The sequence below is a fragment of the Psilocybe cubensis genome, chromosome 7 (assembly GCF_017499595.1).
Source record: "Psilocybe cubensis strain MGC-MH-2018 chromosome 7, whole genome shotgun sequence".
NCBI lineage: Eukaryota > Fungi > Basidiomycota > Agaricomycetes > Agaricales > Agrocybaceae > Psilocybe > Psilocybe cubensis.
In genome coordinates this window covers 3397109-3468723 of record NC_063005.1, presented here as the reverse complement: position 1 = coordinate 3468723, position 71615 = coordinate 3397109, and the positions used below count along the sequence as shown (strand labels likewise).

At 47.5% G+C, this 71615-nt stretch overlaps 9 protein-coding genes across 9 annotated transcripts; 3 read left to right on the top strand and 6 right to left on the bottom strand.

Annotated features, from left to right (window-relative positions):
* Positions 1–17190: 17190 nt before the first annotated feature.
* On the bottom strand, positions 17191–17534 carry JR316_0008568 (uncharacterized protein; the record flags this gene model as incomplete). Its single annotated transcript, XM_047894281.1, has 2 exons — positions 17191–17429; positions 17507–17534. The coding sequence occupies 2 exons, from the start codon at positions 17532–17534 to the stop codon at positions 17191–17193; spliced, it is 267 nt and encodes an 88-aa protein (XP_047747596.1).
* Positions 17535–26201: 8667 nt separating this feature from the next.
* Positions 26202–26551, bottom strand: JR316_0008567 (uncharacterized protein; the record flags this gene model as incomplete). The annotated part of the gene is made up of 3 exons (XM_047894280.1): positions 26202–26265; positions 26298–26439; positions 26509–26551. The coding sequence occupies 3 exons, from the start codon at positions 26549–26551 to the stop codon at positions 26202–26204; spliced, it is 249 nt and encodes an 82-aa protein (XP_047747595.1).
* Positions 26552–35453: 8902 nt separating this feature from the next.
* Positions 35454–36346, bottom strand: JR316_0008566 (uncharacterized protein; the record flags this gene model as incomplete). The annotated part of the gene is made up of 5 exons (XM_047894279.1): positions 35454–35495; positions 35553–35622; positions 35837–35905; positions 36230–36290; positions 36343–36346. 5 exons carry the CDS (start codon positions 36344–36346, stop codon positions 35454–35456), a joined length of 246 nt encoding a protein of 81 aa, XP_047747594.1.
* A 4101-nt stretch (positions 36347–40447) lies between these two features.
* JR316_0008565 (uncharacterized protein) lies at positions 40448–44148 on the top strand (the record flags this gene model as incomplete). Its single annotated transcript, XM_047894278.1, has 9 exons — positions 40448–40852; positions 40918–41556; positions 41611–41804; positions 41875–42192; positions 42247–42641; positions 42693–42869; positions 42920–43061; positions 43109–43761; positions 43814–44148. 9 exons carry the CDS (start codon positions 40448–40450, stop codon positions 44146–44148), a joined length of 3258 nt encoding a protein of 1085 aa, XP_047747593.1.
* A 75-nt stretch (positions 44149–44223) lies between these two features.
* On the bottom strand, positions 44224–44752 carry JR316_0008564 (uncharacterized protein; the record flags this gene model as incomplete). The annotated part of the gene is made up of 3 exons (XM_047894277.1): positions 44224–44346; positions 44402–44629; positions 44699–44752. 3 exons carry the CDS (start codon positions 44750–44752, stop codon positions 44224–44226), a joined length of 405 nt encoding a protein of 134 aa, XP_047747592.1.
* Positions 44753–45332: 580 nt separating this feature from the next.
* Positions 45333–46026, top strand: JR316_0008563 (uncharacterized protein; the record flags this gene model as incomplete). Its single annotated transcript, XM_047894276.1, has 3 exons — positions 45333–45412; positions 45476–45535; positions 45597–46026. 3 exons carry the CDS (start codon positions 45333–45335, stop codon positions 46024–46026), a joined length of 570 nt encoding a protein of 189 aa, XP_047747591.1.
* A 350-nt stretch (positions 46027–46376) lies between these two features.
* Positions 46377–47446, bottom strand: JR316_0008562 (uncharacterized protein; the record flags this gene model as incomplete). The annotated part of the gene is made up of 5 exons (XM_047894275.1): positions 46377–46602; positions 46660–46903; positions 46957–47055; positions 47109–47258; positions 47314–47446. The coding sequence occupies 5 exons, from the start codon at positions 47444–47446 to the stop codon at positions 46377–46379; spliced, it is 852 nt and encodes a 283-aa protein (XP_047747590.1).
* A 302-nt stretch (positions 47447–47748) lies between these two features.
* JR316_0008561 (uncharacterized protein) lies at positions 47749–50600 on the top strand (the record flags this gene model as incomplete). Its single annotated transcript, XM_047894274.1, has 5 exons — positions 47749–48018; positions 48077–48417; positions 48465–48604; positions 48758–50121; positions 50175–50600. 5 exons carry the CDS (start codon positions 47749–47751, stop codon positions 50598–50600), a joined length of 2541 nt encoding a protein of 846 aa, XP_047747589.1.
* Positions 50601–68958: 18358 nt separating this feature from the next.
* Positions 68959–71097, bottom strand: JR316_0008560 (GATA type zinc finger protein asd-4; the record flags this gene model as incomplete). Its single annotated transcript, XM_047894273.1, has 2 exons — positions 68959–69984; positions 70048–71097. The coding sequence occupies 2 exons, from the start codon at positions 71095–71097 to the stop codon at positions 68959–68961; spliced, it is 2076 nt and encodes a 691-aa protein (XP_047747588.1).
* Positions 71098–71615: the final 518 nt, after the last annotated feature.

Here is a 71615-nt window from a genome sequence, read left to right as displayed (position 1 = left end):
CAAACACAAACAAACACAAACGCTTTCTCTGCTGCGTGTTGTTGTGGGCGGCGAGCTAAGGCGGCGGCGGCGGGGTGGGGGAGTCGGCGGCGGCGGCAGCGGCAGCAGAGGCGCAGGGGTGGCGGTGCAACGACACGCAGCAATGTCTGTGTCGTTGTGGGCAGCGAGCGAAGGTGGGGGCAGCGACAGGCGGCGACGAGCAGTGAACAAACAACGACGCGCGTATACTCACGTGACCTATCTGGTTGGGACCCACGCTGGAGTCCGCCTCCACTCGCGCGTACGACGCACATACGAATCGAGGCCGGCCTCAGGTGGCCTCGACGCGTTTATTTTTAGACGGAGGCCGGCCTCCAGTGCCTGTCAAAATTTATTTTTAGACGGAGGCCGGCCTCCAGTGCCTGTCAAAAATTATTTTTAGACGGAGGCCGGCCTCCAGTGACCTCCATCAATTTGGAGGCCGGCCTCGGTAAAATACACATTTAATTACATAGCACCTCTGTATGTACAAAATAAAATATTTTAAAAGTGGATTTGGGGGTTTTTAAGGTCGAGGAATCCGAATCTGGCATCAGATTTCAGGAATTCTGCACAGGAGACCCAATGCAACGAAGGCCCCCCCTTCGGGGGGGAATAAGCTTAGGCCAATAAAAAGGGAGAATAGGTGGGGCATACTGTTTCTTGAACATTCTATGTGCACGACGATAAGCTTGTGTGGGCGATATTGCCAGAGCGGGTGCTTTGCAAAATGTCGGAGATTGAACATGTGACACGGCATATCGTGGGAGAATGGACTTGTGTTCGAAACGTTTCCGCGCGCGCAACCGACCACGGCTCATCATCTCCTCCCTACTTAACTTCTGACTGTCCCCAGTCAGTTGTATCGTAAAGGATATTCATAGAATGTGTACTGAGAGTCGAATGCATGGGACTGGCATGTATTAGGGCAAAATAGGAAGGGGTGTTGACAAATACATAGATTAGGAAAGAAAGGAAAGACATGATTTATGTTTTGAAGTGAGTTGGGGTTATGGTGATTTTGGGAATAAATAGATGGGAAGCACTGGATGTGGAAGTGATGAGGGAACGGTGAAAAGGTCATGGCCAATAGTGAAATGTAGTTTGGAGGCAGGGAACTCCTCCCTACTTAAATCAAGGCTGCCATTACTCTTCCTCTTCCTCTGGGTCTTCTTCGTCGGCATCAGCATCCTCAACGTCCTCAACGTCCTCAGGGTCGGGCGCTGAAGTATCCTCAAGCTCATGTAGGCGGTGCTGCGAAACATCGAGTAATTCATCAAGAGGCGGCAAGTCCAAAGTTCGACGAGCAAAATATGGAATAACTCGGAATGCAGCAATAGGCCGATCAAGAAGTGTGCCGTCGAGCTCGGACAGAATATAAGCTCCACCTCAATTGCGAGAGATGACGATAAGAGGACCTAAATATCGCGTGCGCATCTTGCGATTAAGTGACTTTGCAATGCGTGTGTTGCGGATGAGGACAAGATCACCGAGCTTGAATTCATAGCTACGGATCTGGTGGGCATGCTCTCTTTCAAAGCGCACAGCAGCCTTGCGACGTGCTTCATACACCTTAGAGTAGAGGCGTTGGAGGTCTTCTTGCCGTTTCGAAAGAGCGAGTGCACGACGAGCAATGAGTTCAGTGGTGGAGAGAACCGATTCGGGAGGCGGAAGAAGGTAGGTTGCTTCGCTGATATCAAGAGGAATGAGTGGTTGAGTGCCCATGAGAGCGAAATATGGCGAACATCCCATGCGACGTCTTGCGGTTACACGTTCTGCCCAAAAGACGAAGTGTATAAACTGTTTCCATAAAGATATATCGCCGTCCGTCACCTTGAAGATAGCCTGCCGCACGTCAAAGTGTGCACGCTCCACGATTCCATTGGCACGCGAATTGTAGCCTGAGACGCGAATGTGATAGATGTGATATCGTTTAGCAATGTACTCTATCGCTTTGACGATTGGGGGGCCGTTATCCGTCACAATCTCCACTAGAGGTCCGTATCTGAATACTAAATCACGCATAATCCATTCGCCAATCGTTTGTGCAATCTCGCGTCGAAGTGGGCAGTATTCAGGGAAGTGGCAAACTGAACAACGAGCTTGGATAAGATATTTGAAGCCACCCGACGGAGGGAGGTGCAGCGTGTCCATATACGCTTTGGAGAAGAGTGGTGCGGGTATAGCGACAGTGGGAAGGATGAGAATGTCATGAGTGCGTCGAAGTTGGCAAATATGGCATGTGCGAACGAACCAGCCAATGTCAAAGCCCATGAATGGCCACCAGAAGCGTTCAGCAATCAGAGAATGTGTTGCATAATACCCATGGTGTCCCACATCATCATGCGCAGCTGTAATAATAAATAAGCGCTTCTCAGCGAATACAACGACCTTGTGTCTTCCATTGGCATCCTTCCGCCACAGGCGGTCAGCAGAGATGAAGAACTCGGTGCAGTATCGCATAAAAGACGCATATTCACTATCAGACATGTCGGCAGGACGTTGTAGGGTTTGGTGCCATATACGGACTTGAAAGAGGCGGTTGTCAGCTTTGTGGGCGAGTTCAGAGCGTGGAATAATGGAGTACGAGGGCTTGGGAGTAATGGGAGGCGATGGAGCCGAGTCACTAGACTCCTGAATGGGTGGGGCTGGTTCAACTGTAGTGGAAGTAGCAAAGATTACAATGTGAGGCTGTATCAAGGCGGCGGGAAGGATGGGGTTTAAGATGTGCATAAAACCGTGCATTTCGTCGATCCAGTCTTCAAAGTCGTCCTCAGGCTCGGGTGCATCTCCAGGCTGTGGCTTGCGTCGTGAAAGACCATCTGGACCGTGTAGAACGCCTGGTACGTGCACTAGTTCAAAGTGGAACATGAGTATAGCACATATCCATCGATTTATAGTTGCTGAGGGTGCAATATCGGGGTTTGACAACATTCCTTTGATGTACTTCGCATCTACCTCGACTACGAGGTTGCGAACACCCAAAATATACAGTTTGAGTGCGCGAAGTGCACGAAATAATCCGTACAGCTCGAGTTTGGGTTGAGAATAACGCGCCTCGCGTTCGTTAAGCGTTATGGATCCGAAACGGGCGAAATATCGAATGCGCGGGTTGCTGGGGTCGCACTGAGCAAGGATGTGACCTACTGCGATGGTGGAAGTGTCAACCGAGACGATGACAGGTGCAGGGGAGGTGTAATTGATGGGACGAAGTGCAGGTGACTTTAACAATGCCTCCTTAAGATCCTGCTGCGCGCGTTCTTGATTTTGAGTCCACTCGAAGTCCTGGCCTTTGCGTGTGAGCTTGACGAGATGATGGGCTCGATGTGCGAAGTTACGGATGAATAATCGACAGACTCCAATGGTACCAAGGAAGGAACGGACATCAGAAAGGTCCTTGCATGGCCCCCAGTTCGAAATAGCGGCGACGCGTGATAAATCCGGGAGACGGCCTTCGTATGTGCATCGATGGCCTAGAATGGTGACTTCAGATGCACAGAGAATCGATTTGGGGCCAGAGAAAGTGCCTCCGCTGTATTTCATGCGTTGCACTACGCGATTAAGACCTTGGAAGTGCTCCCAAACGAAGCGTCGTATTCCAGAATTTTCCGGGATAGTTTCAAAGTTGCCAGAGGGAAGTATATAGCGGGAACGTGGGCCTTTGATGGGGACGTCGTCGATATATGGGACAGTGGTGTGAGGAATTTCTGGCTGCAAAATGTATGTGACGTCGTCGTGGAATATAGGGACAGAGTTAGTCCACCCCATAGGGAGTGTAGTGAGGCGAAGGGGTCCGAAAGGCGTTTGGAATGTGGTGTAGTCTCGTGAAGACTCTGCTAGGGCGCGCTCGTCATATCCAACAAACAAATCCAATAGTCCAACGCATGCTAGTGCTGCAAATTGCTCTGCAATCTGTTCAGTGAATGGAGTAACACCCGAATGCGCAATGGTGACTGCGTTGAGCGGCTCCAGTGATTGCACAATACGTAAAGACTTCCCATCCTTCTTGACAACTGCAAACCAGCCGCCTCGGTACGACGCACAAGATCTTTGAAGCACTCCCGCATCGAGCTTCTTCTGCAGAAGGCGACAGAGCTCGTCATAGATGCCAGGGGGAATGGGTCGATTGCGGACTATCCAGGGTTTGTGCGGAATGACTGGAATTTCCACGGGCGGAAAGAAGTCTTCTCGGAAATGACCACGCTCGGTATCATTCCATGCGAAGCCATCTTGATGTAGCATCATGAAGTGGTGCAAGAGGTCGCGCTCGGCCGGCCACAGGAAGCTTGAAGAGTGTGCTGCATCAACTAGCTTCATGCGCTCGTCGGTATAGCGCCCAATAGGTTGAAATGGAGGAGGTGTGGTGCTCAGGGATGGTAAGGAGGCGAGAGGATCTCCAATAATATTGCGGATAATTTGATACTTCTCCGGAAGCTCTCCATAAATAGGTCGCGTCTTCTTTGATACTGGCTTATACTTCTTCTTGGTGGCGGCAAATATTGCTGGAGTGGGGTCTAGATTTGAGGAAGCGGATTCTAATGGGAAAGGTAATGAATGTTGAAGATTAAAGCACAATGGGAAGGATTGAGTGGGCATGTTAGGAATGTTAGCTGGACAGAGGTTGGATAGAGCTGATGTAAACAAAATAGAAGAGGATTGAGTGGTTGTGGAATTGAGGACAGAAGAGATTGGGGGAATATCAAGATCACAGGCTGAAAAATACGAAACTGAGATAATATCCGAGGACTCTAGAGGTTCTACCGCTTCAAGAAATATATGCCCTTCCTTGATGCGTATCCTGAGTGCTATGAGGTTGGCAGACACTCCTAGATCCTCGTTCCGTGAAAATCCGAGTGGCGACAGGCAAAGCGTGGTGATCCTCTTGGTACAGTGGGTATAGTGACTACCTGACCCGAGTTGGGGTCTGCTACAGTAATTGTCTGGTCTTCATTGCGGAAATTGCGCACAACACTCTCAGTCAAGATGTCAAACGGTCTGCCAAGCAAGATATCGTACGCAGGCGCACGAATAACGTGAACTTGCATATACAAGGTGAGATCCCCAATGCGGAAAGGGACATTGCGTGCGAGACCTAATGACTTATCAACTGTTCCATTTGCAGACTGCATATTGAGCGTGATTGTGGGGTCATAAATAAGAGACAGCGCGTGGCAGACTTCCTCGGACATTGCAATGATTTGGCTCCCGGGATCCAAGATGCATTCAACCTTAAGGTTGTTGTCTACGATGGGAAAAATAGAACGAAGCGCCGCAGATTCCTTAGCAACAGCAAGTCGAGTCGGATCGGGCTCTTCTCCTGGACGCAGCGAGCGATAGTACTGCTCAAAAGGATCGTCTACAATGGTTGCACCTTCAGGAGGACTGCGATGTTGGCTTGCTGCGAGAGCAACGGCGACTGGCATGGACTGGTAAGCCTTTTGAGTACGCTGTTGCATGTGTTGACCCTCTAATATGTTTGTTTGGAGTGTAGAGTCGGTGGTAGGTGTGCGCTTGGCAGTAGTCGCATCTTTGTAATGTGCACGAATGTCTGGGGCAATTGAGAGCAATTCCCGCTGCGTGAGCGTAACTGGAGCATCAAGGGAGCGGTTATAGACGGTAGAAACGACTTCTGCATCTTGTATTGGTGCAGCGGTGCGGTACGCGGGCTCTGCCTTCTTTGGAACGGTTTTTGGTTGCGCAGCAAGGTTGCGATGAAGCGGTGGCAAATAATTTGCATCTCGGGCGTTGCAAAACGGGTGATCTGGCTCTTTTTCAGGCTGAGATGGAGGAGGAGGTGGAACAGCTTGATTTGTGGACTTGGAAACGTTCTGAGACTCTTGGGGATCCGGTGTTGATGCTGGCGGGTTAGGACGAGTACCAGCTGCATCCGCACGCAGCGCTTCATCGTTTGCGGCCTGCTCCATGTCGCGTATCTTCTGGGCACGGGTGCGAACAGTAGGAGAGAAGTCAGGGCGCCGTGCACGAAGACTAAAGAGTTCTGCTTCAAGCAGCGCGATGCGGTCATCAGCTGTGAACTGATAAGCCGCTTGATGTGGAGACAACGCACTGGAAGCATTGGGACTGCACTGAACTGCGCCAAGCATGTTGGACGAGACTGTGGCTGCCGCTAGCTGTCCAGGATTGCGTCTGTGCCATTCATCAATGCGCTCTTTCAACAGAGACCCAGTAATCTCGCGTGGAACGAAAGCACCTGTAGGTAAGACTACCTTTCCCTCAATATTGCGCTTAGCCTTGCCAGCACGAATATATTCGTCCACTAACTCGCAATTGCGAATATAGTGATCCCGACCACAGAAATTACACTTCACATCGCGAGGAGTCGCATCAGAAGACGCAGGGAAGCGTGAGCGTTGTGAAGTTGCATTGATAGCCTCAAGAATCGACTTGGTGAACTCTGTAAAGATAGACCCAAGCTGCTCCGTCTTGACGATGCCTTCCAATGGGACTATTGCTGGAGACGAGCCTGCAGAGGTTGCTGGAAGCGAAGAAGCGATAGAATGTGTGCCATGAAGCACAAAACGAGCTGCAGCTTGCACGTCTGAGATATCATAGGGTTCGTCGGGGAGATGGTCAAGGAATTTGAGCTGTAGACGTTGAGATACCTTCGCCCAAAGCTCTGGAGGAAAACCACGAATGTAAGCACGCTTTTGCTCAATCTCTGAGAGGCGTTGACGCGAAATAAGGAATTTGGTGATTGCCAGAAATTGCGAATGGTAGTCGGCTAGGTCTCCGAGTGAGTGAATGCCTAAGCGCTGACGATTTCCAATTAACAAATCCATGTCCGCCATAGTGTACCTATATTCTTCATCCGCAGCTGGGTAGAGCTCTTGAATGGCTTTCTTGAAGTCCACATAAGTCTTGGTGGGGTCTGAGAACTCTGGCAAGGTTTCCCATATGTCTGCGACCTCAATACTGACATAACGAGTGGTGTGTTGCTTTTTCTCCGCATCCAAGGTGACTGCTGCAGCTGAGAATAGGAACTCCAGCTCGGAGAAGTATCGCTTGAGCTCTCTAGGCTTAGTGTGGTCGAAGGTGGGCGCACTGCGATCGCCACGAGCAGGCATTCGAGTGGTCATGGTGGTTGGAGGTGATGGTGATGTTACGGAGATGTTGGGGTTGATATTGAGTGCAGAAAAATAAGCAGTAATGGACAATACCGAAGACGATGGAGAATGAAGTGGCGAGGGCAATTGAGAAGAAGTGAAGAGAGGGGAAGTGAGGATAGGGAGATTGTTGTGTGTAGCGTCGACGTCGGGTACCTCAACAAAGAAAGAGTCGTCGGTAAGATCGTCGGGGTTTTGGAACGCCGAGATGAGCTCGTCTCGTAGCGTTTGTGAGCGAGTAATACGGGCTGTGGTTGAAGCTGCAATGGTTATTGAAGCACCCTCGCGGTGGGCTCCAAAATGATACGCCTACGAGCGTGTGAGGTGCGGAGCAGAACCAAAAGAAGTTGAGACCACTGGGAAACACCCAACACTTCGTAGAAGGTGCGTAATGGCGAGATGCGCTTCCACAAAGACCTCTAACCACAATTTGACTAGTAACAGAGTGTAAGCCACTCAAGGACTTCGAACCACTCTGGGGCGAGATAACGACACGAAATTCGAGCGCGAAACGATATATACGAGAGGTTATGAATATCAGATGGTAAACGAGAAGAGGGGAGCGAACCAATGGGTTGTTTTTTTTTCTAGCTAGCTACTACACCTGAATTTATAGTAATCTAGCCATAGCAACTCTGAAACAGCCAAGAAAAATGTATAAAAATTCTAGAAGGCGTAGCATATGGAACGAAATGGTATATCAAAGTTTCAAGTGGAACGAAAAGGAAATGAGTGTTTGGCGCTTGGTTTTCTCAGGAGGATGAGGAGGTCAAGAGGTGTCAGTGTCCGATCAAAGTCGTGGGAAACGGTGCCAAGATGCCGATAGCTGACTCAACAGTGCAGTACGCGAGTCTAGGCCAATAAAAAGGGAGAATAGGTGGGGCATACTGTTTCTTGAACATTCTATGTGCACGACGATAAGCTTGTGTGGGCGATATTGCCAGAGCGGGTGCTTTGCGAAATGTCGGAGATTGAACATGTGACACGGCATATCGTGGGAGAATGGACTTGTGTTCGAAACGTTTCCGCGCGCGCAACCGACCACGGCTCATCAGTGCCCAGTAATCGAGTAATGTTTGAGGAAACGATCTTGAATGGTCAAAATTGACAAGGCGCTTTCGACATGAGACGCACAGAATAGGGCAGGAAAGACCTTCCAAGCAAACCCACTCACGATGGCGACCGACCAATCATGCGCAAACCAGTCGTCCGAAACGGAGATGGGAAAACTCCGTAGTTACCTATGTCATTCCTCAGTCAATGATGATTATATCTGGGACTATGAAAGCCTACGAATTTCAAGGCAAACCCTCAGTACGTTATGCAAAAGTCTTTGCTCATCAGGTTAGTGCATACCGTTTCCGCCCAATCTTCAAGCTTAAACAATGCAGTAGCTACTTATTCATTCCGCAGACGCTTTCACGGCAAAACGTGTGTGTCGCAAACATTCTGCGTTTCCGTATGTTTCTCATTGTTTTCAGGCGATAAAGACTTATTTATCACTGCAGAGTGCACTAATAGGTCTGGAACAATGCTGGCATTCTCAATTGAGAGGAAAAACACGCTCGGTACGGCACGTTACCACATGAATACAACACTCCTCCTCCCCCGATTCATTGTTATACCGCGTTTGAAACGTTCTATTCATCCCGTTTCCATATTGGGACTAGTCATCATTAGCTAGAATGACAGGTAACGTTTCCATCCTGACCCCAGAAGCTTGATGAATTCCCTGACATGCACAGTTTTGTTTGAAGAATACGTGCCGGATGTTCCGAGAAATTTGAAGTTTATGGCGTCCTGTTGCAATTGAGGGGAATATAGGGGTTGTATGTAAGTCTTCATGTAACATTGACTGTCTAGATGTTGGTTCTGATTTTCACGGGACGGAAATTTGAATGCACGCCGTCTAATTTGAACTCCAAGCATATTTGAAGGTTGCAGTGATAATGTATGGTACGGTAGTAAGTAGAAAGATGTACTACAGTCCTTTTAAAAATGAATTTTCTTGAAATAAATTGGATTTGAGCAAATGAAATGTTAAGCGCCCTAACGTATCAGAGGCTGCTCATTCGCATCTATGCAATAAACAGGCAAAACACATACAACACCACTCTATACTAGCTCTATCACTCCGCCATAAGTGCCTCTGTGCATCGTTTTGGCGGAGAACAAATGAACAAGTTCACCATCACGTATGTCCACATCCTCCTCCTCCTCGAATTCCGCATTCCAGCTCATTTCAATCGCTTCCTTTCACTTCTGGCCTTCTTTTATGGTAACCTAAGTCTTCTCAGCTTGGTCTATTCCTAGTTGGAGACATGGAAGCAAAGTTGAAATGAGTTGCAACGAGATCCTCCTCGACGGCGCAGCGTGCATTTCCGCGCTATTTCAGCATTTTCCGGCATGCTCAGCGGGTTCTGGAGGGATATATGGGTAGCTATGACTGTACACAGCATCTGTGAATCTAAATTTGTGGTGCAGGGTTGGAAAATTTGCTTGAAATGAATCACGGAACCACGCAACTACGATACATACACACCGAAACACGCAAAATCCGAACATGCGAGCTTGAATAGGGGTATACGATTGTTCTCCAGAGAGTCTCTGGGTGCTGAAGTACAATGATCAAGATGTATCATTGTCGAGGAAAGCAGATTTGATTTGCACGAGCAATAAGTGCCGAACATGTATTTCATTTCCATTCGACCCACAGATTACCTTGACACTTCAATAGCATCCCAATAGCATACTATACACTAACCCTCACGCATTCTATCTATCCCACTTCAATCGCAATACATGCTATTGCCTCGGATCCAACACTCCGGAGGTACCCCTCCTCCTCTCCCTAGTCTCCAATTACTCATTTCGAATCGCGTTCTTTTCCAGAGTGACCCCTGGATACACTAGCACCGGGCACTTCCTCGGATAGCATACTGTCAGATACACTAGGTCCAGCGGCGGTTTCGTCAGTCAATGTGAAATCTGGATGGGCGTGAATATCAAAGTCGTGCGTTTTTCACTGATTTCGAGCAGTATACGTACCGGGTGTCAAGGTGGAATACGTACAAGCTCGACCACTTAAGAAGACGAAAAGGGTTTGGATGAGAGAAGTTGTGCGGTGTGATGAATTTCTAGTACATGGCGTGGAATCTGAAAACAAAAGCTTTGTATTTTAAAGAATGGAGCACCAAATTAGTGACTTTGATTTACATCCCCAGCCGGGATTTTGGAACATGGATCTAACGGGTTCTTGTAACGGCGAGCTTGACCAAAGTCTGCCATAACAAAATGCGAAGAAGACGGCGTATTGGGACAAATATGAGATGTTGAAAAAAAAGGTGTATTCGGGACGAGCAACGTAACATGGTACATACATGGGAGGAGTATATAAGCACGACGTACCGTTGATGTATTCCTCATCCTCTCATCCCGTGTTTTCTCCTTTGTGCTTTCCGCCCCACACCCTTCCAACGTGCCAGCGATGACCAGCCGGCTCGTTGCAGAGCCTTACACGACAGTAGACGCGTCGTTTGCGGTGAATCTACGGTCTACATGACGTCGAGCATGGCTGCTGACGACGACAACGACAATGCTCTCATTGACCAAGGGTAAATAGGGACGGCGTACCATGGTTGGATTCCTCATCTTTCCATCCCATCTTTTCTCTCTTCCCGCTTGCCAGCGATAACCAATCGGCTCGTTGCAGAGCCTGATGAGTCTCCTTGCACGGCAGTCGACGCGTCGTTTGCAGTGAGTCTGCACTCTATGTATGAATACAGCCTCCTAACATGGTGGTCCACGCCTCTTCTGTGGTCAGGAGCAACGCGGCACAGCGTGAGTGCCAGCTTTTCAATTCACCGCGACAGGACACAGACACCACTGCGCATGTACAGGGTGCTCTACCGCACTCGTTTCCATTACCCAGCGGCACGACACTGAGGCACCCGTGTACAACCCTGCGCTGTGTCTCAACGACGACGACGACGGACCTTACAGCTCCTGACACGTCTCCTAAGATGGTGGTCCATGCCTCCTCTGCGGGCAACAACGACTGCCTCCTCTGCACAGTGTGAGTGCCAGCTGTTCAATTCACCGCGACCTGATGCTGACACCAGTGCACAGGGATTACCCAGCAGCACGATGACGCACGCGTGTACAACACTGTGTTTTGTCCCAACGACGGCGACGGCGGCCCATGCATCCTCCTGACACGTCTCCTAAGATGGTGATCCACGCCTCCTGCGAGCAACAACGACTGCCTGTACGGCACAGCGTGAGTCCTAGCCTTTTGATTCACCACGGCGAGATGCTGACAGCAACGGACATGTAAGGGGCACTACGAATGACTGGCGGACAACATGCGAGACCACTAGTCATCATAGCGGGTAGGCTTGACGCACGGCATGGTGAGTGTGATATCTTGGGCGGGATGTCGGACTGATCCCTCGAGCACCGCAGTGAAGCCATCACTATTGAACAAGGCATCAGATTCCGATTTATAACGGTGTTGCACGCACCAGTGTCCAGCCGATTCATCGTTATGGTTGGTATAACTTTGAACGGCCATGGATCTGACTCTAAGCTGACCGTTGTCGTCGAGACAGAGTGAGTTTTGCTGTATGAGATGGTTGCAACCAGGAACTCCTGTTACGTCGACGGTAAGCGCACCATTTAGTATCAATAGTCTTGATGTTGAAGCAGAGATGATCCTAGCGGCGTGCAACACGGAGAACCGGAAAAAAGGTGAGTGAGTGAGATTTACAGTGTTGAGATGAAAAATGATGCTCTGTGTCAGTTTTCCTACAGTGCGGATAGTATCCATCTTGCTCGCTGTGCAATTGGGGTCGCTTTTGGATAGTGGTGGGTGGAGCTATGGCAAAGAGAGATAAACAATGAGTGTGAGTGTTACAAAGCGTTGACTGGCATGCCTTATTGCAGAGAGGGCAAGATGGCAGCAAAGGGCAATGTGCGATGTGTGAAAGGTGGACGAGGCAGGACAGTGGAAAGGAAACGAAGGTAAGTGAGCAAAAAAGAGAAAGGGTCTTACTCACATGACACTGTTGTCCTAGATCTTTCCCGTGGTTTGAACTCTCATCGCAGCGCCGCCGTCTCGAGCCCAAGGTGCGATTGGCTGGTAACAACAGAAGGGCAAAACAAGGTTGGAGGATGTTGGAAGGATGGGAAAAGAATGGTGAGTAACAGGGTGCAGTGCATGCTGTTTGAATGACTGACCCCCCTCCAGTGGTTGTACACCACCCTCCCCATCCAAGTCGTTTGGAGTTGAGAGAGGACGTGGATGCTGGTGCATTGTTTGATGCTGAGGTGAGTCCGTAACGGTGAGTTGCACCCACCCAACAACGTGCTGCTACTTACTCCGCTTCTCGCTGCACAGACAAGGTGTGATTTCCGTGAGTCAGGGCTCCTATGATACACAGACCGCTGACGACGCACCTTGACAGGATGTCCTTTCAACCCATCCACCATGACAACTGACAGCGTGTGGGGTTGATACGAAGGTTGCTGGAAATGTTCAAGACGGTGTTGACACGTCAAATGATGGTAAGTTTAACGCGCAAAATGACATGGGATTCTGCGAGTCGGCCTGCCTATGCACGATCTCTGTGGGGTGCATGTTAGCGATGTTGTGCGTCGCATGTCTGAGGCCTCGACCGTCTTCCAAAAATGTTGTGAATATCACTGAGAGGAACCACGGGTGTCTGTCCACAATTAGCTGTGGTTACAGTGTACAGAAAATGTTGCACCTGAATACTGTTGCAAGCTCACGACGCTTGACGAGAAACGTGTGCGTGAGGTAAAAGTCAAGCAAAAAAACGCGGCGCACAAGGCCATAAGCAAGCACAAACAAACACGAACGCTTTCTCGGCTGCATGTTGTTGTGGGCGGCGAGCGAAGGCGGCGGCGGTGGAGGAGTCGCGGGGGTGGTGGCGCAACAACACGCAACAATGTGTGTGTCGTTGTGGGCAACGAGCGAAGGCGGGTTATAATATTGTCGCTGCGGTGCGCGTCAGGAGTCAATTGTAAAGGCGGAGTTTGAATGAAATGACAACAGCATGGACAAACAACTCGCCGTACGTTGCCGGTGGGAAGGCGGCGCGGCGGCAGAGAGAGGCTGCAAATGGAGGCGGAGGCGGCAGCAACAGGCGGCGAGTGGAGGTGGTGGCAGCAGCAGCGGCCCGGAGGTGGCAGTGCAAAGACACGCAGCGGCGAGTGCGAGTGTCGGGATAGCGAGCGCGAGTGTTGGGACAGCGAGCGCAGGCATTGGGACAGCGAGCGCATGCGTCGGGGGTGGTGAGACAGGCGGGAGGCCGGCCTCCAGTGCCTGTCACTGTTTATTTTTAGACGGAGGCCGGCCTCCAGTGCCTGTCAAAAGTTATTTTTAGACGGAGGCCGGCCTCCAGTGGCCTCCATCAATTTGGAGGCCGGCCTCCATAAATTACATGTTTAATTATGTAGCACCTCCGTATGTACAAAATAAAATATTTTAAAAGTTGATTTGGGGGTTTTCGGGGTCAAGGAATCCGAATCTGGCATCAGATTTCAGGATTTCTGAACAGGAGGCCCAATGCAACGAAGGCCCCCCCTTCGGGGGGGAATAAGCTTAGATCTGCTCCTCCTCTCCCAAATCAGCATTCCACCCCATTTCAATCGCATTCTTCTACTTCGGCTCCGACATGACACTAGCTCGAGAACCCTTGGCTATCCATAACCGCAGATCGACTAGCTGAAGCAGCGGCGTTCATTTGTTGCTGCTCAGAAGATGGATTTGCTGGGTCAACTCCAGGACAATTGTCCGCACACCGGGAGTGCTAGAACGCCATTTCTGCATCGATTTCGTGAACTGGGTGTTTTAGGTGTATGTTGCTCAGTACGTACGAGTTCCCAAGTGAGAAATATTCGTAAAATTTTGAGAGATTGATTAAGATATGTTGAGATTTTGATATCCGCGCTTTGGGTAATTTTGATTATCAAGGCGTATACAACAAATTACAAGCTTTAAACATAGCTTGTACAATACTTATCTGTATCTGTACACTTGTGTGTATGCATTAAATGCTTCTGTTGAGTGTTGTTAGCCCACGAAGACTGAAGGATGCAACATGCACGTCACTCAATGCTGGGTTTAATCCAGTCAATCTTCAAACACAACATCACGCAAACGGAAAGCACAGTGCCTTCAGAAATGCAGATTCAACACAAACGGAAAATCGGCCCAACAGGCGCATAACAAAATTGAAACTAACAAGCGAGGCAGAAAAAAAAACTGTATATTTGGCTGACTTACGACATGTAATGGGCGTACTAGAACCACGCGCACCTCCACAGAGTCTCGGCAATGTATGAAGCCTGTTCTCGGTGAGTACGCTGCATGATGTCTAGAACGGTACCGGCGGGTGTTAACATTAGGATCTCCCCTCTACCAACATCTGTCTCGCTTGCCCGCTCCTGATGACGCCGCCTCAATCGCCCTCATTTCCGCTCACATGGAAGTCCAGAGGTGATACCTGTAAGCACAACCTATCCAACGCGCTCGAATGCTGACTCGGTTTGAAGGCAACCACCACCTTGTCAATACCAGCCGTGTGTGCTGACACAATGGATGTTGAACAGCAAGATGACAGTATGAGTGGCAATGGTGAGCACTCCCGTCCAACATGCTGGAGAGTGCTGACTCACCTTGAAAGCTCCACATCGTTTGTAGTGACGCCCGCAGTGAATAGACGCACGCTAGCCTCGCATGCAGCACGATGAAGGGTGATGGTTACTTGGCAATACGACAATGGCCACAGGATGGAGCGGAATGCGGCGGAGATAACACAGAACAAGGTGAGTACCAAGGACTCTGAAAATGTCTCAGGGTGAGTGCTTTTTTGAAAAATTACATCGCTGAGCCAACCAATCAAGATGCTGCAGCCTCTGAATCATATTCCTGGCTGTTCTCGGCTGCCAACAACAAGACCAAACAAAAGCAACTTGTCTCTCAGCCACCTCATCCAGTCGCACAGTCGACGACGACATGAAGCCGAGCTAGAAGCTCTTGAGTAACGACGGAATGATCGCAGCTACTGTTGAAGGAAGGCACTGAGGTATGTAATGATTATTTTGTGCGTGCGCAGTACAGTGTGCGTAGAGGTCGGGTGGAACTGTAGGAAAGGGGTCATTGAAAGTATGTCGTTTACAGTCTTTTTGAACCCTTTCCTACCATTTTACTTCCCTTATACCATCTTTAACACTCTCAGGGATGACTCCCACACAGTTTCTCGCCACTCACCGCCAACGACACCTTTCTGCTCTTTTTCTGAATCCAACGACAACGGTGTCTCGAGACCCTGCAGGCCTAGGTTGACCACCTCCCCGTTGCATGATGATGTACGTGAAATCCAATTGGTATCCTACATCATGCTATTCCACGCCACGAACATGGAAGAAGTGAACGCCAGGAAGACGCAGAGTTAGAGTCAGGAGTGTATCCCACTCACTTTCTCTTTGTGTCGCCTTATCAAGGCTGTCTATGATGCTTTGGAACAACGTAGGAATCTAGCCAATGTAGGACAGACATTGGCGTTTTGCGGCATTCAGATTGCAATTGATGCAGTAATAGCTTGATGTTACGGTGCACGCTGTTCTCGACGTCTGAGCCATTGTACGGCCCCTCTCATCTTGTGTTACCTTTTGTTTCTTGAGTCCGCCGCATATGAGAACCCCGTAATCGGGTGCTTTCTGGCATCGAGGTGATGTATGTTAAATAAATGTAGGTATTGTAGTGTGTTCGAGCTTGCAACATACGACCCAGGCTCCGAGTCACATTCTCCGTTGACCTGGTGCTCGTTTCTGTTCATCTTCTTGAATTGCCGCTATGCTTCGGCATCTTTCTTTGTAACGCGGTTGGCCGCAATGCAGCGAGTGGAAATGAGTAACATTGTAAGTACTGGTGGTGTAAAAGAGTGTTAGGGTTGACAATCTCCCTCGCAGGAACGTGTATGACGACAAATGGAGGATCTGGGAGGTAGAGGTCGACGACGGACGACGCAGTGAGTTCCCTCTGTCTTATCCATCCTCCCAGCATACCGGTCGTCGAGGGCGGTGCACGATGAGACTCCCCAATTCACATTCACATCCCATTCTTCAACTCCAGCATTCTGTGCAGGTTACCCTACCCATTGAGATGCCGCGGGATGCGAGTGTGTGTTTCGTGGGACACTTGCAGGTAATTAATACGCTGTTCGACGTGGATACGCGTTGACACTTAGCTGTTTGCGACAGCGACAAACCTCTGCGAGCGGCGGACCGGTGTTGAAAATGTAAGTTTTCCGTGTTTTGTTCGTCGGGGACCGCTCTGGATTGACCGCCCCATAACAGTGTTGAATCCTCTGATTTGACGTGTGGACTGCGGATGGTAAGGGAGGGAGGGATGGTGCTGATGCCCTGGATGTGTGAGCACGCCGTGGGGAACAATTGGGCACCGGCTGGACACGTCGCAGAAAATACGTGCTAGCGACGGCGTCGTTTCGGGTGATTTTGAAGTCGGGTGGAGGGAATATGGATCTAGTTGATGGGCTTGAGGGTGTCATTGCAGAGCAGGTAAGTTGACCCATTCACTAATGCAACTCATACCGGACTGACCTGACATACAGAGTGGTTGCCATCCAACCACGCCCTCCTATCCATTATCCCAAGCACCACACACGCATTCGGCACTTGCAAGACTAGATAATCGTTAGTGGGATTTTTCAAGTGGTGCACTTCATCGTCCTAAGTTCCAGGTCAGTGATTACTTGTATTCGCCTTCCACTCTCACTATATAAACATGTGTGATTAATAGGCGCCGCATTATTAACGGATGTCAGTATCGTCTACAATCTCGCTGGCTTACAAGCGAGACCGATCTGCCCAGTATCTTCCTGCCACCAATTCCCCGAAACTTGAAGAAACACCATCTTCACGGTTTCACCCGGCTCCTAACCGCCTCTGAAGGTCCTGCCGCCCCTGTAAGTCTTGGATATTGCTAACAGTTGCTTACAGCTTACGACGCCAGCGCGATATCAACGACGAGTGCTGGGTTACGTGTACCCCTGTAAGTGTCTGGCTGTTTGTTCTTGCCAATATGGTGCTGACTATGCTTTGAAGCTGCAGAAATGAGCGGGATGGCGGTTGTGCACGAGGATTTGGCGTCTGCGTCGGTGAGTTTATGCCTTTCCTTGTTGACGGCAACGTTGAAACCGATGGGCAGTACAATAAGCAAGGTTGAGGCGTGAGGAGGGTCTGGGGCAGCAGATGCAGAATGTCTGTTGACAGGGAATGAGTTGGACGTCTGAAAAGTTTTTAATGACAGTACGTACCTTTATCACAATGCATGTTGTTGTACATGGTGACAACTACGTTAAAGTTGCACAGAAATGTGAAAATAAGACCGAACGGCAGGGTAGAGGTGCAATGAAAGGAGTAGATCGCGTTGTGAGGCGCCATGGATAGACCGGATCGTGCGCGACGGCAAGCGTTGGAAGGGCGGACGTCAAAGGTGTAGCAGCGCAGAAGAGAGAAGCAAGGGACGCGAAAAAAGAAGAGTCAAAGTGAGACAGTCGGGTTGGAAAAGAGGGAATTGCAGCAAAAAAGATGAGACTTGATAAATTTGAGACTGCGGGACGCGTTGAATTGGAAAACGCCGGCGACGGACAACAACACCTAGGTAAGTAAATCAACGCACCTTTCACTGCGGCCCACGCCCCGCTCGCCGTGAACCGTCCTACAGCAACGAAGTTTTGAAGCCGTTTCTAGCGAGCGACTCGCGCTCTGATTTGACGTGTGGATTGTGGATAGTAGGGGAGGGAGAGATGGTGTTGACGCCCTGGATGTGTGAGCACGCCCTGAGGAATGACTGGGCACCGGCTGGACACGTCGCAGAGAATACGGGGGATGAGTCGGGTTTATTAGCGTTAAACAAGGTACATGGTGCGTCCGACACTTGTAAAAGATCTCAACCGACTTACTTGCATCCTTGAGGAAACGAAAAGTTGTATTAGGAATTAGGAGCGGACGGGTGTTTGGGGCTCGTGTGCTGCGTGGAGGAGTGTTGGATGTGATCTCACAGCGGATCGATGATGGATAGTGTTGGTATGTGGAAATTAAATCGCGACGCACATGGACAACGTTGTTGTATATGTCGCACAGGGTAAGTAACATCCTTCATGTGAGCCAATGACATTCAATATTCGCAAAAACGATGGATGACCGGGCGGCGGGTAGCAATGTCCAGGCTTTCTGCCCTTCAGTTAGCACCATTTAACGTCGCAGGAACTGTTATTGATGAAGTCTGTGTAGATAGTTTTCTACAACAGCACCGTCACTGAAGGGAGCAGAATCACAATCTGGGAACATTGATAGCAGGAATTCCTCAGCTCAAATTCGACGTCGAGAATTGCCAATCATCCACAAAGTCTCATATCAACAGGCTCAGAAACAAGTGTGCAAATTTTGCCCTGACGCTAGCATGCATTTCCGCTAGAATGGCCGCCTTAGAACGTACTTCTGCAGCAACACCTGTGCTTGCCCCTCGCCAAGAAAATATTGACGTTTTGGTTGGCCCACTGGCAAATGAGTTTTTGAGGCAGTGATCAGAAGATCGTATCATGGTGGCTAGAAAGGTGCTGGAAGGCGAAGGTGTTCAAATTCTGGATTTACAATATCTCCCGGCTTCCTTCGCGTCATGTTCGCGAATGAGGTATTTCGCTCAAGACTTCATAAATCGAACCGCTTGGGATAACGAGTTGAATACTCGTTCAATTTTTGTAGTGAGACCCTGATAGAATGTGTCTGCCGAAGCTAGCAAATTCTATGGTACGCACGCTCTGTTCTAACTGGAAATGACACTATGGTGACAAGGTGCTTACTAGTCCTTTCAATCCCTCGCTGGTGATTCATCAAGGCATGTAGTATGGCAGACAATAGTGGACAATTCTTGATTGTGTAACTCGGACTTATGATTAAATATTGATTTATGGGTACCCAGAGTGTATAATCAGCGTACTTCTCTTATATTCACAAATGGTGCATCTGATGCTAAAATTGTAAGTCTCTGAAAATGGATATTTATTCTGGGGAACTCGGCATGGAGCAGACCCTCCATTGGGAACGTATGCCTCCGTAATTTCCCCGCCGCCAACCCTTTTTTCGCTGGTCTTTGGCGGGAATTTTAGCATTACTTCACTATACACGGGCCTGGGTGGTTATCCCTCCCTTCACGCCTTCTTTGATCAACTTTGAAGTGGTGACTCACTCTGTCTACCCTGGATGGCTACGGTTCTAATGTGGCTTATAATATAGAAATCCTCGCTCTTTGCCAACGTGTACCCTAAACCCCACGATCCAAGCAAGGCTGACAGAAACCAAAGGTGGGAAGAATGATAACGTTAAGAAGGGAGTCTGATTTTATGCCTTAGATTGGGCAACATGTCCTCGTCAATGGACACTGAGGGGGTCAGATTTGCACCCCCATTTGCTCACCTTGACCCATTACCCACATTCCCATTACCCAGCTTTGCATCAGATCCTCTCACTTTCTCTTCACATTCAAGCACTCAGTACTCAATGTCGCCCTCTGACATCTCTAATAATTCAACTATGGCCCTCAGTCAGAGTATGAATCGAGCTAATGAAATTGATATCACTGGTGAGATTGTAATCGTGGCTACAGGTGCATTGATCTAACGCTGATAATATTTTTTACAGAGCGCCGTATTCATGTCATCCCAGTCAACCCAACGGGATAAGCTCGTCCGACACATTATGTGGCCCGGGTTCCGTATCCATCCCAACATTCAGCGCGAGTATGCACCAAGCGATCCATGCCACGTTCGAATATTGGGGGACTAGAGATCGTGATTCGAGTGTCCGAGTCTCAGAATACGCATTGTTTTCTTCAAAACTTTCATATTGCCTGGCACATTGCTGATTTGCGCATTAATCTAAGGATGATATACTCACTTTCTCTTCACATTCAAGCACGCAATACTCAATGTCCGTCAACATCCCTATTTCTTCAAAAATCACGCTTGGTAAGGATAGGATTGATCGATAGTTGCTCGTACATATCTCTACACCTTTCCACATCTTCTGTGTTCACGATAGTTTTAATTGTGAAGCGAGCGCAGTCCTGCCTCCATATGGAGTGGAGAGATATGAGTATCAAATATACTTGTTCAAGCATGACACTACGAGCGACAACTTGAGTGCTCCGGGATCACGCCCGTTGAGCATGGATAAGTGGCTTGTTAGGGAATGTTTGAAGGTGTATATTTGATTTTGGATCTCTCGACGTTTGAGGGTTTGATGGCAGTGATTGCAGGTTACGCGTTGAAAGGCAAAGTGTCACCGGTCAAGGATAGGGGAACGGATAGACAATGTATTTATCTTATCGATCCGTCGTTATTTGTATCAATCTGCGCGCGGTATTATTTGAGAAAAAATACTTATTTATCAGAGATACCTACGCTGCTCCTATCAGCCGTCCCCGGTTCCTAGTAGGACGAGTGATATTATTATTGTCCCACCTGATCCATCGTCCAGACGCAAAATGCAACACCACATTCCAGACCGCCGCGGGTTACGATGCCGAATAAGGAAAGACGCTGCCCCCCCTCTTCAAGTTGAGCTTGCGGTCGCGGTTTTTCTGGATGCGCAGCCGTCGTTGAACACAAGAACACGAACGAGGATGAGATTGATGGCAGAGCGGTCGTAGTGATAGCAAGGGCGACACGTCGGCATATCGACGCTGTTGGACTCGCGCTCCGCCCTCCACGTCGATGGGTCATTCTCAGCCCAGGCACTGGGTTACGATTGCAACTTTCTTTGAGTGCTCAATCCCGCCGTTGATGCGCCGTTGTTGACGTCGAAGAAGGAAGGGTACGGCGGGACAAGTAAGTACCCATACTCTGATAAAGAGTACAGGCACCTGCAAAGCAGTCCCCTCCATATCAGTTGGGTTGGGGTGTTCACGGCGTCACGACCCACTGTGAGTCAATTGTGATGAGTGAATCCCAGCACAAGCATTCAAAATTGACTTGGCTATGTAGAAAGCGAGGCGCGGATGTGAGGAGAAGAGAACTTAAACGAGGTAAGTACAAGCTGTAGAGACCAATACAGACAACTCACCCTAATTGGCATTCTTCATTCCCTCATCCCCTTCTCTGGTGTGCTCTACACTCCTCTACTTCATCCCATCCGGTGAGCCGCGCATCCCTCGTAGACAACGACGCTGACAGACACCACAACCTACAGTGCCCATTTCCTTCCACTGTAGAATCCCCGCTTGCACAAGACACCGCGGTCCTCGTTGATGCCGCCTATATACCGACGATAAGATCCAGCACTCTCGATAAGCGGAACGATGATGACGCACCTTGGTTGTCGACTGCAGGCCACCCGTTGCGGCCTCTCGAGGTAAGAGCAATACTCAAAGAACAGCGAGGCACGGACGGAGCATGCTTCGTCTCCCGCAGGCCATCGATTGCTCTCTGCACACACGCTGGAGAGGGACATGAAGGTAAGAGACACACTCTGAATGAGTAGTACAGTGTTGAAGCACCTTGGTTATCAACTGCAGACCACCTGTCGCCGCTGCGCACACACACTCACACAGACGTGATGGCACAGTCTCAAATGGGTAGCACTAGCAGAGCGCTGATGCCCATGCTTGTGTCAAATGCAACCCGCACATCGCCCGCTGCACGCACACAGGAAGTAAACGACTATGCACCTGAAAGTAATATTAGCTTGGTAACTATTGATGCATGCATGACCACGTACCTCGATTGTAGAAGGTATAGAAGCAGGAGTGAGACAGAACGTAGCTCCCACCGTTGTCGTTGAACGTAATGCTGAATATTGTTAAAGAGAGTTTATAATTTATAATCCTATCCACAGGAAGCGAAGGAAACGAAGAATGACAAAAGCGATCATACCAATGAACAATACACATGGACTACACACAACCCTTTTACGATGTCCGGCATGTTAGTATCCCCAAAGAGGGATGAGGTTTAGCCAACGTATAGAGGGTCGTTTTGTCCGTCTGCAGGGTTTCCCGCGCAGTGGTCACATTCCTGAGGCAAGAGTCGAGACGTCGAAGAGTTGATGTCAATCAAGAATGTTCCTCCGCAGGCAGGCCTAGGGCTTGCGCTTCTTGGGATGCATTGGAGCAAGGTGGGTGGAGCGGAGTGGGCAAGCCGTTACATGCGACGAGTATCTCGCGTATTTGTCCTTATTATGCTGGCAGCAATCGACGGACTTGTAAAAATTCACTCTCGTCTCTTGTTCGTCTGCATGTCGCCTTTTATGACAGTGCAAGAATGGGTCCCAAGAGGCTTTTAGAAGAAGCAGCAGAAAACGCGGCTTATCTCCGATCCTCGTCAAGCCTCCGCACTTCAAATATCACCCTTTGATACATTCTCCCTACTGCCACTGCATGTCAAAAGCACGGCCATGGTCAGTTCCTCCGTCTTCTTCCTTACCGCAACCATATCACACCACCCCTCATCTGAATATCCGCGGAGCAGCTCGATAACGGCCTCTATACTCAAGCTGAAGTGGTGACGGACACTTCCTCGATTTACATATCACGCTTTAATGGTACGTACACTTCCACATTTACCATCACATCCGTCTCCGTCTACTCCACAACGTCACCATCACTGACTCCCGCCATATACAACCTCACCAACTCCCCCTTTTACAACCACCGCCCGCAGGTCCTCTCCTACGGATACCGGATACATCCGCCACCAATTTGACAACCAATAAGTCAACACTCACAAGATGCAAGCGAAATTGACTGAAGACAGAGGAGGATGATACGAGTGTAATGGGTACCATTCAATCATGCGAATTCCCATCCTCCTATCTTAATCCCACTCCGTAACCACAACCAACTGTGTCCAGCTCAACACTGTTGCCCAACTCTTGCACCATTTTCAAGCAAACCCGCCTCCAAACACACACACAATTTATACATCCCCCCCAACCTCCCTTCATGACCACAATGGCAACTTCGACATTAACATCAACACACTAGCTGCAAAAAGTCATACGTGCACAATCCGCTGCAGACCCCCTCCACCCCCTCATGACTTACAGCTCCCCCGCTCATCTCTGTGCCTGTCCCAGTGCCGCGTCAACTCTGCGCAGGGCGTCTCGATATGCCATATGCGCAAACCGCTAATGTCCATATATTAAAGTTGGCAATCACCCATGCGGACTCTGGGTTACTCGCTAATAACAATCGTGATGATGTGTGGACGCTTCTATTTCCACCTCCTTCCTTGGTGTTTGGATGGGTGTTGCGATGGAAGGAAAGTATACAGAAGGATGCAGGCCTGCTTCCATGTGTGGATTCCAGGGTTTAGCTACATCCCCGTCCGATAACCTATGTTACCTACTAATTCAACATCAAATATACATACTCGCCTACAATATGCAAAGACCTCATGATCTAAACTACATCCCCAACCTTCTTGTCTGCTAGAACCTCGCTGCGTAGTATGGGTGCTATAGTACATTAGACACCATGTATTGCCGCCCGAACGTGGAATCCAATCCTAACCAGCTAAATATGTAATTGTAATTACCAACCCTAACCAATGCTAACCAACCCTAACCGGACTAATCTGTGCTTTTGTGGTATATCGAATCCCAACCAACCCTAAAAACTAAACCCTAAACCATCCTAATCTGTATTTTTGTGGTCACCACCAACCCTAATCCCTAACCCCAACCAAGGCTAATATGTGTTTTGTGGTGTATTCACGACAACACCAGCGGGGTTTCAACTTTGCGAGTAGTGTTGGATATATTTATACCAGTAGGTTCTTTGAATTCTTGTTGCCATTAATCTCACAGACTCACTCAAAAGTGTTTGAAACTTTTTACTTTATTCAAATGCAGGCCTGCAGTGTCCCACTGGACCAAAACATCTCGTCTTGCCTGTCCATACTCTTTGGCTTTGAATGAAATGGACTAGTGCATTGGGGATTCAGGAGTCGCTAGATTTGAGTATTCCCGAAACCATATCTTTACAGCAATGTCAAGGTGAGTACTCTGACGTACCACATTTATTATCTAACGTTTTGGTTATGTAGACGTGCCATGACCTCCATGTGAATATTGAAGAGGTGATTTACGGTAACATTTCACCTCTATTACAACGTATCCCCAGTGTAGCATGGTATGTCAACCATGGCGCAAACGCTCTCCTCGTGCCCTAATTCATCATTACTCCGCGTTCTACTTTGATTAGGGGTATAATGACCTCATGAATAATTCCTGAAAAGTCGAGTCCTTCAAATCTTTCAGGAATCGAAGTACATTGAAATCTGTAATCAACACATATTAAGCGCCGGTGGCCTTGAACGTGTCGGAAACAACATTGTTTGTAAATAAAGCCTCGATACTCACCGCATTCTATCTACCACACGCTCTGCACCTTCCAAAATTTACCATCCAAGGTTTCAAATCCCAGGTATTTGCAAAGAGCAAATGGATTTACAAAACTCACCGTTTGAAACAACCCATTCCGGGTCCTCGTTGTTCACCGAAACATAACGATTCCAGAACATATTCAAGTGCGAGTAATGTCACCCGCTAGCTCAGAACGTCAGAATCATGTCAAGATGGATCCTTGGCTTGAATATAACCTGGAGGATACGTACAGAAATGCGATATCTGCGGATTGCATAGTACGAGTATTATAGGTTTTGTAGAAAAGAATTGATACCTTGCATACCATCGAGCAAGATACTCGGAAACAATGTATTACAAAATGCATTAAAACTCACAGAATATGTGTCTTACAATGAACGTAAACATTGAGTAAACTTGCAAAATGATAAATTCAAAAGCACAACATACCAACCACTCCACAATCTCGATTCCAGTTCTGAGAACAGCGGCGACCTCAACTCGACATGTCGTTTACACAACGGAAGTTGTAAAACCCATCAATACTAGCACATGTCGGCATCATTTCGTTCAGTATATTTGCGTTGTCCTTCGGTCGAATAGAAGATAGTTCTATTTTTTTGGCATTGCGGAAAAAAACACGTAACGGGTTACATGAGACGGGTGGTATAAAAGCGAGGTGGGTAATACCTGTTTGACATCAACCCACTCCTGGGTTTTCTCCTCCTCTACTCTCCTCCTGCCCTCGTGGTCTTGACACTACAACCACCACCCATCGACCAACCTCCGCAGCTCGACACGGCGCGTCCAACGCACTCTTGCTGCCAGCAAATCATCCCGCCGTGATAGTAACCGCATCCTTCCAACCCACCTGATACGTTCCACAGCACACAGCGACCATGCAAACGCACGCAAAGAACGTGAGTGTGCTGTAGTGACGTCCAGCCCAACACTGACCCTCCATCCAGCCCGACAGCGAGTTGTTGTAAACCGACCCGTCGCATTTCGGCTGCCAGCGAATCATCTCGTCATCGTGGTATGCCCGCTCCATATTCCATCAGCCCATCCGACGCGCTCTTCATGCAAACGCACGCAAAGAACGTGAGTTTGCCATTGTAATTGTCCTGCCCAAGGCTGACCCTCCATCCAGCCCGACGGCGAGTTGCTGTAGACCAGCTGTCAGAGAGAGCGTCCATTGCATTTCGGCTGCCAGCGAGCCATCATGGTATGCCCTCTTCACATCTCTTCAGCCCATCCTATGCGCTCTTCATGTAAAGAACGTGAGTTTGCCGTTGTGCCGTACTGCCCAACGCTGACCCTCCCTCCTGCACGATGTCTCCAACACCTTCCATGCAGACATGTGTGCCCGCTTCTGAGCTGTACACCAACCACCCGAGTTTTTGAACCAGCCGGCGACGAGCGACGCTGCGGACAGCTAGGTGAGCAACCGCGTTGGATACAAAAAGGAATAGTACTCACCTCTTGACAGAGCATGTGCCGCGCTTGAGAGTTGTTTTGTGCCTACCTGAAGCGGCAAGGTGAGTATGCGGGTTGGACAGTTCCAAGCAGCACACTCACCTCTTTTCTTCATTCCAGTGTCGTGTCTGTGCCGCCCTGAGAGGGCTGGAATACAGTGGTGAGTCCATCATGTCTGAATTGGATGACAATAGGAGAAGGACTCACTGAACAATACAGCTCCGGCCAGTGTTGGACAAGAGGAGCCCAGCAAAGTATGCGCCGCGTTTGAGAGCGGAATTGTGACGACTTCGTGGAGAAGCAAGGTGAGCAGAACCATGGGTGTCATCAGCAGCGCAGCCGTTGCGGGCTGCACAGATAGAGGAGGGCGTGAAGGTAAGAGGCGGCGCCCCTGATGAATGAAACAGCGCTGACGCACCATGTTTATCAACCGCAGGCCGCCTGTTGCCTACTGTAAACATAAAGGAGGAGAGGGAGTGAAGGTAAGCAGAAACGGTGTCAATGAGCAGAACGGTGCTAACGTACCACGTTTTCTCAACCGCAGGCCACCTGTCATACCCGATGCAGCACTGTATCACTCTCTTCAACCTCGCCGCCGCTGCTGCTTTGTGAGTTGTGTACATTTGTTGCCCAGTGACAACTCGGATTGAGCTGATTCCTAGTATATGTAAAGGTGAGTGACTGTCGAGAATATGTGACTGCACCTTGACGCGGATGGCTGATGCACATCTCAAGTCGAAACAGGGGATTGAGTTGCAATAAAAATCACGCACCGCGAGTTGTGCAAACGTGAGAGATTGATTAAGGAAAGGGAGACTGCAAATAAGGACAGAGCTGCTGTGACATCTGTCAGTCAGACTTAAGACATTCGTCAAGAAAGAAGGAAAAAGGACTGAGAATGAATCGACGAGAGAATTCAAACGTCGGCGGCGGTGGCGCAACGATACGCAGCAGGTAGGGATAGTGTGAGCAAACACAAACAAACACAAACGCTTTCTCTGCTGCGTGTTGTTGTGGGCGGCGAGCTAAGGCGGCGGCGGCGGGGTGGGGGAGTCGGCGGCAGCGGCAGCGGCAGCAGAGGCGCAGGGGTGGCGGTGCAACGACACGCAGCAATGTCTGTGTCGTTGTGGGCAGCGAGCGAAGGTGGGGGCAGCGACAGGCGGCGACGAGCAGTGAACAAACAACGACGCGCGTATACTCACGTGACCTATCTGGTTGGGACCCACGCTGGAGTCCGCCTCCACTCGCGCGTACGACGCACATACGAATCGAGGCCGGCCTCAGGTGGCCTCGACGCGTTTATTTTTAGACGGAGGCCGGCCTCCAGTGCCTGTCAAAATTTATTTTTAGACGGAGGCCGGCCTCCAGTGCCTGTCAAAAATTATTTTTAGACGGAGGCCGGCCTCCAGTGACCTCCATCAATTTGGAGGCCGGCCTCGGTAAAATACACATTTAATTACATAGCACCTCTGTATGTACAAAATAAAATATTTTAAAAGTGGATTTGGGGGTTTTTAAGGTCGAGGAATCCGAATCTGGCATCAGATTTCAGGAATTCTGCACAGGAGACCCAATGCAACGAAGGCCCCCCCTTCGGGGGGGAATAAGCTTAGGTACATCGACGATTGTTTCGCAATTGTTTACGCCGAGTCCGAAGCACTTGCACTTAATCTTATTAAAGAAACAATAAAGTTCGATGGTTGTGTTATCGAATGGGCTGTTTCCTCGTCGGGATGTCAATTTCTCGATGCTTTCATTTTCAAGGAGTCTGGAAAACTTCATTGGAAGCCATTTGTCAAGACAGGAAACAACCGAGAACGAGTTCCATGGGTATCACATCATCCTTTGGACGTCAAACGTGGCGTTTACATTGGAGAGTTATCCAGGCTAGCCGTGTTGTGTAGTACTAAGGAAATCTACATAGGAGCAATTAGAGACCTTAACGCTCTCTATTTGGTGCGCGGCTATCCCAAAAACCTAGTAATGTCTTGGTGTAAGAAGAATATACAAGAACGTTGGGAAAAGCGATTCGCTTTACGAATTGCAGAGCACGACGAATCCATTCTTGTACTTAAAACCAGATTTGACCAGGTATGGAATTGGTTTTCAGCTGCTGAACTTGGAAAAACTGTTACCGAGTACTGGTCGGCATGGTATGAACATGCCGAGAAAGGTCTGTATAGTGCAGACTCGTCCAGACCCCTTATCAAACCAGATCCAAATTACGTTCACGACCTCGATGATGTTCGCCCGGAGCTGTTCACACAGATCCTCGTGGACGGAGAAACTGAGTTCGTACCGGATTTGAGGAAGATAGGACTACTCGGAAGTCGTTGGATAGTATCGCGAAAGCGCAATACTAATCTTTTCGACCTTGCAAATGTGTGGAAGAAAACAGTCTTTCGTAAACTGGATGAAGACATCGCTGAAAAAGGTGGTGTTGTTCCCGAAACTCAAAACGTTAATGAAACTTATCATTCTGCTTTAGTTGAAGCTGCTGAGCAGATAAGTATCGAAAGTGATAACGAGATAATACTTCATAGACGTTCAATCTCACAAGAGAGGGAACATCCAGAATTCGGCAGAATATCCAAATCTTACAACCGATGAAAAGAATACTAGCGCGTAAGGCGTAAAGCATTAGAAAAAAACCCTAACCGTAAGTATTCATTGCTATAAAGTAACAAACATCTACTTACAAGCAACACATTGGATTAAATAGCTAAACCTAAACCCTAAACCCTAAACCCTAAACCCTAACCTAACCCCAACCCTAAGCTAACTAAGTCTAACCTTAGTAGGAAGTAAGGTAGGCGTGTGAACTTCCGAACGGCATGTGATTGTGAAGGGCCGGATCTAATTTAGTACATGGGAAAAGTTACTTAGTACTTCGGGAAAAGTTCCTTAGTACCGTGGAAACATTTTTGATGGACCGGATCATGAACTGTCCAATTAAGATTCACAACAATCAATCATTCTATTGTTTGATTGTTAGGTAAGGACCCAGGTAAGCTATTTATACTCTTGACATGAGAATACTCCCATGTCGCGGTTACTCGGAGCCACGTAACCAGAGTACTCTATATCCATGTGATTCACATCACAGTTAATAACCCACGATGTCAAAGAACAAAAGTGTTGGATCCACTTTTGACAGGTTACCATGTGCCACATCGACCCGTGACACTCTGTTCATCAGAGACCTGTCTAACTTGACAATAAACATTGACAGATTTGTGATAGTCGGTAAGATACATGACAGCTGCGCAGCATCACTTCACGCGCTGTCATCGGATGTTCCAGAACATTCCTTCTAAGAATAGCCACTGAAGAGTCTATAAAGACGAAAGGGCTGGCTGCTGATATCAATCAACAGCCCTCTGGCTACTTTCCATTTAACTCACAGTTTAAACTAGTCGCTCGCACCTCGCTTCGCTCGGTGCTCGCTCCCCCCCTAAACCCTAAACCCTAAACCCTATAAAACCCTTACGAATCGCAGAGCACGACGAATCCATTCTTGTACTTAAAACCAGATTTGACCAGGTATGGAATTGGTTTTCAGCTGCTGAACTTGGAAAAACTGTTACCGAGTATTGGTCGGCATGGTATGAACATGCCGAGAAAGGTCTGTATAATGCAGACCCGTCCAAACCCCTTATCAAACCAGACCCAAATTACGTTCACGACCTCGATGATGTTCGCCCGGAGCTGTTCACACAGATCCTCGTGGACGGAGAAACTGAGTTCGTACCGGATTTGAGGAAGATAGGACTACTCGGAAGTCGTTGGATAGTATCGCGAAAGCGCAATACTAATCTTTTCGACCTTGCAAATGTGTGGAAGAAAACAGTCTTTCGTAAACTGGATGAAGACATCGCTGAAAAAGGTGGTGTTGTTCCCGAAACTCAAAACGTTAATGAAACTTATCATTCTGCTTTAGTTGAAGCTGCTGAGCAGATAAGTATCGAAAGTGATAACGAGATAATACTTCATAGACGTTCAATCTCACAAGAGAGGGAACATCCAGAATTCGGCAGAATATCCAAATCTTACAACCGATGAAAAGAATACTAGCGCGTAAGGCGTAAAGCATTAGAAAAAAACCCTAACCGTAAGTATTCATTGCTATAAAGTAACAAACATCTACTTACAAGCAACACATTGGATTAAATAGCTAAACCTAAACCCTAAACCCTAAACCCTAAACCCTAAACCCTAACCTAACCCCAACCCTAAGCTAACTAAGTCTAACCTTAGTAGGAAGTAAGGTAGGCGTGTGAACTTCCGAACGGCATGTGATTGTGAAGGGCCGGATCTAATTTAGTACATGGGAAAAGTTACTTAGTACTTCGGGAAAAGTTCCTTAGTACCGTGGAAACATTTTTGATGGACCGGATCATGAACTGTCCAATTAAGATTCACAACAATCAATCATTCTATTGTTTGATTGTTAGGTAAGGACCCAGGTAAGCTATTTATACTCTAGACATGTGAATATTCCCATGTCGCGGTTACTCGGAGCCACGTAACCAGAGTACTCTATATCCATGTGATTCACATCACAGTCAATAACCCACGATGTCAAAGAACAAAAGTGTTGGATCCACTTTTGACAGGTTACCATGTGCCACATTGACCCGTGACACTCTGTTCATCAGAGACCTGTCTAACTTGACAATAAACATTGACAGATTTGTGATAGTCGGTAAGATACATGACAGCTGCGCAGCATCACTTCACGCGCTGTCATCGGATGTTCCAGAACATTCCTTCTAAGAATAGCCACTGAAGAGTCTATAAAGACGAAAGGGCTGGCCGTTTGTACCCCCAAACAGCCCTCTGGCTTCTTTCCATTTAACTCACAGTTTAAACAAGTCGCTCGCACCTCGCTTCGCTCGGTGCTCGCTCCCACCCTAAACCACTTGACTTTGCTATTACCCAACAGCTACTATGTCTTCCACTTACTCTGCTGCCTTCTCTCGTGCCATGTCCCCCACCCTGGACGCACTCACCCAGGCTGTCGTCAACAATACAGTCTTTGGCGTCAACGACGAAGCTGGCCGCCACAACGCCCTCATCGACGAGTTGGCCACTGTCGTCATCAAAAAAATAGCTGAGTGCCGCTCCATTGACCAGATCGTAGACTGCGTCTTTTTTGACTATCGTGCTGCCCTTAGGGAGTTTCTCCTCAACCTCGCATCGTGGTGCGACAAGAGGGAAACAGTCAAGGCTAGCCTTGAGCGCCTTGAACTTGCCGTTAGCGCAGGCAACACCCCCAATCGCCTTCGGGTGAAGGCTCCCGAGTTCCAACTCACGAAGGAATTCGCGGATGCCGGGTCAGCGGAGGCTCTTCGAGTCTCCTCTACGTTCTCCACCGCTCGTGACGTCTTCCAAAAGGCGATTAATGACGGCGCCATCCAGGCGAAAAAGGACGAACTGGCCTTTTGGGATGATAAATGCGCACTCAATAACTGTTATGAAGCTGCTGCCCTCATCGTTAAGACAACTTACGATGATCGCAAATCCAGCTATAAGCTCCCCGTTTTCTCTACAGACAACAAGGGAGTTCGTCGAATAACAGATTGGGTAGTGTCACCGCAGAAGAAGGCTGAATGCAGCGCATTGCAAACCATTTTGCCAGCCATCTTCTCTCATATCAAACAGATTGTCAACTTGCGCCACCGCGCTTTGGCAATCAAGATTGAGAAAAAGCGGTCGACTGCGGCAACAGCCGATGTCGAGATGGCCGATGCGACCAAACCAGGTCCATCGATTCAATCCCTTATTGATAAGGGCTTGAATGCACGTCTCAAGAAGCTCAACCTTGGATCTGTGGGCAAGAAGGCAAGTTCTCGTAACCCTTCACCCATAATTTTGGATACTAATTACTATTCTAATTACCCAGACTTTGTCTGGCCAGAATTCGTCCAAGGCTCCTCAACCTCAGGCCAAGAAAGCTGGCCCTTCGAAACCCAAGTCGTCGTCGACGCCTTCGCAGAGGAAGCCCCAAACCAAGGCTTCCAACAAGGTCGACAACAAGAAGAAAGGGAAGGGGAGAGCTCCCGTCAAGAACAATCCAAAGGGAAAGGGAAAGGCAAGAGCCTAGACGCGCGGTCTAATGTAGTACCTTTTACGTCGGTAAGACCCGCCTTCCCCAACTCTATTCCTGACGATATACTCACCATGACTAAAACAGACGCAGTTTCTTTTGTACACTTACATACGCCGATCTCATTCTTGTTGGCTGGCCAGTATCGTAGTAGTGTACCTTGTAGTCCTGGTGTGGTGGTCCCTGTAGATATAGCAAATGATTTGTCGCTCGGACTCAATTATATGTTTTTTACTCTGCCTTCTCAAAGTCTGATCATGCAAGCATGGAACGATTTTCAACGAAGAATAAGATGGCGTATCTATTTTTTGTTTAAGGAAGGCATGAACAAACCTTTTGATCCAGATTATGGAGTAAGCTCTAAGAAAAAGGAGAAACCTCCAGTATTACCGCAATATATGGAACTTGGCCTTTCGATGGGACGTCGGTACGTGCAACGCACGATCGCAAGTATCCAGGAAGAAGCCCTTACGGAGATGCGAAAGCACGCGTTCTCTCCTAAAAGGGACAAGATCCGTAAGTTTCTTATCGATAACAACTATGTTATTACGATGACAGATAAGAATCTTGGCCTCGCGGTGTCTGAACGCGACTGGATATTAAGGAATGAGCTCAATCTTCTTGAAGATGAACGTAACTACGAAGAGTTAGAATTTGAAGTTGCGCAAGAAGTTATGAAGAGCAAAATGATCCAGATGCAAACTCTCGCACGTACTGTCGAAGATGAACATCTGTTTCTTTATGAACTTGGGCTGTCTCGATTCTTTCTATCGAATGTACCGGAAGACGGATCATCGTTCAAGTATCCTCAATTTCATGGTATACCTAAAATCCACAAGAAACCTACTGGATTTAGGCCCATAATTCCGTGTCACTCTGTAGTATTTAATCCTGCAGCCAAGTTTGTATCAAAAGAGCTTAAGCCGATTATTAAATCGACTCCTTCAATCATTCACGGAACGAAGGATCTCTTTACGAGATTAAGCCAATTGCGTATAGACTCCAAAAGACAATGGTATTTTGTCACTGGAGATGTAGTTGCTTTCTATCCCAATATCCCGTTGGACTCGTGCATTGACATCGTTTGTAGTATGTACGAGGAATGGTTACTCAACGCTTCGGAAGAAAATACTGCATTAGCCCATATTAATCCAAATTCGTTAGAGAATAACTTGGTTAAATTGGGCATCTTTAAACGTGCTATCGAGATTGGCAATACGCAATTGATAACACAACATGGGTCTAGATATTTTAGACAAAAAAATGGCCTTGCAATGGGCGTCGCGGATTCCCCGGACCTTGCTAACCTCTTTGGAGCCCATTTTGAAATAATGTCAAAAATCTTAGACCACCCAAACGTGGCCTTCTATGGAAGGTACATCGACGATTGTTTCGCAATTGTTTACGCCGAGTCCGAAGCACTTGCACTTAATCTTATTAAAGAAACAATAAAGTTCGATGGTTGTGTTATCGAATGGGCTGTTTCCTCGTCGGGATGTCAATTTCTCGATGCTTTCATTTTCAAGGAGTCTGGAAAACTTCATTGGAAGCCATTTGTCAAGACAGGAAACAACCGAGAACGAGTTCCATGGGTATCACATCATCCTTTGGACGTCAAACGTGGCGTTTACATTGGAGAGTTATCCAGGCTAGCCGTGTTGTGTAGTACTAAGGAAATCTACATCGGAGCAATTAGAGACCTTAACGCTCTCTATTTGGTGCGCGGTTATCCCGAAAACCTAGTAATGTCTTGGTGTAAGAAGAATATACAAGAACGTTGGGAAAAGCGATTCGCTTTACGAATCGCAGAGCACGACAAATCCATTCTTGTACTTAAAACCAGATTTGACCAGGTATGGAATTGGTTTTCAGCTGCTGAACTTGGAAAAACTGTTACCGAGTATTGGTCGGCATGGTATGAACATGCCGAGAAAGGTCTGTATAATGCAGACCCGTCCAAACCCCTTATCAAACCAGACCCAAATTACGTTCACGACCTCGATGATGTTCGCCCGGAGCTGTTCACACAGATCCTCGTGGACGGAGAAACTGAGTTCGTACCGGATTTGAGGAAGATAGGACTACTCGGAAGTCGTTGGATAGTATCGCGAAAACGCAATACTAATCTTTTCGACCTTGCAAATGTGTGGAAGAAAACAGTTTTTCGTAAACTGGATGAAGACATTGCCGAAAAAGGTGGTGTTGTTCCCGAAACTCAAAACGTCAATGAAACTTATCATTCTGCTCTAGTTGAAGCTGCTGAACAGATAAGTATCGAAAGCGATAACGAGATAATACTTCATAGACATTCAATCTCACAAGAGAGGGAACATCCAGAATTCGGCAGAATATCCAAATCTTACAACCGATGAAAAGAATACTAGCGCGTAAGGCGTAAAGCATTAGAAAAAAACCCTAACCGTAAGTATTCCTTGCTATAAAGTAACAAACATCTACTTACAAGCAACACATTGGATTAAATAGCTAAACCTAAACCTAAACCCTAAACCCTAAACCCTAAGCCCTAACCTAACCCCAACCCTAAGCTAACTAAGTCTAACCTTAGTAGGAAGTAAGGTAGGCGTGTGAACTTCCGAACGGCATGTGATTGTGAAGGGCCGGATCTAATTTAGTACATGGGAAAAGTTACTTAGTACTTCGGGAAAAGTTCCTTAGTACCGTGGAAACATTTTTGATGGACCGGATCATGAACTGTCCAATTAAGATTCACAACAATCAATCAATTGATTGTTAGGTAAGGACTTAGGTAAGCTATTTATACTCTAGACATGTGAATATTCCCATGTCGCGGTTACTCGGAGCCACGTAACCAGAGTACTCTATATCCATGTGATTCACATCACAGTCAATAACCCACGATGTCAAAGAACAAAAGTGTTGGATCCACTTTTGACAGGTTACCATGTGCCACATTGACCCGTGACACTCTGTTCATCAGAGACCTGTCTAACTTGACAATAAACATTGACAGATTTGTGATAGTCGGTAAGATACATGACAGCTGCGCAGCATCACTTCACGCGCTGTCATCGGATGTTCCAGAACATTCCTTCTAAGAATAGCCACTGAAGAGTCTATAAAGACGAAAGGGCTGGCCGTTTGTACCCCCAAACAGCCCTCTGGCTTCTTTCCATTTAACTCACAGTTTAAACAAGTCGCTCGCACCTCGCTTCGCTCGGTGCTCGCTCCCACCCTAAACCCTAAACCCTAAACCCTAAACCCTTTATTCTGGCTCATCGGACGGCCTTGAAGTCGATATGTCGCGTCAAAGCACTCTGGCTACACAAACGAGGTCAGAACGCATGAAAAATACCTCGAATTGACGTACTTACCAACTCTCCTTGAATGTCTTCTAACAGGTCACCTCGCGGGAAGTCGATACATTGCGTCCGAGCATTCAGACTATGGAATAAAGGTCAGAATGTGCCCAAAGCACTTACCATATTTTGATATACAAGTTGGGTAGATGGCGGTTTGCGGGAAATTGATACATTGCGTCGGAGCTATAAAATAGCAGATGGACCGCTCGCGGGAAGTCGATACGTTGCGCCGGAGTATTCAGACTATAAAGTAAACGTCAGAAAGTGACCAGAGCACTCAAAGTCAACTTACTTACCACTCGATGTACAAGTTGGGTAAGTCGGCAGCTCGCGGGAAGTCGATATGTTGCGTCGGAGTACTCAGACTATAAAGTAAACATCAGAAAGTGACCAGAGCACTCAAAGTCAATGTACTTGCCATATCTCAATGTACAAGTCGAGTAGATGGGCAACTCCCGGGAAATCAATATGTCGTGTCGGAGTATTCAGTCTTTAAAAGACCCGATGGACCGCTCGCGGGAAGTCGATACATTGCCTCTGAGCATTCTGGGCTGAAAAAAAAGGTCAGAACAACTCCCAAACCCTGCAAAGTGATGTGCTTACCAACAAGTCACCCTCAATACGACACCAGCTGTCCACACAAATGCAAAAGTCAGTACAGTGATCAACACCAGATGTAAACTACATACCTTTCAGTCACCAAGCCTTTTTGCTCAATGTTCACCGGCCGTCCAAATCTCAAATCGAACCCTGAAATGCATGGTCAGTACCGTGGAACTCTGATGACGACTGAAAAACTTACCCATGGTGGTGGTTCATAGTCAAAGTGTGATGCGATGGCAGTGTCCATGTTTGGCATGGCCAAACAACGGATAGCGGTGGTGGAACATTCCCCCAGCATCAGGGCATAATGCACGGCTGGAATTCAGCAAATGTACTCCCTCTTTATCCTTTTTTCTGCCAAGGGGTGTCGAAAGAACTGCGTTGAAATGGATACATTGCACAAAAACTACGCAAAATACAATGACGTGGCACTTGAGTTCAGACAATTTGAACATCTACGAGGCGCCGACTGTACTGAAATCCTAAACTCTCTCACATTTCGAGCGGTGCTTGCTAGTTAATCTGACGCTTGCTAGGTTGATATCTACCGCAAGTGCGAGGGAGTATGATAAGAGATTGGGAAAAAGGCAAATGAGCTGATGCAAAAGGTGGTGGGGGTAGAGGTGTAAGAGAGCGACGAACCGGTAGGAGCTGGTTCGACGTATTTGAAGGGTAATATCTCACACTCGTGTGCTTGATGCTCGCATTTCCGGTAGAATGCTAAAGTCTTGCAACAGGAGGAAAGTAACCTCTTCCTTTGTCGTGTGGCTGCTTTATCCTGTGTCCAGACTCGTTGTGGGTGGCCGTGGTGGTCTGGTGGAAAGGTAAGAGCTGACGTTGCGTTGTTGCCGAGTATAGACATGTGATTTCTGATTAAAGTGTTATTTGCGTTGTATGCAAAGATGTGCATTCTCGGTGCTTAACTGATGTTCATAGTCAATGTAAAGTTGAATATCGCACACCGGGCACAGTGAATCCCAAAGTCATACAGACAGTCCAGCTTTACATTGAAATAGACGTACACTAGGTAAAAGTGTTATTTGAATGAAGTGGGCATTCCAATCATGACTCCGCACAACGGTACGCGATGAGAACAAAATTTCCGACATACCAACCATTAATCCGGGCACAATCGGCAGTCCTGCACCACAACCAACGTACTCAGAAGCTCCAAAATCCAGGAAAGACACGGAAACGACGCAGAATGGCTCGCCACGTACGTCGAATCCTCCAAATGCAATGGGGCCGATGTCGTTTTCCCTCACTTCTTCTGACCTTGTAGGTCGTGTAACGGTACTGTAGCCGATCCGAGCAGGTCTCTGCTAGTGCCCGAGAAGACCCGTAACGAAAGGAAAAGTTGGAAACAGGCTGGAATTGCAAATTAGGGGAGGGAGAGGATGTGGACATGTACGTGAGTTGGAAATTTTGAAAAATTTGTTGTGATTGTTCACGGTACGAGTACCGAATGGTGTACTGCGTAGCCAACTGTACAGGGGAGAATGTGAAATGAGTTTAACGTTCAGGTATTTCTTCATTTTTGTTTGATTTCGTTGAGAGTGTATTCGGGCGCTTATCAGTTTTTGACACCTTCAACTTTGCTCAGCCGCACTCAACTTTAATGACACACCGATTCAGGTACATTACATACTTTTTTGCGCCTTTAAAACTCTAATAGTGCTATAGAACTTCGGAGACAAAGAAAATATATGATGTACCCGAGTTCACATCTCAGCGTGAACATGTCCAATTTTCAACCATTATCTCTGCACCACGCACCACCAAGTCTTCAACCAACGGACATCACAGCACCCAATTGTGTACACCGATGCCCTTCAAATGGCCGAAATGCAGAAAACAGCCGCGGTATCTACACCACGTTGTTCATACGAGCCTGCGCTGTATGATATTAAAAACTTCTGGCAGCCGGCTTCTGGGTTCTGTAGCACCAAATCCAAGTTATCTTTGGTAGGCGAGTAGTCTATAATAAGATATTTAGTGAATGGAAATGTTTGAAACATCGTAAAGCGATGAATCGGGGGAGGAGGAAGTCACCATTGGTTGCGTCAACCTCACACTGTCAGCTCGCTGTCGAGTGCAAGCCGGACGGTGATACGCCGTGTCGGGACAACGACGAGGCGTGGTGTACAGTGGACAAGGTCGCGGATGTCGTGTCAAAAGGTAAGGGTTAGATGAGGATGTACATGAGGTGATAGGCTGCTCGCGGGAAACCGATACATAGCGTCACAGCTATAATATCAACGTCAGAACGTACCCACAACAATACAAGGTCATGTACGCACCAGACTCAAACCTCAAACACCCTTAGCACACAAGACTGGTCGCGGGAACGTGACACATAGGGTCAGAGCTACAGGGTCAAGGTCAGGGAATGCCAGAACAATGCAACGCCACGTACTTACCACACCCCAACCTCAATGCCCCTAGCAGACAAGACGGGTCGCGGGAACGCATTACATAGCGTCATAGCTATAAAATCAAGGTCAGACCATATTCAAAACCCTACAACAAAATGTGCTTACCAGCGTAGCTTCAAGGTCTAATGAATCCACAGGGTGGGTTGCGGGAAAGCGATATATGGCGTCGGAGCATCCTGCGCTACAGAAACAAGGTCAGACAACACAAAGAACATGTTGACAATGTGCACTTACCATAGCTTCCACATGTGCGGGGTCGGTTGCGGGAATTCGATACATGGCGTCGGAACATCTGGGGTTGCAGAAAAGGTCAGTGCGTACTCAAAACCCTCCAACATGTACATACCCTTCCCTAGCACTCGATACATAGCTTCCAACGGGGGGGCGGTCGCGGGAAATCGACATATGGTGTCGAAGCATCTAAATCAAATTAGAACACCTCCAAAGCTGTGATGGAAAATATACTTACCAAGAAGTTGCTCAATGCAACCCCTAGCTGTCGATTCGTAGCTTCCAATCTCAAAGTGAACCCTGCGATGGATTATAAGACCGTGAAAACGAGGCGTAGCAGTCGTTCTTATATATCAACCTCCAGAAGACCTTGCGCATACCTCATATATGAGCCACGGCAATGCATTCCCCATCAATAATTATCCAACGCCTTTATGATAGATACATTAGAACTTTATCCATAGTATTCCCCAAACTGCTGAGCCATTATTCAATACCCACGCTGTCATTCATACCCCTTCGTAATCCATAACTAGTATGTCATCCATGGGCCTCAACATCCATTGCCCTTCTGATTATCCATCACGCTGGACATCCGCGCAGTGCACCCGCCTATCGATATGTACGTTCATTATCCATTGCCCTTGTCATCCGTTGCCCATATGATTATCCATCAGCCTGATCTCCCTTGACATCCATTTCCCTTCCGATTATCCATCACACTTGACACCCGCGCAGTGCAGGCGCCTATCGATATGTACGTTCATTATTCATTGCCCTTGTCATCCGTTGCCCATATAATTATCCATCAGCCTGATCTCCCTCAACATCCATTGCCCTTCTGATTATCCATCACGCTTGACACCCGCGCAGTGCAGGTGCCTATCAATATGTACGTTCATTATTGATATCCCTCGACATCCATTGCCTTTCTGATTATCCATCAGGCTTGACACCCGCACAGTGCAGGCGCCTATCGATATCTATGTTCATTATTCATCATCCTCGACATCAACTGCCTTTCTTATTATCCATCGCCCTCCACCATTGCACAGGCTGCCCCTCATCCATTCCCACATTCATTATTGATCGCCCTCGACATCCATTTCTCTGATTATCCATCAGGCTTGACACCCGCGTAGTGCAGGCGCCTATCGATATGTGCGTTCATTATTCATCACCCTCAACATCCATTTCTCTTCTCATTATCCATCGCGCTCATTTATTGCCCTAATCATTCATTGCCCCTCTACTTATCCATCACTCTTGACACCCGTGCAGTGCGCAGTCTCCATCCATACCAACGTTGATTATTGAATGCCCTTGTCATCCATGGCCTCCCGTTAATCCATCCCGCTTGTCACCCGTGAAGATCAGGCACTTATTAATTTGGTTCCCCGTAACATTTCCCATCATTCACTGTCATTGATACCTTTCCTTACTGTCCATCAATGTTTGAAGTCTATCCATTTCCTTGTAAAATATCCATCAACCACTCTGAGCTAATAATCCATATCAGTATGAGTTATACATCCTCTTGTTTCCGCTTCTAGTCTCCTTGGAAATGACGTTTCTGTTCAAAGCTTCCTTGTCTCTTTTGTGTATACACTTAGCTCGCAGGTTCTTTCAACTTACAACATGAAACGCCGAGTGAATCGCAAGAAAAAGGTTTATTATGACGAATATATCTCTCCTGATGAACGAGACGCGAAAACAGCATCGTTTGGCGACATTCACACTGAATACCATGGACGCACGCACCATACCATACGGATGCCGCTGCCGCAAGGAATTCAGCCTATGCTTCCCACACCCCCTCCTCTAGGCTCTGTGGAATCGCCTACTCCTCGACTTGATTGGGTGCTGAGCGAAGAATCTCCGTATAGGATTTTTGATGGTGATCTTGAGTTGGAAGAAATGGCAGAATGCGAATTGGAGGCATTGGGGCTAAAGAATTATCTCAAGCCAAACTTGAAGACTGGAGATAAGGTTCAAGCTGATCCTGAAGAAGAGGTTCCACAGAAAAAACGAAAAACACAATCGGTACGTACAGTTTCCTGCTCTAATAGATGTGTGTTTCAGCACCTACCACTCACATATTCGATTAGACACATCCCATCCACTTCTGGACTCCGCATATTGACACCTACGTTGAAGAGTTTCTCCGGCTGGAGGGTATTGGTGGGCAGGCAAATCTCCAGAAATGCTCTGAAATTGGGTGTATTTCGGACCTCGAAGCAGGCGCGTTTCGCTGCAAAGACTGTTGGAGCGGATCTCTGTTGTGTCTCGCTTGTGTTCTCCGGTCTCATTCGGTCAACCCATTTCATAGAATCGAGGCGAGTGGGGTTGGCTATGATGATACTGAATTATTGACAAATTTGCAGGTCTGGACTGGACATTACTTTCGCAGGACCAGCCTCAAGAAACTTGGAATGCGAGTGCAGCTGGGACATGATGACTGTCCTATACCAATGGTAGCTTTCAACGACGAATTTGTGGTCATTGCGCGTACAGGAATCCATGAAATTGCCTTAGACTACTGCGGGTGCCCTTCTGCACCATCCAAGCCCATCCAACTTCTTCGCGCCCGCTTATTTCCTTCTACAGTAGGCGATCCCAAAACAGCGGCTACATTTGATGTGCTGGAACACTTTCAGCTCCTTTCATTTAACTCGAAGGTCTCGGGATACGAGTATTACTCTACATTATCACGGTTGACAGACAACACCGGCACAAAGGCACCACCAGTGAGCTCTTCCATTTCTTCTATTATCCTGCTATCTTTAATATTCAATATGTAGGACAGATATCCTGTCTTCTTGAGGATCATACGTGAGTGGCGTCATGTACGTCTCCTCAAACGGATGGGTCGAGGTCACTCTGAGACCGGTGTTAATGGGACTAAAGAGGGTGAATGTGCTGTTCTATGTCCTGCATGTCCCCACCCGGGCATCAATCTACCCGACAATTGGAAGGAGAGGCCAGAATCAGAACAGTACGTACCAATTTTTACTCGTTGGTGTTGTCCACTGGCAATTGGGTCTGATTGTCACGTCCAAAAATAGATGGCTTTATTCTCTTTTTATAGCTATTGATGCCAACTTTCGTTTGAAGCGAATGAACGTATCTACAGATGAGCGAGACCCTGGGCTTAATCATGGATATGCCTATATGGTTGAGAGTTGCAAATTCAAAAACTACTTGGCAAACTACGATGGTCAAGTTGCAGATGAAAAGAGCTCATGCAATAACCACGATGCTATCAAATCGGCTAACTCACGAGGTGGACATGGGACAGCAGCAAGTGGACTTGGTACAGCCGAATGTAGTCGACACGACATGAAGCGACCCGTGGCAGTAGGAGACTTACAAAAGGGTGAAAGGTAAGGTCTTCAGTCACATGCTTGCATGTCAACATGACTCACATGATGCCGTAGATACGTTAATATGGATTATTTCTTCTTATCAACAATCGCAGCCACACTTTTACTCCGTCTTGTTGTCTCCTACGACATTGCCTGCCAATGGTGGATCAATCTCATGAAAAGGTGCCAATTATATCCTAAGAATGTGCTCTCCGATCCATCAAATCTCTCCATTGTCTACCTCGTACCAAAATTCCACCTTGCTGCTCATATTCAGAAATGCCAAACGTCTTTCTCTTTCAACTATACTCCGGGAGTTGGGCGCACAGATGGGGAGGCACCAGAGAGAGGATGGGCAACGGCAAACGGTATAGCCAGCAGCACAAAGGAAATGGGGCCAGGGTCTCGGAACGACACATTGGATGACCATTTTGGAGATTATAACTGGCGAAAAATTATCACGATTGGTACGTCGTAATATTCTGCAATCTATGCACATATATTGACAAGCACTTTAGTTGAAACATTTTTACGGAAAGCGAAGGAAGCTATTCAAGAGCGACAAGAACAGGTCGAGGCGTTCATTGAGTTTGACGCTGCATTGCCAGAAGAATCGACGTCGGAATGGACCCAGATGTGTTTGACATGGGAAAAGGACTCCAGTCAACCGAATCCCTATGTGATTCCGAAGAATAGTACGTGTATTTTTCTGATTCTTGTTCTATTGTTTATGGTGCATTGCTAGGTTCTGTCAAGGAATCCGATGTTCGTCTTCAATTAGCTCGTGAGGACTCAGATGCATTAAAACGCGGAGAGATGACTACTTTACATGAGGAAGTAACTCCGAGTGTCTTGATATCACAGGGCTTACAGCTTGAGGAATCACAGTACGTCGTTTATAGGCTATTTTTTACATGGTTACAAACAAGACTAGAGCACGACTTGCGCTTGACATCTCCAAACTTGGAGCCCATTCTACGAACATCCAACAGACTAAAATTCTCGAACGATCAAACTCATTAAAACGACGCATTGATGCTTGGATAAATATACAGCACCTTTATATGCCTGCAGTTGCAGCTCTGCGTGCGCGCGAAAACTTGCAGGCTGAGACACCAGTAGCGGTACAGGATATCAAGCTATATTTGCCTTCCTACAACACAGAAACCATCCGATTTTCATCCCACATATTGCTAAAATGCGAATCGCAGTACCGATATGCCCAGGCTGAAGATTGCCTCAACAACCTCCGTGCTTTCTTACTCCTTCGCTCACATATGCTAAACTCAAAAAAGCGACACTCACGAGGACAGCGTATGCAGACAAGAAGCTTGACGTTGCTCGCAGCTGTTGAAGAAAAGATTAAATTTGCAACAGCGCGATACAATGTTGCGTATCAAGCTCTTGATTTGCTTTCAACGCCAACGGTATACTACACGTGGCGTGATATCCTTCGTCCACTGCTGGACACTGATGTTAGAGGACTGAGCTCTATGGACGACTCTGGAAGTGAAGGCCGCAAGAAACTGTCCTGGATATGGAAGGTACACGGTATGGGCGAAGACGCCGAAAAGTGTACACAGGCAGGTGTGTTGTCTTTACCTTACCTAATTGAATGCAAACAAATGCTAGTGTCCAGCTCTTCGTATCGAATGGTGCAAAGCCCGTGCACGCGCACATCGCTGGCAAGAGGAGTGTGTATTATTAGCAGAGGAGATGCGCCGTGTTATTGCTTTTTTTGCTTGGCAAGCCGCTCAGTGGGATTCTCGTGCACAGGATATCATCGACTCGACGGATGTACCTAACCGAGATGCACAAGCTATCAATTCTGGTAAGATTGCTTATGCAAAGAAACAGGCAGATATACGACGTGATATAGGTGACCGTTGTGCGAAACAATGGGATGGTGTAACAGAGAAGTTGACGACCATGTCAGAAGGCCGTAATGCATACAAAATGGTTGAGTGTCACTAGAGTATAATTTGTGCAAATTTAAAATCTGGACCACTATGTAGTAGGTACATTAAGCCGAACAAAACAGTGGCTAGATCAGACAGAGGGTAGCTTGTCAGGATGGAGCTCGTGCATTTTGGCAGCAATAAAGTCCCTCCACAACGTATCTCCTTCCACAATCCCAAAGGCACCGAGGAGTAACAGCCTTGTTCTGATTTTCTGTAACATATAGACGTTAGTTAGCGGCATACAAAAATATAAACACAACTTTCACCTTCATAATATTCTTTTGTCTGTGACGTGCAAAATCAATGTCTGCCGTATTCAACGGATCCTCCGGCCAAATTCTAAACCAAAGTTGGCTGATTTCGTGAAGAAACTCTTCCTTTTCTCCCTTAGACTTGGCCTGGCGATAATATGGGCCAGCATCGGCGAGAAATTTGTCTTGTTTGGACTTCGTATCCAATGTAACTGGTCTAATGCCGGGCTCTATTGTGACTGCCTACAAATTTGAACGACAATTTAGTAAAAATGATCACATTTTATAACAATCAGGCTCAAGTCTACTCACCGATGGACCTTTGAAATTATCTGTACGACGGCGTCTTTGCTTAACCTTGGCCATTGGTTGTGAGTTGCTGATAAACGCGATAGTGGTGTCTATGGGCAGGTCAAAGGTGATGCAGATGAGTTTTGTGGCGTTCATCCCAACTTATAAGCAGCGAGTCAGCAAAAATAATTGATCAATAACAGGCAAGGAAATGGACAACGAGGACAAGAGTGTTGCAAACAACTCATGGATAACAATTGAATGAATGGATGACGGTAAAGTAAGTCCCAATCAATAAAGGACTAGTAAATGGATAATGAAGCTGAAGGTTGACATTAGGGTGCTGCCAGCCATTGATAGCCAACGAACAAATGGATGACGGTAAGGTCTTCTATTATTATTTTACATTTTCAATCCCAGTCTAGACATAGCCTGAAAACTTATCTTGCAGAGTTCAAAAACCATAGAACATCGGCACAGATGGTTGTAAAGCTCTGGATGACGAGAGTTGAGTGTAGATTAATTCAATGTTTCAATTGGTACCCTTTGGAGGGGGGGTTTACCTGGTAGTTAAAAAAGTCAGACGAAGCCCTGAAATGGCGTGTAAGTAATGCAAAGTTTCTAATAAATCGCTACCTGGCTTTCACCTTTACCAATGGGACGACAGCGCAAGTATTTTTCTGAAGCTGAGAAACTTGCCGCAAATAGGCAGAAGAGCAAGAAATATTATGAGAAGTAGCATTCAGTTGTTTTCCTCCCATAAATCTGGTTACAAACATGTTTTATAATGTTTTTTAGATGCAAGGATAGCATAAACCGACGTCGCAGAAGAAAATATGCTCGCATCCAACAAAAAAGGTATTCCTGCTGATTATGAATGTGCATAATCTCTATAGATTGAATTAATCTTCATTTCTAGAATTGAAACGGCACGTAAAGCACAGGCTGTTGAACAAGAGCCTGTCTCCAAGTCAAAGCCACCGGCGGCCACTTGGTTGGACGAAGTTCTTCGAGTCTACCGGCGCTTCAACACCTTTATCAAATCGGATCCTATTGCACATACTGAGGCAATCTGCCTCCAGTTTATCAGCAATCAAGACATGCACGAATTATCGGAATCGGTTGACAAGATAGAGCACTTTCTTGGGCCAATTTCCCGATATAAAAACCATATATATATGTGTTCAGGAGTTGGCCCAGAGTGGAATAAGACAGTCGCTCTTGCAAAACTGCTAGAGAAGACACAATCTTGGTTGCAAGAGATTGAATTGACTGCAATGGAAGACCTTGAATTCGTTGAACGCAACTACAATGCTAAATCCTTTGAATTTCAAAAGGTTTCGCAATAGGGTTATTACTTCTATTGGACTTTTAATATAGTACAAACATCATTGTATATCGTTCGACATTGAAGCTACGGTGCATGGGGGTACATGGCATAATATAATGACTCTACAAAAGAGACATTCAATAATATTTTATTTGATTATTGAAGATTTCATTCACACGGATATGGAGAGCAGCACAAGTTCAAGATATATTCGGAAACACAGACAAGAAATCAAAATGAGATGTACAAGAGATACAAGTGGTGCTACTAAAAGTGCGGGGAAACTTTTCATACGCGGTGACAAATGGTGCTGTCTACACGATATTGAACGGAAAAGGAAAAACCCCGAGGGTGGAGTAAGTCTACTCATTAATCCGAGCTACTAGAGGCCTCGCTGGAGGAGCCAGAGGTGCCATTGGGGGCATTTGGGGACAAGGAAGAGACAATAGCTCCAGGCGCAGCAATAGGATTACCAAGTATGCGAACCTTTCCGGCAGTCAAAGCAGCTTGGAACGCCCTCTCACCCTCCTCGCGACTATTATAACGACAATGGCAAGCATGAGATATGCCAGAAACAAGGCTCTGAGCATCTTTCCTGTTAAATATGTGTTAAATTGAGCAAAATGCAATCTCAAAAGAATGTGGAACATACCAATGGTCAAAGACCCCCACATCTGTACCACAAAACACAACGTAGACTGGCTTTTCAGATGGGCGAATAGGGTTATACGTGTTGCAGGACATGCACACAAAGCCTTTGGGCATGACAGTGTCGGAGGCAGACTGGGACTTTGGAGGAAGTAGGGCAGGATCAGTGACGGTGGCCTGTGGTTCAACAGACGAAGGAGGGGGAGCCACAGTTGATGATAACTCTTCAAGAATGACAGGTGGGACGGCTAAAATTAATTAGATTGTGCTGAGCATGATAGTATGAACAGTGTTCACTTACTCAACGGCCCATTGGTAAGCCTAAAGAAAAGATTAATAGCCTGACGACGAGCAGATGAAATAACCATCTGTTCAATCTCTTGGACCAAGGGATCACGGCCTACAGTCCAATTAAATAAAACATTAGGTTAAAGGGAGTCGAAGATGACTTACTATCAGAAGGAGGAGGGGGTGCAGCAGTAGCGCGATTACCCTTGACATGAATGCCCATGATTTGGAGAATCAAGATAAGCTCCCCCATGGCAAGGTTTTCCAACCCTGAAGCATGATCAACGCCATCGGGTGTACGAACAACTTCTAATCCTGATTAAATGTAAACAAGTTGAAATTAACATGAAACTCAAAAATGGGCACGTACCAGCATTGTTTAGTGCAAGAAGGAGATTGATAACGTCGCCAACACGGGTAGACATTATACGGCTTGCAGGGGCGGTAGAGGGAGGGACGGTAGAATTAGGGAGAGTTGGGGGAGGTGTACTTTGTTGAGCCATTTTGTGAGAGGTTTTTTTTGCGAGTAGGGAGTTAAGGATAAGATTGCGGCAGATAGGAGCATCTTTATATGCAGAGTCCAAAGAAGCATCAGCAACTGTACAGTTACACGGTAAATTGCGGTGAATCTCTCAATAATGTAAGCAAGCTATTGCCGTCAAATCGAAGAAGTAGCTAGAAGGTCTTACTGCATTTTCTGGACCTTAAGTCTAACTCTGTTATTTGAGGTGAGTTTGCGTGCGCTTAAAAAACAAACAATTTGACATTCATTTATTCTTAGAACAACTGCTATACTTAGATCAAAATGCCGCCGCTACCGTGGGGGACTCCCGAACAAATTGAGTTTCTATCCGCCAAGGTTCCTGAGTTCCAGGCGTCCCAGCGTACAAAAACCACCCCCAATTTTTGGACAAAAATATACCAAGAATTTTTTGTCTTGTGGCCTACGCCTGAGGCTGAAGTTAGACCAATGACTGTTCCAAAAAAGAAGAAGAAAAAGAAAAATGCACCTGTTGTTTTGCCTCAAACGAAAACCGAACTTTCTCATGCAGAATGGGTTAAGTTGCGGAAAAACGTAAGCACAATTCATACTTAGTGTATGAGTTTCTTTGACGAGGTCATATTTGTAACAGCAAATTGTTAATTGGTTTAATAATCGTGGGGCCGGCACCCAACATCGGCGAGGTCCGACCATTGTTATTGGTGGCAACAACGCTCCCCGACTTCTCTCGGAAACAAATTTGTATTCCAAGAAATATTATGATGAACGCATTAGGCCACGAGTAATAGAGGCTCTCCGCACCAATCCTGAAGGTCACCGAATTGCAATCATCAACAAGTGCACCGGGGAGGCCTGGAATGACGAGTCTGATGAGGTAAAGGCGGAAATTCGTGCCGAGTTGGCAAAGCTCAAGGAGCTGAAGGGACAAATTCCTGACATGCCGGAAGTCATGTCTCCAGAAGAATGCGCAATGTAAGTGATCTATTCTTTGTGCTAAAGTCTTACTGATACAAAGTTAGTAATCTCTTGACATTGCCGGAAACTATCCAAGCGTTTATAGATGAAATGAGCAGTCGTACCGGATGGGTTTTCACAGTAATTGCTGGAGGACCTGAGCCTGCTGATCAAGGCAAAATTCGTACTGTCGCTGTCCACAACGGTCGAGACAAATATGAACAACTGTTTTCTATTGCGAATGAACATTTTTACCAACATGTGCTATCGCCGTTCAGACTTTTTTTATACAATGTTTTCTGTGAGCAATTTATCTGTATTTCTAACACATAGTGACCTAATCAACCATTTTCTTTAGCGCAAGAGGATCGCGACCGACAAACTCTCAATAGCTCAAAGGCAAAGCCAGAAGAGAACCAAGTTGCCAGTACCAGCAAAGTTGAAACCGGCGACGCAGGGCAAGAAAATGTCTTGTCGGAAACAACTCCCCCTGTGACTACACAACCAGAGATTCAGAGCAATGCACTTCCAATCGCTGTCAATCAGGTGCCCGACCCAGCTGCGTTGGTCCCCACCTCATCAACCCATGCTCACATGGGCAGTGTCGCTCAGCTTTCTGGCCTTCCAATTGCTATCAATCAGGTGCCCTTCCATCCAACTTATACAGCTGCATCAGTACCCATCTCATCAACCAATGCTCACATGGGAAGTGCCGCTCAGCTTTCTGGCCCTATTCCAAACACCATAACTGCAGCTCATACTCCCCCTGAGGCCGCACAACAGACTGCAATGGCCTCTATGACAGCGGCGCCGGCGGTGGCCATCGGCTTTGCTCAGGCTCCTGTCATGACACAAAGCACAGTCCAACCAGCTCAGGTGCAACCGACTCAAAGTGTGGCAAGTCCAAGCCCACCTTGTTACCCAGCTACAAATGGTGCTACCCACGCTACCATTGAGGCACAAAACTTCCTTCCGCCTGCCAATCCTCTACCTCAACAGGCCAAGGTGGCCCCAAATCCAGTTGCTGCGTTCTTGCCTTATGGTGCTGCCATTTCTATGACGGATGGAGTTGGTGGCCAAGACATAGACCAGTTGACAGCTGCTGTAGGCCAGGATATGATGCGGCTACAAGCGGGTGATGCGAATAGGGGCGATGGACTTACCTTGAACTTTTCAGAAGAGGAATGGGATAGAATTGACCTGGCCCTGCAACAGTACGCAGCGGATCCAAACATGATGGGAACCGCACTTGCCCTCAACACAAACAACACAGTGACGCTTCCTGGTTTACATGGCCAAATGTTACAAAGTCAGGATATGATGGCAGGACAGGCAAACGCACCGATGCTATTGGACCCAAACCATTCCATCTCAGCACCTCACACCATAGTCCCTGCCCAGACGTCAGCGCCAGTGCTCAGCGCCACAAACTCAGCTGGAGTTCTATCCAACCATGCAGTAAACGATCCAATTATTCCCGAGAGTGGCATGCATGCACCTTTGACTGCGGCTCCAGACAAAAGCGAGAACTTGGACGCCAGTGCAACGCGTAGTCGTAACAGAAAGGCAGCAGCTTCGAAGGATGCTCCACAGACCACAGCATGGCTGTTGGCAGCGAGTGAATATCTATTCAAAGATATCGAGGTAGAAAAATGGCAGGAATGTGTGCGCGCATGGGAGAGTTTCGAGAGAATGGAAATTGCTGAGATGGATACGAGTTCTGTGAGTCCCGGATCATGCACAAAAGCAGATAAAGATACTGATTACCGTTGCAGTTGAGGCTCCCCGCGAAAGGCAGACCAACAGCCCTCGGGAAATGGCTTTCCTCATCCCGCAAATACACCGCTATCCCAGCTATCCGTCAAGACGAATTTCAGAAGTCATGGATGACCTGGTGGAACTCCATACAGCCGGCGTGGCGTCAAACCAAAACCCCGAATTCCCTTCCGTTGTCGTTCGAGACTGCGAAGGCAAAAGATTCAATGGCTTCGTTACGGAAAGGTGGACCCAATGGGCTGTTGACAGTGATGGTTGGGTTAAAGTGGTGGTACTCGGCTCAAGCCTCGGATGGTCTCTGGGAATTAGCAGTAAGTGACCTACTCAACACCTTCAACACCTTCCAAAAGGCGAAACTGAACAACAAGAGGAAGGCGGCGGAGGAAACTGGGAAGGAAAAAAGAACAAAGAAAGCGAAGGCTTGAGGCGTGATGCGCTGGCATTTGTTTTTGACACGTGATCTTGGACATTCAGACTGTTTTTTTCAATTCTCTTGAGCTTTTTATTGCGCTCGCATCCAGCTGATGCAGACAGAACGTACCTTGTACATCTTGACATCCTTTTAGTGATTCTGTATATTTATAGTGTATGTTTTCTTGGAATTGTAATTGTTTTCTTGGAAGATAGTGTTGAATAAGGCGCAGGGGAGTGGATAAACGGCTCTTGGATAATCGCAGGGCAATGAATATCGTGGTATGAAAGGGGGAAATGACCCATGGATAAGAATACAGATGATGGATAGAGCGGGTCATGAATGGTTTGCATGGAAATTGATAGTGGGCAGTTGGATAATTCAGGGGTATATGGATAATATACCCTTTGGATAAGAGGGCGGACTATGGATGGAATCGATTATTAATGGGGTGCACAGACATGGATAACGGCTGTTGGATTATGAAGCGGGGCTATGGATAATGTACCCTTTGGATAATACAGCGGACAATGGATGGAATAGATTATTAATGGCGCGCACAGAAATGGATAACGGCTGTTGGATCATGAAGCGGGGCTATGGATAATGTACCCTTTGGATGATACGGCGGACAATGGATAGAAACAATTGTTAATGGCGCACACGGGAATGGATAATGGATAACAAGGCTCTTGGATAACGGAATGGATAATTGATAGGCAGACTAAGTAAATGGATAATAGATTATCCATGCAGCAAGTGCCTGCTGCCATGTATGGAGCATTTTATTGCAGTGCAAGGGTTTTATATATAAGCAGGGTAATTACAGGTGTGAAAACCAATGAAAAGAAATAAAACGTACTGATGGTGATGGTTACAAGTCAAGGTGTGACGCAAGCCGAGAGGCCGTGTTTGGCATGACCAAACAACGGCTAAGGGTGAAGCACAACGAGATAGAAATTAGAATGCCAAATCCGAATCCCTCTTTATACTCATTTTCACCAGGGTCACTTTTATTATCACCTCAGACCACTTTCCCTAGCTTCAACAAATCGCCTAGTCCACACTTTGTTTCCGTAGCTTACGAGGTAGAAATTTTTTTCTATTCAACTGCCATAATTCTTTTCTTAGGAGACCTCACCATTTGCAAACCCAATTGATTTAGTTGTAAGAGTTTACAAAAACAATTGGATTTCGGCTGGTTTTCAAAAAGCCATGAAACACTCCAATTCGTCAATGAGTTCCCACAAAAGGGTGGAGACTGTATATAGGAATCTTCCATCGCCGTATACACACATATCATGGCATAAGGTATTGATTATTAATTGCTGCACATAAGGGTTTGCGATATGTTGCATTAGTACAAGTATCCATGTGAATCAAATTAATACATTACTACAAACACAGATATCAACGAAACGTCATCTGGTACACAGTAAGTATCATCTACACTGAGATGCAGATATAAAATAATTACCCTCTCCTCGACGGAACTCGAGTGGGTGAGCAGTCGTTAAGGTGTTTACGTATAGCATACAGTGCATAGACTCTCATCCAGATGCTCGGATGCACGAGGGGACTCCTATTTCAGCTAGCCAGACACACAGAAACTCGAAGCCAGCCACAGAGATCACGAAGAAGACAGCAATACAGTCTGTGCCCAGCTGCACACACACACAGTGAAATTATACATTTTGTATGGACGTGGACGTACAGGGGTGGCTGGAGTATAAAAAGGACACGAACTAGTGGGTTTTTTCTTCATCCCCTCTCCTCTCCTCTCCTCGTCTACTACTCTCCGCTCAACGCCTTCCACCGCCCTCTGCTCAATGCCCATTGGTACGCCCTGGTTACCCTACGCTCTCGACGACGCGAGTGCGCCGCGACGTGGCCGACGACACGGTATGTATCCTCTTCTTGCATTCTCTTGCTCTGCCCTCCGCTCAACGCCATTCAGCTCGCCTTCTCCGCTGTCCTACGCCTCGCAACAACGTGAACGCACCGCAACGCCGTGAGTATCGTCCGCCCCTCGCATTCTGAGCCGCTCCTGACCATCTCCCTCGCAAGAACGTGTATGACGACGAGTGAAGGATCTGTGAGGTAGAGGTCGACGACGCACTGTGAGTCCACTCTGTCTTCGCATCCCTCTGCAACCTCACAACCATCATCCCAGTGTGTCCGGCGTCGAGGGCGGTGCACGGTGAGCATCCTCAATTCACATTCACATCTCATTCTTCAACTCCAGCCTTCTGTGCAGGCTACTCTACCCATCGAGACGCCGCGGGACGCGAGTGTGGGTTTAGTAGGATGCTTGCAGGTAAGTATTATGCTGTTCGACGTGGATATGCGTTGACACGTAGCTGTTTTCGACAGCGACAAGCCTCTGCGAGCGGCGGACCCTTTGCACACTGTAAGTCGGCCCATGTTTTTTTTGTTCGCCGGAGACCGCCCTTGATTGACCGCCCCATAACAGTGCCGAATTGGCCTGGAAAGTGACGCCGGCGCCGAACAACAATAATTATGTAAGTAAGTCACTGTTTACTCTGAGTCAGGCAGAACTGACCTTGACACGCAGCATTCTCCACACTAGAATGCAGCACGCGCCTCGCTCACTGTGAACCTCCCCACAGTAACAAAGATGTGAAGCCGTTCTGGTTTAACGACCACAGCCGCCTCATTACAAGGTTGCATTGGCTACTCAGAATCAACCCCAAACTCGCAAAACCAACCCGAAAAAGAAAAAAAAAAAAAGAGGGGGACACTCACTCCCGATGTGGCAGGTGTAGCGTGGACGTGTGCTGCATTTCCGTTGTTTGAGGGGCTCTAGCATGCTGGTATAGATAATGGAATGCGTAGTTGAAGAGGGGGCAGTGCGTTGTGATGAGGAAATGGCGATACCTTTGAAATATTCGTGCCGGGTCTTCAAATTGCGTATATCCCACATTTTCATTGTCTGCAACATTCTGTGGTAAGTTTGAAGCACTGAATAGACAGAATAGTATTTATAGTACTTGATCAAATGTGAAAATGAAGTTCTGAGGTGTTGAGGAAAGTCGGACATGTCAAAAATTGTGGATACATTGGTACATACACACCAACCCTAATCTGCTACATATATAATTGTATTTACCAACCCTAACCAGCCTAATCTGTGCTTTTATGGTATTATCAAATCCCAACCAGCCCTAAAACCTAAACCCTAAACCATCCTAATCTGTATTTTTGTGGTCACCACCAACCCTAAACCATAAACCCTAACCAACGCTAATATGTGTTTTGTGGTGACAACGTTAAGCGCCTGACAAAGAAACAAGGAATAGGATTGAAAACCATGAAATACAAAGACATAGTACAGGACAGGGTTACCCAATGAGTGCATGCTAATCCCTCTTTACAGTCATATCGACCCACACGGGTCAAATTTTTCAACAAGCTCACCAACAATTGCACCTATGCACCTATGCACATCCTCCCCACCTCCCGATTCGCGATTCGAGCCCATCCCAATCGCCTCCATTCCACACGGCACATTCCGCTCTTAGCACCTAACTACTCGGCTCCGCTAGCGAGCTTTATTTTTTTTTTTTCTTCAAATCCCTAGAAGATTTGTGAAATGAGAAACAACGACACTCGTTGCAGCATGCTACGTACGTGGAATGTGGTTCTGCACTGTTCTCGGGGATTGGAGGGGTGGGGCGTTTTGGATGGTGCATTTGGGTGGGTGTGGATAGGAGATTTCGGTGTAGATGTGGGGTTGGTGTAGTGTAGAAGAGATGCGGGTGTCTTGTACATGCCCTCATCGTCTAATCGACACTCTTACTCTAATATGCTAATGTTCAGGAGCCCCTGAGGGATGTTGTTTGCTTGATTCACTCTGTGAGTGAGTGTTAAAGTTGTACTGCAGCTGCTAATCCGTTGTGGAAATCAATATCGTGGAGTTGGATGTAGTTAAGCGCCGAAATGAATGAGCTCTATAATACATATAACTAAATGCAACACCACCACTCCCACTCCCCAACCTCGTAACAGGCTGTAACTTCCTCTTCACCTCCCTCAACACGCCCGTCCTCGGCGCCCACTCCCCAAACGCCCTCTTAAGCCTCTCAAACTCCTCTCTAAACAATCACCCGATCCGCTCGTCCGCAATCACATCCCTCAGCGCCCACGGGATCTCATAATCGTTCTGCTCCTGTGCCGCGTTGAACGGATCGACTGTTAGTGGTGGGTGTGTGTATGTGTAGGGCGGTAAATCGCCAAAAAGACATAATCCACCGCGAGCCTATAACACGCCTCCTCCTCATACACCGTCGAATGTCCAATCCCGCTCAGACTCCCCACCGTCACTTCTGAGAGATGCGCAAGCAGCCCCGAATCCGGTAATCCCGCGTTGCGGATATGCAGGAGGAGGATGAGGAGTGCGCAGAGGAAGTCTGATGAGCTGTGTGTGCGTACAAGAGAGAGAGAGATAGAGAGAGAGAGAGAGGTGTTAAAAAAAGCTTTTTTGAGAAAGTGGTTATTAAAAAAATCGTACTGATACGCATCCCCATTGATAAACAATGTATGTAAAATAAGCGGATGGTTTGCAGCAGTAAATAACCCCGAATAAATCGGTACAACTTGATCATTCAACGACGCGATGTAGACCACTTTCGTCTATGCACCCACAAAGCACGTTAATAGCAGCACACAAACACACACACACAGAGTGTGTGTGCGAGAAAAGGAGTAAAGGACGTACACCATGATCCAAAACCCTAGTCAGCGCACTCACATACGCCTTCAACACCGCGCTCTCCGTGTTCTATTTACCTATTCATCATCATCGTCAGGTTCATCCAGGCATATCACCAAAGAACACAAACGCACCTGGAATTCTAACAGCTCCCTAGCAGCCATCGACTCAAAATACTGCAAATATGGTCCCACGAGCGTGCTCGAGCTCAAGTACCTCAACGGGTCCAGATGGAAGCCGCACATCGCGAGGAGACATATACACTGTGGTGTTCTTCCTTTGTGTGGTGGGGGTGGTACACCAACAGCAGATGCACCGGGGTCTACAACGCCCAACGCGCTGTGCATCACTCCAGAAAGGACAAAACGTGAGTAAGAGTGCAATGCCAGCTGCATATGTAACTTACAAGTGCTCACAGTTCGTTACGCTGCTCCCGCGGCCCCGCCTGTGTCGTCGATCTTAAAGAAGGAATGCCTTCCCAACAAGGCGCATTGCATACAATGAGGCAATTCATCAAGTCGGGATCGTGTTTGTTGCCAGAGCTGGCACCCCGGCATCAGCTAGTATACAAACGAAGGTAAGTGAGCAAAAAAGAGAAAGGGTCTTACTCACATGACACTGTTGTTCTAGATCTTTCCCGCGGTTTGAACTCTCATCGCAACGCCGCCGTCTCGAGCCCAAGGTGCGATTGGCTGATAACAACACAAGGGCGAAGCGAGGGATTGGAGGATGTTGGAAGGATGGGAAAAGAATGGTGAGTAACTGGGTGCAGTGCATGCTGTTTGAATAACTGACCCCCGCTCCAGTGGTTGTGCACCACCCTCCCCATCCAAGTCGTTTGACGCACCGTTAATGACAATGCAGACACGCTGAAGAGAGACGAAAGGTGAGCAAGGGTGCCACGGCGCTCGTAAATGGTACTTACACACCTTGGCAGGGCGTTTCCAACACAACGACGAGGAGAACAACCCCCTCTTGTCAAGTCGGGGTCGCAATGCAATCGGTCCTTGGTCCGTGCCCCATCCGAGTCGCTGAGTCGGGGCGCCGCTAATGACATTGTAGACATGGTGGAGAGGGAGACGGAAGGTGAGATGTGCAGGAAACTTACAAATGGCGGCCGTGATGACCCAGGTTAGTGTTCATCGCAGACTGCTGTTGTTCTTGAGAAAGGGTTCCGAACCAACCGACTGAACAGTCATGATCTTGTCGACTGCAGGCCACCTGTTGCGGGCTCTCAAGGTAAGAGCAATACTCAAAGAACAGCGAGGCATGGACGGAGCATGCTTCGTCTCCCGCAGGCCATCAATTTCTCTCTGCACACACGCTGGAGAGGGGCATGAAGCTAAGAGACACACTCTGAATGAGTAGTACAGTGTTGAAGCACCTTGGTTATCAACTGCAGACCAGCCGTCGCCGCTGCACACACACACTCACACAGACGTGATGGCACAGTCTCAAATGGGTAGCACTAGCAGGGCGCTGATGCCCATGCTTGTGTCAAATGCAACCCGCATGTCGCCCGCTGTACGCACACAAAGAGGAGGGGGTGTAGGTGAGTGCTGACACAGCTCGTTTCTCGTCGACTGTAGGCTTCCCGTCGCGCGCTGCAGACACGAAAGAGGGCGTGAAGGTGAGAGTCTGCGCGCCTGTTGAATGAAACGGCGCTGACTCACCATGTTTGTTAACAGCAGGCCACCCGTCAACCGCTGCACACACAAAGTAAGAAGTTCTATGAGTAGAACGGTCATGACGCACCTTGATCATCAACTGTAGACCACCCGTCTACGCTGCACACACACACACACAGAGAGAGAGGAGGGATTGTAGGTAAGAGGCCACACAACCGATGAGTTGAACGGTGCCCAGGCTGACACACCATGGGTGTCACCAGCAGCTCACCCGTCGCGCGGGCTGCACGCATAGAAGGACTATGTTTGAGACGGATAGTTGATCGAGCACTTGGATAGCTGAAACGATGATGTTTTCGATTATCTCCCATGGAAGGCGGGGAAAGTTGTCAATGGGTGCATTGTCCATATTTGAAATGTCCATTTGAAGAACAAAAACAAGCGAACCAGTGAACAAATTGTGTAGGGGCCAATGATAGTGGTGGCAAGAAGCAAGACAGAAATCCACATTTGGCTGACCGACATGACCGAGGTCACGTGACTACTCAAAGTTGTATAGAATTCATCGTTGAAAAGGTCAACAACCATTCAAGCTTCAAGGGTAAAACGTTATAGCACATCTGTTGCAATCAATAAATCTTTGTACATGACTACCTGCATGATATTTGAGTCCTATCTGTGCCATTATATTGGAATATTCCTGCTACTAAATCGAACTATGATCATCAGTGACATAGATTTCAGAATCAATGTCATAGCTGTTCAACATCTCGGTATTAAACAGTGGATACAATGATGTATAGCCATAGCATTGAATTGGGCGCCCATGTACGCATTAAAATTTACAACCGCAAAAAAAACTGCAGCTACCATTTTGGTGTCAACATACATTTATAGTCATCACACCGGCTTTGAGGGTTAAAAGCACATCAACCTCGACAGGGCCAGTGTAACTGTAAGACAACGCCGTATCATAGAACATTCTGGGTTATACTGCTACTCAGGCTGCCCTTTGGAATCAGACTTCCATTGTTACGGACAATGATGAGGGAGCAAACTGGGTTGACTTAGGAACAGAAGCGCCGCATGTGTCGGAGTTCCCAAGCCAGTGATTGATTAACCTTATGCAAGTTGGAGTCTGTCAGAGATTTTCTCGTCTAAACGTAGACAACATTGCCGTTAAAATTTAATCCTATACTGGTAGACATCGATAATTGTGAATTTGACCGTTGTAAAGAAATATTGAAACACCACGGAGCTTTCTCATGGAGAGAAAGACATTTACCATTGCGCACATCAAGCAAATGACTTGTAATATACTATATAGATCCGTAGTACAAAACTAGAAATCTCAACGCGGAAACACCCTGTCACACACTTATTTAAATGACTAGTGTGCAACATTAATCAAATCACTGTGACGGTCCCAAACTCTGATTCCTAAATCGCATCATTCTTATGAGGTTGATTTTAGTAAAGTTCAAACAAACCCCTTCAGCGAAATTTTGTATCTTTTCAATGTATTCCAACTTTAAATTGTTGTGACAACTTGGCTTATGCCGCTAGTGCCAAATTCACTTTCCATGTCCTCCGTCTCCTATCTAAAGCCAGCTTTGAGCTGTAATTATCATTGTCAATTGCGCCGTGTTCATGGTACCCGAGTTAAATTGAGCCAAGGTTGATATTAGCTCAATTTTTACTTTAATTAGAACGGTACTGCGCGTCCCAATGGGACGTCCTTGCCTGGGGTTTCTCCACAAGAACCCCGATTTTCACCCATTTCAATTGTGACATATGAATACAGAACTGTGGGATGTATTGGTGTGGAAAAAGCCGTTGAGTGGCAGCTTGCGCAGGATAGCTTAGTACAAACCATAGAATATTCAATGTCATACTAGCACACTAGATCAAAATATGGTAACACATTTGTGGATGAAAATACACACATTGTCGTATCTTTTAAGGTTCCCTGTTCTTGCTAATCTGTGCTGTAAAAATGTCTGAGACCCCCACCACTAGAGCCATTTAATCGCTGAAGTTTCTCACCCCAAGCTAACTGGATATCTGGTTGTTCCTTTGGAACCCGTCCACCACTGCCATCGGTGACGAACTGGTTTACGGAAATCCATTGCGGATACTGCCGAATTCCTTGAACCCATTAAATTAACACTCCTTTTCACATTGGACAACTTGTGACACGTTCAACCTGAGAGCAAGCTCCCGAAGCTTGAGGTATAGTATTCGGTGCAGTGTTCTTGATATTGATATATCATGGCGGACCACAGGTTTGCTCGTATTCATAGTGTTTCTTGAAGGCGAACAAGAAATCATTGATGTCAGATCAACGATGTGATGAAGAATGATCCGCCTCATCTATTTCCCCATTATGAAATTGCTCTCACGTCTGTCTTCCTGATGCGTCCCCCTCTCCATCATCAGATGCGCCAGTGTCGTTCTTAATTTGGTCCTTTATATTAAGAAGGGACTCCCAGGTCTAGCTGGTTCAGTCGGAGTCAGAGTTTATAGCAGTTAAGAACGTAGTTCGACCTGTGGGTCGTATTCCATTTCCCCATTGACAGCCTTTCAACTGGAAGATGAACTCCTGGCACCATTGCATCGGATTCGAGCTGTCTCGCAACGCATTCCGCAATTGAAATAACTACGTTCATAGTAGCGACTTGTACCGGGTACAATTTAAATCTCACCAGCGTATGGAGCCTCGAATTTATGAAATTGCTTGCATATGCTCATGAGAACTTGGTGTCGATCGCGCACACCACGCCAGCATGCGCGACGTTTGAAGCGTTTTGGACATGTCACAGTGCACATCTATGCATGAGGCTCTCTGGTTGTAGAATGGCTTACGTTGAAATAGTTTCTATGAAAACCCATGGAAGATCACGTCGATGGATAGAGTTTTGATTTAGGTCAGATTAATAAAGCCTGTGAAATAGTGTAGTTGATGTCTAAGCGTAAGCTTGGGACTGAGTCTGATGATATGTTCAATTCGATGGTCCGATTACAGGCGCCAATCAACCGCCGAGATGATGCTTCTGGAATCAACTACGCGAACGTCAGTTAAAGTGCATAATGACTCAAATGAGTTTGCAAGCGATTTTCCGCAGGGTTCTAGACTGTTGAACCTTTTGTGCGGTGGTCTATCCACGCAAGCTCATTCAAAGCTCTTGAGCGTATGTATCCCCTGGTTCTTAGTGCTCACGCACCACGTACGTCAATTGGCCGTGTAAACTATTACGTCCTTTCATTCGCCGCTGGGGACAAAAAAACCTCCACGGAAGAAGTTGCGCAACTGATGGGCCGCGATCCGGGACGCTGATTGAGCTGCAGAGTCACATATGAAGTTTAATTGTGGCCTGACGAAATTTGCGGTTCTAGCGGTACTATCATTGGTGCATGTCCTTGCCATGTGCGTGGCGGATTCAGAGAATGTTCTTAAAATAGATTAGAGTTCAGCCATGGTAAGTATAAAGCAGTCTTGTACACGTCCTCATAGCTGCTTTTCTACATCGGCGGAATGGTCATGGGGGGTTCCAGAGAAGGCAGTATGAATGAATGGAAAGAGGTAGATATTTATCGACCTTCTAGGCTTATGAAACCCCGACACCGGAGAAAAGGAGTCCTGGGCACCCAGTTTCCCAGAACTGCGCCAGGGTGCTGCCTTCTTCCTAGTTGGGCTTGGACGGAGAACATGAGCGAAAGTGCCAAGGTCCACCTTGACCTAACTCCGGTTTGAAGAAAGGGATATCTAGAAAAGCACATAATAATGTGCAGTTGTTTGTGTGGCCTTTGACGATACTTACATTGTCGTGTCGTCAATAGGTATATATAACCAGGAACGAAAAATGAACATGACGTGAATAGCAGCCGCTAGCAGGGGGTATGTGGATGACCAGGTGGATTTTCCAGGGCACAAAACACTTTGCATACGGTACGCGTCTTGTTTTGAGTGGTGCACAAAATGACGGACGGTTCTGACACGTCCATCACGGAGAACAAACGAAGCGGAATTCGATGGGACGACTCAATCACTGCAGCCCTTGCTGTGCAAATTGACGGGTTCTTTTTGGTCGCATCAAGGGCAAATGACCCAGGATCGTGCGAGGAACAGTCCCATGTGTTTGTTTGCGAGTTACTGCATATAACGTCATTTATATATCCTAACTTATGATGTATTGACCCGGGAAATTGATGCATGAGAAATGTGATCGATGGACGCAATAGCGAATATACCACGAGCTAGGGTTACTTATAACCTTTCATCTTTTGGGATATTCTTTCACGACAACTATATAGTAAGAGACTCCCGAAAAGACGCCGAATGCTGTTGGTAAAAGGGCAGGCAAGTGCAGTTGAACTGGGTGGGCTTGGATTGGATCGTCCTGTGTATGTCATCACCCGGACTTGAAACGGCCGTATACGAATAGTCTAGGGAAGAAAACCTTAATTTTGAACGAGGATGTCAAAGTGTCAACACTCCGTGCAGTAGTGGTATTCAACCTCGGCAACAAAACAATGGAGGAATGGGATTGAATACCCTGAAGAGGCGGATACAGCTCGATGAGCAGCACTGCATAGAATTGAGGGTGCATACCATCGTCGATCACACCAGAACTCTAAGTTGAAAGAAGCATGCATTGAGTGACAGATGACACAAAGAAAACAATAGACCCGGGGGAGGTCATTGAAAGACGGGCGTGGCAATGGATTCTATGAAAGAAGAGAACGCACACGACAGGCGTTTGAACGCTGGACGCTGAGCGTATCCGACTAGTAGCACTGGGTAGTAGGACTCGGTGGAAGTGGTGTGGGTGTGGTCACGCAATTGTAATAGGCTAGGCCGGGCAAGCCATGGAAATGCCTCGAATAAGCAAGGACTGCGTTGGCTGCGGCGTGACTGTCCGGATGAATTCGATCCCTGAGTCCACGCGGTACGTGCGCCCAAGAAGCTCTGCCTGTGCTTCGGGAAGGGCTGGCTATCCACATCTAGACGGGAAATGGGTCTCGGTGCGGTGCTATCGTAATAAGCTCTGATTCTTTGTACTTGGGGCGTTCATATCTGAGAACAGGGTATTCTGAAGCGCCGAGCCCTTGGGATCAAAGGGGTAGCTTCCCTCCCCCCCTGAGCTTCGAAAATAGGAGAGGAATGGTACAGGGCTCAGGGTACTTGGATTTTCGAGGTAGTGGCACTGGCAGGCGCCAACGATGAGCCACAGACGCAAATCGCATCGCAATCAGAGGGCAATTAAAATTATTCTTTCACTGTGCTCACTATCAAGCGCCGAATCAAATATCATCAGATGAAACGAGACGGAATCAATTCCATTAATATATTAAGCCCACATACGATGGGTGCTGTACCCTGCAAAAGAAGCTTTGTGTGCTATAAATGTCGGTTTGGGTGGGCATGCAGTGGTAATTCCAACTCTATCAATGGCGATAGATAATCACCCTCGTGTATAACTGGGTTTCACATTGACCTTTTGAGAGGAAAAATAGGGTTGGGAAAACGTTCGCAGGATGGATGGATGTGACGGGGTACGCCAAAGTCCGTGTGATTCCCAGCTGTGTGGAGAGGACACTTGTCCTTGTCACCGTCGCCACTGTGGATCACCTTGTTCTGGGTTCCATTCTCTGGTGTATCCACACCGCGCGTTCGTTTCAGCGACGCGACAGCGACAGCACGCCGTATACGTACGCATACATACTTGTTATACTTGAGTATGCACAAAGTCCACACCAAGTGATGCCCAGGCATCATAATCCACAATGATCCATCACAGCGGCTCCCACCGGTAATTCTTACTGCAGATCGCCTTCGGGTCAGAAACTGTAAACAGCAATAAAAATCACGGCGGTACATTTCGCCGTAAGTAAGCAACAAATTAGATTTATAACGAGTTTTTGCCCACACCTGGAGTTACGCCGGGTGTTTGCGTCTGGCGGATCAAAAACGGCGAAAAGGGCTGGCGGGTTTTAATGTTTCCTTCGATCAAAAGGGTGTCGGGAAAAGGGAAAAAATGTGGAAAAAGAAATATCAAATGGTCCATGGACGCATCATCACATCACATCACAACACGCTTTCTTCCGTAGCGATCAGTTGCCATCAGTTCGCTTGTACGACATCGATCAGAATTGGGTGAATATGGGGTAAGGAACTTGAAGGGCATGTTGTGTTACTAACTCAGTGGAGCCTTGGAGGTGAGAGGCCGGCTTGATTCAGACGGTTTTGTTTTAATGATTATTGATTCTTTGTGAAATGTAAATAGCACAGATGGGCCTGAGATGGATGGTGATGGGTTTTCTTTGAAAGGGTGATTAGTATCGCCCTATGAACAATGAACAATGAACATCGAACAACGAACAATGTTCTATATAACTAAATGGTACGTTTACTGGTAACTGCAACGACGGATTCTGCCAAGTCAATTGTACTTGGCTCCGGGGATAACTATAACACCATCATCTGAATCAAAACATACCGTAAACTTCCAAGGCCTGTAGGCCTGCAGGTTTGAATCTGAATGACAGTCAGTCATCTTCGACGCTTCGAAATCATTGCGCCATCGCCCGGATTCTTAGGCGCATTCAGTGTACGATAGCATTTATAATGCGCTATGTCATCCGTACGTAGCGTCGCGTCGCGCAGCTGGGATACCATTGGGATACGCTTTTAACGTGAATGTGATGAGGTCATGTTGCCGGATCCCTTGGCCAGGGAATAGAGGCAGATCCCTTTTAAGATTGGGCTCATCAGAAACCAGCACCCTTACGTAATCAATGGGCTTGGCGCCAAGAGCGGCCAAAATCCAGCTCGAAAAAAAAATCAAAAGTTATGTTGACGGAAAATGGTTTCAGACAAAAAGTTTAAAAAAAAAAAATTCATAAATGTGCATATACAATCCTTACTACTAGCCTTTATGCCCACAATAATAGAATTACACCTCAGAGGTCAAATTGTAGTCTCTGGAAGTCCATAATGAGTCTGAGAGGTATTACTTAGGCGTGACTTATTGTCACGTGTGGTCACGTGTACCATTATATAAGCGGCCAAAAGAACATTGTCAAATTTTCGAAAATCTCCCAAACTCGAGAAAACACCATTTCTGACGTGTTAGACTAAAAAAAAAGGAAAAAAATTAAAATCTTTATAACTTCTTGAGATCAAAATTTTTTTGAAAAAAAAAACCACAGATGTGTTCAAAGAAGCATAACCTACATATCTGTGGTTCAAAAATGTAGAATAGTGTGAGTGCAGAAGGGTTGAAAAGGTTCGGAGGTAAGCCAACTTTTGCTTACCTAAGGGGGTGCTGGTTCCTGATGAGCCCAATCTTATGATTTATTCACATTCACATTCGACTCGAAACGCACGCGATTTGTTGAAGGTTAAAAGGTTTTGAAAATGATGTCCCGACGCATTGGTTGATTAACGCCGGAGATAGGGATAGGGATAGGGATAGGGATAGAGATAGATATGTACATCATCAGTGTAATGCAATGGAATGGAAGTTTATGTATAGGCCAATTACCCAAAGCGAAACAGAACCATGAACAGAAACAGAAACAAGAAGAGGAAGAGGAAGAGGAATGCATATCTTTGAGGCTGAGCGCTAAGCTTGAACTGTTCCTATACCAACATTGAATACCATTACCAGATAACAGCCGGCCGGAGTACCGTGTGCGCTGAGGCGGAGGATAGGAATATTTGGAAGCGGAAGCGGCAGCGCAGATACACACACCTGACCTGACCTCCGAGTCGATTTCGAGTTTGGTACCCATCGCCTGTATACCCGCCCTTGCCTTATTCATTTTCGTTTTCATTTTTGTTTGCGATGGCGTTGACGCGCCCGCGCCCGCGCGCGCGAGTGGAGTGTGAGCCTGAACCTGAGAAACGAAGCTCGCGCCGCATATCCCAGTCTATCTCTGTCTCTGTCTGCCGTCTCGCGTCTCGCGTCTCGCCTCGCGTAGAAATTGTTCTGCCTTGTATTTCCCTTTTCCCTTTTACCTTTTTAGTTTGTTGGTCGGTTGATTTGTTGATGGATTGGCTGGAGGGTTGGTGGGTGGGTTTCGAGGGTGTGTATGTATATATATAAATGTATATAAATGTATAAATATTTGAAGACGTGAAAACGCGCTGATACTAATACTAATACTAATACTATTGATAATGATAATGATAATGATATGTGCGGGGTTCATGGGTACGGGCACGGGGCGGGGCGGTGTCGCATGAGAGAATAAGTTGAATGGATGAGAATATGAGAGTTTGAATTGTGAGGGAGGGAGGGAGGGTATTGGGTAATGTGGTTTTTGATAAGTTTATTTTAGTTTGGAAGATTGGAAGATGGAGTTGATAATTGATTGTGTACGAAGATAAAGCTGGGATAGCTGGCTAGCTAGCTGGTATAGGTGTATGTGGGTTATGGTGATATTGTATCTGATACGCTGATATATGATGAGCTCTGTAGAGCACAGGACGCAGGTTGACCGTTGACCGTTGAACCTTGAACCTTGAGTGAGGTATCATTGATATTGTCAACTCTCATCATCATCATCATCATCATCATCATCAACTTCATTATCATCAACTTCACTGGCATCAACATCATCAGAACAATTTAGAAAGAAGACTGTCCTGTTCGGGATATTCATGATTCAGCGTGTACTCGCGATAATTAAAAAAACATGGAAGAAGAAGAAGCGCGAGTTGGAATGGACTGGATCATGATGTGTGTGTGCATCAGACTTGAGTTGGAATCAGACTTGGAATCAGCATCAGTATCGGGAGGCCGCGGTGCCGTGCTGATTTTTGTCTTTTCTTTTGTTGATCGTGATTATGATCATGATTGTATTTGAAGAAGGACGACGACGAGGAAGAAAATTGCACATGCTATTCGCAGTTTACATTGAAATCGTATATGATTCGGGAAGAGAGCGATAGGAAATGCGAGGTGGGTCGTGTCAGTATCAGGATATCATATTGAATTATGTGGGATGCTTTAATTTTGACAGTGCCATAGTGCCATAGGGTCTCATAGGGTAAAGGTCGCACAGGTAGAGGTAAAATTGGCGCAGTGTCAGAAGTAAGTTCTGCACTGCAATGCACTGCACTGCACGCGTCCGGTCCGAATCCGAAAGTCCTGTGGGTGCATAGGAGAGCGGCTGAGCGGCTGAGCGGCGCAGCGAGTCGGACTCCAGATGGCGTATGGCGTATATGTGGCATATGGTGTTTGGCATATGGCATATGGCAGAAAGAGTGGGTCAACGCCACCTTCGCGAATTCGACGTCCGACGTGAAAGGTTCGATGGGTCCCAAAATCAAATAAAATTAAATGTATATTGTATATTGTAAAGTTGGAATCAAAATTTCGAACAGGGGCGCGCATCGTCATCGTCGTCATCGTCATGTCCTGGACCGAGAAGTAAAGAAGAGGAAGAGATATTTATGATACTATACGCCGCTGACTTGAACTTGGAATAGGGATAGGACTAGGAGTTGGTCAGACTCGATTCGACTCTAATAATTCGACGCGAGAACGAGAACGATGCGGCGCTTGGAGAATGTAATGTGATGTAATGTAGTGGAATGGAAGGTAAAGCGGGACGTATACCAGGCACCAGAACAAGACTGAGAATAACAACGAGAACGAGAACGAGAACGAGAACGAGAACGAGAATAAGAACGAGAATGAGAATGAAACGCAGAAACGTGAACGTGAACGTGGACGTGGACGTGGAGGATGGAGGGGTTATAGTCATACAAGTGCGGGTTGGGTGCGGGTGCGGGTGGCGCGCGAGTAATTGGGAAGGGAAGTGCTAGCGTTCTGATAATGATTGGAAAGGTAATAGCGCTACCTCAAATATTAATCGATGCTGTTGGCTCGGTTGAGGTGGACCAAGGTCCGGTATCCTTTTCCTTTCCTTTCCTTTCTTTTTAATTCTATTTCATTATTAAAAAAATCGAAGACGGACGAGGTTCCCTGTCCTGTCGATGTTGAATAGCACGGATTCGCGCCGTAGCTGTAGTTGTCAGTTGTCAGTGAAGTAACTTTATTATTCTTATTAACATTAACATGCTTCGCCCGTCATTTTCTTCGCCCTTGCCATGCCCTGTCAAAATAATATAATACCGCCCTTAATATAATATCCAGTCTTTACACAACGTTAATATATGAGCGAATCAGCTCGTGTAGGACTGGACTCTGTATGTAAAATTAATATTAAATTCGTGGTTCGATCATTTTTTATTTATTGGGCTTGAACTCGGGCTTGGAGAGGGAGAAGAGAGAGGGAGGGGGGAGCGGAGGAGAGGAGAGGAGACTTAGAGCTTAGAGCGTCGACGTCACCTCATCTGATATGATAGTCTAGGAGGTGGCGGTGAGGATGGGGAGGCAGCGGCAGCGATAGGGGTAGCTATGACCAGCTATGACTCCCTCTTTACAGTCTGCAAGCTTCCAGCTTCGGACCTTGACGTTGTCCTTCTTCTTCTTCTTATTCTCCTCGCCACTTTGCCTTCCTTCCTTCTTTTCTTGCTTGTTTGCTTGCTTCTTTTAGCTGTCTTCCTGCCTTCCCTTACTCACCTTCCCTTCTTTCTTCGCCTCCTCGTTTCTCCCCTTCCCCTTCCTCACCTCGTTCCCTCGTTCCCTCACCTTCTCGCATCCGCCTCCTCATTTCCTCGTTTCCTTAGCTTAATCTTCTCGCTTCTCTCTTCTCGCTTCCACCTCCTCACCTCCACCTCCACCTCCTCATGTCCTCATTTCTTCGTTTCTTCGCCTCCTCACCTCACGAGCTCCGAGCTTCGAGATTCGGGTGCCGAGTCCCGGAGAGAGTGCTTGGAGGCGTATTGCACCTTGTTTGTGGGTGACATAAATTGAATAATAAATGACGCCCGCCCGATGGTCAACAGTCTAACAGATCAGACAGGCCCAGTGTAAGCATCCAACAAGTCGACAACCGCACAACATCAGACATCCACCATCATTTAATTGTATTTAATGTTAATTAAATTAAATCATTTGCAAGTCGCAACTCAATCAGAATTTAAGCGCACACAAGACATAAGACCGCAAATAAATAGATATGATATATACGTATACATGGCACGCATATACGGTCAACTATGAAACTATGAAACAGAGAGGCGAGGGAGGAGAGGGAAGGGATGTGATAATTAGACTGGTAGAAACACTTTAACACACAAACACGAGCGAGAAAGGGAAAGGGATGGGGATAGGAACTAGTAACCAGAAGTAGAAGTAGAAATGCAATAGGGATAGGGATAGGGATAATTCGAAAAATCAAATCAAACAAAAAGAAGAGAAAAGAGAAAAGAGAAAAGAGAAAAGAAGATTTATACACGACCAATAAACACTAAATAGTATCAATCAAACAATCAAAACCGGAATTCTGTACTATTACGCTATTTTTCTTTACTTTCTTTATCGAGTCAAGTCGAGTGGTAGACAAGCCAATAAACGGATAGACGGATAAACAGACGGTAGAGGATAAACAGTAACAGTATCAATAACAAGACGTGGACGGAATGGAATCGAGACGGATAGACAGAAGGCAGGGAGAGGGAGAGAAGGAGGCATAGGATATAACAGAATATAATAGAATAGAATAGATAGGACGAGACGAGACGAGTTCAGTTCATAGGATCATAGGACATTCGAGGCGGGGTAGGGAAGCAAACGAGCAAGTGAGCAAGCAAGCGAGGTAGGAAAGGAAATAAGCAGAGTTAGAAACAAGTAAGTAAAAAGAAAAAGAAACGATTAGATTTTTTGTCAACAAAAAGAGTCAAAAACGCAGTCAAAAGAAATCAAAAGATAACAAAAAAAAAAAAAAAGAAAAAAAGCAATCCAAAATCCAAGCACACCACCACCACCACCTCCTCCTCCTCCACCTCTCATATTTTCATATTTTTCACCCCCTCCCCCCTCCCCCCACATCCGGAGCTGCAGTACCAGCGCCACCCCTCCCTCCCTACACGCCTATGCAGGCGTCGTCCTCCCGCCCTCTCCCTCCCCCCCTCCTCCTCCTACTCCTGCTCCTACCTGCTGTTGTTGTTGTTGTTGCTGCCCCTGCTGTTGTTGCAACACACCAACACCATTCAAAGGCGACGAAATCCCACTTCGCAACTTATCAGCCGCATTCGACGATAAATCGTGAAACTCCCTCTCCCTCTCCCCCCTGTCCCCCCTCTCTCTGTCTCTGTCCCTATCACCTCTATCTCTGTCCCCCCTATCTCGCTCCCTATCCCTATCTCTTTCCCTCTCCCTCTCGCGATCGCGGTCGCGCTCCCTCTCGCGTTCCCTCTCCCGCTCGCGCGGGGACATCCGCGGACTATGTCCATGCCCACTATGTCCATGCCCATGCCCGTGCCCGTGTGTATAATCCATCGTGGACCTCCTAGACCCCAACAGGGGCGTACCCGTCGCAGACGAAGGATGCGAATGCGCTTCTCCTCCTCCTCCTCCTTCTCCTGCACCATTGCCATTTCCATTTCCATTTGCATTGCTTTCGACGCCGTTGCCGTTGCCGTTGCCGTTGGCAGTGGTACCAGAAGAAGCACCAGCACCAGCACCAGCACCATGCCACGCTCCAAGACCAGGCAACGTCTGTGCTCCACCCTGCCCCTGTCCCTGCGCCCCGCCCTGCCCCTGCGCACCTCCCTGATTCTGCTGCGCATACTCCCCGCCCAAAGGCGGTATACTCTGATGACTATACTGATACCCCGCTCCTCCTCCCTGCACCCCCGTCCCTCCCACACCCACCCCGCCCACTACACCAGAACTAGAATTAATAGGAGGCAGCTGGTTCGCACCGGGCGGCGTTCGTCTCCCCACACCCACCCCCGAAGAAGTGGTGGATGTAGAAGAGGAGGATGAAGGGAGAGGCGGGCCGACGCCCGATGCAGCGCCCAGCGTGGACCCCGCGAGCGGGCCGCGCTTATGTGGGAATTGGTCAGGGCGCGGACGCGAGTGTGTGCGTTCGAATAGACCGCACTTGTTACAGAGCTAAATAGAATATACGGTTTATAGAAGAAACGTGAAAGAAAAAAAAAAGGAGTGGGAACATACCACTTTGCCAGGACTCAAATTCGACCTGCGCCATGTTGACGTGTCGGTCGTGCAGCAATTAAAACACCTCCTCCGAATCCCATCCGTCAACTTTGTCGCTGCGTCGTCGGTATGCACAATAGTAACAGGCTGGCCTCCCTGCGGATGATGTCCATGCCCATGGCCATGTCCATTATGCGGCCCGACATGCCCATGCGGCGCACCAGGCATCATCCCAGACGGATACGCTCCGCGCCCAACATAGTCAGATCCCATAGCTTGATGATGCGGCAGCGCCTGATGATGCGGTGCGTGGTGCGCGTGCGGGTGTGCGTGTGCGTGGTGCTGCACGGCGTGGTGCGGGTGATGCGTCGTTCCGGGGCCAGCGCCGACAGGGGCGGGTTGGAGCGGGTGGGTGTGGTGGATGGGGTGCAAAGCGTATGCGTGCGGGTGGCCGAAGGGCGGCGGGGGCGGGACGGCGTAGTGGTGTTGCTGGTGGTGGTGCGGATCGTACCGCGGGTGCTGATCAAAGGATGTGCTGGGGGAGTAGATATACCCAGGATGCTGCACCGGCTGGGCGGAATCCTGTCTGCCAGTGCCAGTGCCGGTGCCATTGCTGGCGTTGACGTTGCTGTGCGCGTTGGAGCTATTATTACCGTTACTGCCGTTCGCGTTTGAGCTGCCACCGCTCGCGTGACGCCCGCCTGATTGCGATTGGGATGGCATCACGCCGTCATACGTCGGATTGGCACTCGTGTTGGCGTATGCCTGGTGGCTTGGGGGCGAACGGCGGATGTGCGGCGTCGAGTTGGAGGAACGGTCGATGGATACAGAAAGAGAGGGGCTGGGTGAGTGAGAGTGTGGGTCGGTGGATGTGGATGTGGATGTGGACATGGTCGCGATGGGCGGCGGGGGCGAGCCGACGCGGTGGTTGCCATTGGCGTCAAAGTGCCTTGTGCGTCTGTCGTATGCGAGAAAAGAGTTAAGAGGGGTAGAATAGAGAGGAGGAGGAGAGAGGACGAACGGGGAAGAGGCCATCTGGAAGGAGTGCTGGTCGACGCGATGCGGCATGGACTGCTGGGTCTGTTGATGATGGCTGTCAGCCGGGCTGTCTTGCTGCTGCTGCTGCTGCTTCTTATCAGGCGCCGGACTTGATGCGAGCTACACAAAAGATCAGTGGTGATTGAAAAGAAATGAGACGAGACGAGACGGACAGAACGCAGAGCTGGGTCGATGACGGCGTCTGGCCGGTGATGATCCTCCTTTGACGAGTCGCTGGAGTGATGCGGTCAACAATCACTCACTCATCCGTATTTAAGCCTGGTGCTCACCCGCTAAACAAGGCCATAGTCGCGATCTCTGAGTCTATAGCGGGTCGACAATTTTTTTGATACAATCAACCAGGTGAACCGTGCTGCCTGGCTCGCTCTCGCAGGGGGGTGTTGATGTGATGGGTGATGGGGCACAAACACAACACACCCAGATCACCCCATTTTTTTTTACGCTGCCCTTTTCAGGCTCCGACTCTCCCCGGCCGCATGCCGACCCGCGCGCCGCTACATCTCCGCGATGCGCTGACAAACTCCTCC